Source organism: Cupressus sempervirens, chromosome 7, assembly GCF_028749045.1.
Source record: "Cupressus sempervirens isolate cs-2001-9-10 chromosome 7, ASM2874904v1, whole genome shotgun sequence".
Classification (NCBI taxonomy): Eukaryota; Viridiplantae; Streptophyta; class Pinopsida; order Cupressales; family Cupressaceae; genus Cupressus; species Cupressus sempervirens.
Genome location: NC_143124.1, coordinates 110,710,901 through 110,782,989, shown reverse-complemented (window position 1 = coordinate 110,782,989; position 72,089 = coordinate 110,710,901). Strand labels below are relative to the sequence as shown.

General features: G+C 32.9%; 1 protein-coding gene across 2 annotated transcripts in view; it reads left to right on the top strand.

The window, feature by feature from the left end:
* LOC149545737 (putative LRR receptor-like serine/threonine-protein kinase At1g67720) overlaps positions 1-592 on the top strand; it is a 4,823-nt gene extending 4,231 nt beyond the window's left edge. For both annotated transcript variants that reach the window (XM_089790807.1, XM_089790806.1), the window contains exon 15: positions 1-592. This exon is cut by the window's left edge. In XM_089790807.1, coding sequence (XP_089646933.1) covers positions 1-204 — 204 coding nt within the window. In that variant the 3' untranslated portion in view covers positions 205-592.
* Positions 593-72,089: the final 71,497 nt, after the last annotated feature.

The following is a 72,089-nucleotide window of genomic DNA, read 5'->3' as shown; positions in this document are numbered from 1 at the left end:
AAATTATCAAGTGCTTGGAAATTTGCAGAGGTGGCATACGCATGCGTTGCAGATAAACCAATAGACAGACCGACAATGAGCACAGTAGTAGAAGAGCTAAAGGAAGCAGTGGCCTTTGAATTCAATGATAACAGCCAGTCTGCACATATTCGTAATACCACACTCAATGAATGCGATTCGGATATGATGCCGATGGCGAGGTAGTAAAGGTGCTATCCAAGTATATACTTGTGCATTGATTATGCTTTATAGGCATACTGTGTGTCTTTTCTTTTGCTTTTCTATGTGTTCGGTGATCTAGATACCTTAGCGTTAATGTTCTAATGGTAGTCAATAATAATTGTTGTACATGTCGCAAGTCTAGTTGAGTTGTTGACAACACAAGTTTAGTTTAGGATTGAGTTAAAGAGTTTTAGTTTGAATCAAATTCTTATGGTAGATGTGTTACATTAGGTGTCTATAAATTTTAGCTAGCTATCAAGTTTGTGTGTGTTGTTGTAATTAGCAGTTATGTAGGAATGTTGTTGAGTCAAGCTATTGTATAAATTGACATCTATTATTCAATAAAAACAAGTCAGAAGTTGTTTTTTCCTCCTTGTCTCTACTATTTTACTTTTCCAATATGGTATCAGTGCCATCTCCATTTCAAAAGAAGTTGCTGTTGTGAGAATGTAAGTCTCATGCTATTGCAGATTTTGTTGTTGTGCAACATTAGTAGGTATCTTCATATTTTTTATTTTAGAAATTTTGAAAATGGATATGCTTGTAGAAAAATATAATGGTCAAAATTTTCATACATGCAAATTGAAAATTGAAATGCACCTAATGAATAAAAGTTTGTTGGGCATAGTTAATGGCACTAAAATAGTACCTACAGATGCTAAAAAACAAATTGATTGGGAAATCAAAGATGAGAAATCTAAGTCTATTATTGGTCTCACTCTTTTAGGTTCAAAACTACATCATGTTGATTTAGAGAAATCATCTAAACAAATTTGGGATGGACTAACTAAGTTGTTTGGAGAAAAAACAACAAATGCAAAATTTTCTTTAAAGGTGCAGCTATTTAGCTTTAAAATGTCTCATGAAATTACTATGTCTAACCACATTAGTAATTTCAGATTTCTAATCAAACAACATGCTGAAGTTGGTCTTGTAATTGATAAAGATGATGCTAAAGTTATCTTGCTAAATAGTTTGGCTTCAAAATATAGCAATGTTGTTTTTACTCACAGTCAAATGTCATCATAGACTTTAGAAGATGTGATTTCAACACTCTTGGTTGAAGAAAAGAGAACAATTATAGAAGATTCAAGAGAAAATACTCAATTCATTCATGAACTATACTCAAACAACAATATGGGAAAGAGAATGTATGGTAAGAAAGAAATTGAATTCTTTTATTGTAAAAATGTAGGACATATTGCAATGAATTGTAAAATTCATGCAAATGACCTTCTCAAAGGTAGAATTAAAGAATCATCAAATATAGTTGTCCATGTTGAATCAATTGATGTTAGTAGTGATGATGATAGCATTGAAAATGAAGATCTTGTTTTATTTTGAAGAATTCTATACTCTGAAAATAGAAAATATTTGCTAGAGGCTAGATGTATGCTTGAATAGTTTGATGTGCTATAGGATCGGAGAAGCTATACCTTTAAGAGGGTTATGAGGCATTCCATATGGAGATGGTGTGTCCAATAGCTCAGGGAGATCTGAAAGTTTGGAAGCTTGACATCATTTATGAGACATTTCATGTGGAGATGGTGTGTCTAATGGTAGATCTATTACATTAAGTGTCCATAAACTATAAATTATGAGACATTTCATGATAGAACCATAACTATGAGAAAGTCTTACTCATGTATGACATATTTTCGAAGTATAATTTCTAGATAATGTTTCCTTTATTTGTCACATTAAATGGGGGTGTTGGAGTTAATGTTCCAATGACAGTCAATAATAATTGTTGCACATGTGGCAAGCCTTGTTGAGTTGCTAGCAACACAAGCTTATTTTAGGATTAAGTCACAAAGTTTTAGTTTGAATCAAATTCTTATTGTAGATCTGTTACGTTAAGTGTCCATACATTTTAGTTAGCTGTCAAGTTTGTGTGTGTTGTTAATCCTGAAGTAGTTTGTTGCCAATCTAATAAGCAATCATTTAGGAATGTTGTTGAGTCAAACTATTGTATAAATTGACATCTATCATTCAATAAAAACAAGCTGGAAGTTTTCTCTTTCTCCTTATTTCTGCTATTTTACTTTTTCAATAAGATTGAGAAGTAATCAAGTTATTATTAATCCTTACATGGATGGAAGTCATACAAATCATGTGGTTGATTTTATTTTAAGTCAAGATAGTAGCAGAAAAAGTATTGCTAAATATTTTTAATTTTTTGAGTTAATTTGCAAGGTCTTTATTGTTTTTTTGTGTAGTTTTAGACATGCAAATTCATTTTTGTATGAGAAAGTCCATTTTTTAATCTTCTAAAATAGATTTCAAATACATAGTTATATTTCTATACCCAGAAATCTTTGAAGATGAATAAACAAATAAAATTTTAATTAAACATTCATGGTTTTACTAAAAAACTTGGGAATAAACTTTGTAATATTCTCAAAACTAAGGACTGTAATATTTATGTTTTTTCCAACATCAAAATTCTGTTATTTCAATTTAAGAACTAAACTATTGCACATCAAATAAGATGATAGGAGACAAGAAAATATACTAGCGATCGCACCAAAGGTACAATGGGCACGCTGAAGTGTACTAATGTTTTATACAGTAAAAATGGAAGTCGCAGAAATTGAAATTGACATTTGATAACCATGACTACAGAAATTTGCCAAAAATCCATGTCATATGTTCTTTTGGGTTCTACCCTGCAATATAAATATTCACAAAAAAAAAAGGATGGAAAAATGTTGATTGCATTGTAGCTCAAATTCTATGGTTGGCTTAGAAATTTAAAAGGTAGACCATAACGTAGAATAAATTTGTTGTGATTTCAGACTAAAGGAAACCATTCATTTATTGTTGTACATTAAAGGGGAAAATATACATCTATCAAACTTCAACACAAACATCCTAATTTTTCTTAACATTCACATTGCTCCGCCCTTATGAAAATGATAATAGGTACGTCCAATAACGAAAGAATTCAGAGGCTTTTTCTGCAATCTCAGACTTTGGACACTATTGGACATATACAAAATTAAATCTACAATCACCGTGCTCCTCCTCTTGAACTCTTCTTCCTTCGCCTGAAATTCCTTCTCCGTTTTATTTATATCCTACAATCTAGCAACATAAAGGTTAGAAACTTAGAATAAACTTTTAAAATGATAATTGCGATTGAATTCTTAGAACATATAAAAAGAAATAGATACACAATTAAATATTATTTCTTCAGACATACTCTGACTGATACAAGTGAAATGTGACCCACAGTTGCACCATGGTTATAGCTGAAATCTGTTGGCTCAAGGGTTAGACGCGAAAGCCTTGAATTGGCAGTAGATGGGACACTCTTATGTTGTGAAAGCAGAAGTAACTTTTTAGCATATTGAATGATAACAATGATGTCACATTACTACATGGCTATTAAAATAATAAATTTAGGAAACATAAATGAAGACTGTGTATAGTCACTATTCCTGACAATAGTAAATGTGTTGAATTCCAATGTTTATGTATAATGTGGCCACAACTGATGACGTAAGATTTCCCTATCCAGTAATGATGCTGACTTATAATGTGGCTGCAATTGATGATGTAAGATTTCCATATCCAATAATGATGTTGACCTCCTTGGAGACCCTTCTATGATCTTGTCTGTATCGAAGTGCTTGGCTTTGAAATTGCAAAGTGTTTTGTTACAAACTTGGAAATATCAGGGTATCCCCATCCTCGAGGCTCTCTGCTTGGCCAAAAATTTTGTAATAGATTCCACATAAAGCACATGATAGGAAATATACAAATAAGAACATAAGGACATTAATAGATCCTTGCATCTGGAATAGAAAGGGAAGTTAAGGGTTGTGGAATACCACGAGCTCAAAAAGGGCATTAAATTAGGAGAAGCAATGTAAAAGAATGGATTGCAAAATCAAACTGGCATCATATTTGCCTAACATTATCAAAAAGAAAAAAAATCTTAGAAAGGATGGAGAACTATTAATAAATTCCAAAATGAGAATATTCAAAAGGTTCCAACTAGTGGCTGAAGTAGGGATCTTCATTGTAAACTAAAAAGAGAGAGAAAGAGATGGATGGGTAAAAGCAAAAACTTGTGTCACCATTTTGTAAAGAAAAAGGCTAACAAAAGTATACTTGGTCACCTTCAATGACATAAAATTGGTATTATTATTTTGAATTTGAAAATGAAGTAAACTAATGAAATCTATAAAAATGAATAAAGTTTAGGATTATAATTTTTGATAATTATTTAGAATAAGAATTGATAATTTTTCCTAATTTTTATAGATAATTTTGTAACTGCTAAAAAATGCTAAAAATTAGAAGTCTAGTTCCCACCACAAAACTATATGAAATTTACCTTATTTCCTTTTGATCTCAGACTATTTTATAGAGAACATATATCTATATATATATATATATATATAGCTAGAACAATCAAAATAAAAAATAAGCTTTAGACCAATATTTTGTCTTTTATAATGATTTAAATTTCAACTCACTTGAAATCGATAGTTATCATTTCCCACCACATTTTTAAAAATATATCTATTCTAACCAGGAGAAAAATTATACATTCTAGAATAGGACTCACTCCTCTAGAACGTCATATAATTTTTAAATTTTTTTGATATGATTTAATATTTTTTTCTTTCTCAAAACTAATATCTTTTTGAGTGTTAAAATACATGCTTGTAGAATTTTTTAATTTAAATATACTATATCTAATTAAAACACTATAAACTCTATATATTGTTGACTCTGAGCTCTATAAATTAGTTTTCATATGTTATTAAAACAATATCATAAAAAATAGTAAGAGTTATTGAAACACCACCTTTTTGAAAAAAAAAAAATTTATTTCTTTAGTAATTGGACGGTATTCCTCCTCCTATCTCTTTTGATCTAGTTTGCCCAGATGAGAGATCTGTTCCTAATGATGCTTGTGGGGCATCCCAAGTTGTAGTATATCAGAACTATGAGGTCCCTGTAGCTCATGTGACAGAGGCTCTCATGACTCCTGCAGTGTTGGAGGATAATGATGTTGTTTTAGCTGACTTGGTTAAGGATGTGCTACCATCAGGAAAGGGCAAGGGTTCTCATCTCTCCTTGGGGTTGATGTCTCGACCCTTTAAGTGGGCTTCTTCTACTCCTCCTCTAAGGAATGGGCACAAAACAGACCAAGAGAAGATTAAACTCACAGGAGATATATTGATTGAGTCTGGTTCAATGAAACCTTTGGATTCTCATTTTCCCAATTCTACCCAATGATGATTATTCTCTCATGGAATGTAAGGGGGTTGAATAGCATCCCTAGACAAAAGGCTATTCATAACTTGGTGGTTGATCATAGCCCTGATGTTTTTTGTATCCAAATGACTAAGCTCTCTGTGGAGTCTATGGTCCAACATGCCTCTAGTATTTGGTCTCGTGGTCAATGCCAGTATGTTGGGGCAACAGGTAATGCGGGTGGTTTAGCTATATTTTGGGATCCTCAAAAAATTTCTCCTCTTGGCTAGATGTCTTCTCCCTCAGCTCTCTCTGTGGTAGCTTCTGCTCTAGACTCAGGAGAGGTGATCATGGTTACTAATGTGTATACACCTGTTGATCTTGTGGGAAAGGCGGAACTTTGGGAACATATTCAATATGTTAGAAATTGTCATCCTTATCATCCTTGGGTGTTAGCAGGGGACTTCAATTCAGTTTTAAGTCTGGAGGAGAAGCATGGTGGTTTGGCTAGATTGGGGCCTTCTTCTGCTCTTCTTTAGCAACATATATCTCTTTTGCATCTCTCTGATGTTAAGCCTTCTAATGGTCTCTATACCTAGAATAATCGCAGGACTGGTGTTGCTGCTATCTCAGAACATCTGGATAGATTTTTTGTTTCTTGCTTCTGGGTTAGTGGCACCCTTACTATCTCTTCAGAAATCTTTGATTGGAGGGGTTCAAATCATTGGCCAATCAAATTTTCTGCTATAGGGGCTAATGTTCCAAAGCATCCTCCTTTTAAGTTCCAGTTGATGTGGCTTCGGGACTCCTCTCTTCATGATTGTGTTTTCTGTTGGTGGAAAGATGGTGCTCCTGCATATGGTACTGCAATGTTCTCATTTTCTAAAAGACTTCAATATGTTAAAAGGCAGCTCAAGATATGGAATAGGGAATGCTTTGGGAACCTTCACTTTATGAAGAGGCTTGCTCAAGAAGATCTTGATGTCATCACAAGGGAGATTAGAGATCGAGGTTTCTCAGAGGATCTTGGCAAGGCTGAATCCCTTACTTCTAGAGCTCTAGAAGAATGGGAACTTCGAGAGGAAATTTTTTGGAAGCAAAAGGCTAGAGTTGATTGGCTCCAGGAAGGTGATCATAACACTGCCTTTTTCCATAAAACAGTGCAATCTCATCGAAATCAGAGCAGTATCTCTTCTTTGGTTAATTCTCAAGGTATCCAACTGAATTCCTTACCAGCTTTGTTCCAGGAGGCTATTTGGTACTTCTCTACCCTCTTCTCTGAGGACTCTCCTCCTACTGATAATGAAGAAAATCTTATTTTGTCCTATATTCCTTCCCTTATCACTCAAGAAATGAATGATTATCTCATGCGTCCTATTTCTTTGGAAGAGCTGGAGGAGGAGGTCTTTGGCATGCCTAAGGGGAAGGCTCCTGGTCCTGATGGCTTTCCAGTTGAATTCTTTCAGGAATTTTGGGACATCATTAATCATGATTTGTTGGAGGTGGTTAAAGAATCCTATGTTAGCAAGCAGATGCTTCGAGCTTTGAACTCTACATTCTTGACTCTTATTCCTAAGAGAGAGGGTGCTAATCAATTGGAGTTTTTTAGACCAATTGCCTTATGTAATGTGGTTTACAAAGTTATTACTAAGTTGATTGCTAAGAGATTGAAAAGTTGGCTTCCCATTATTATCTCAGAAGAATAAGGTGGTTTTGTTGCTGGTAGACAAATTTTGGATGGGGTGGTTATTGCTACTGAGGCTATTCACTCTATGGCTACTTCAAGGGAGAGAGCCATGTTTGTTAAGCTGAATATGGCTAAGGCCTACGATAGAGTTAAATGGAGCTTCCTAAGGAGTATTCTTCTTTCTTTTGGATTTACCTCTAACTGGGCGAGTTGGATTATGAGTTGTGTTACTTCTGCCTCTCTTTCTATTCTTATTAATGGTCAACCTTCTCAACTATTTGGTGCTTCTAGAGGCCTCTGCCAAGGTGACCCTCACTCCCCATATCTATTCATCATCATGGCTAAAGGCTTGGGCAGATTCATTAAGCATCAGGTGTCCCAGAATTCTATTCAAGGCTGGCAGTGGGGTAATGGCTTACCTTCTCTTTCCCATCTTCAATTTGTTGATGATTTTGCTCTTGTTGGTCTTGCTAGGATCAAGGAAGTTGAAGCCTTTCGACATGCTTCGGACGTTTATTTGGCAGCTTCAGGCCAAAAATTTAATGAGCAAAAATCTTCCCTTTAATTTTTTAACACTCCTGATTCTATTCAACATAGGATTGTTGGTATCCTACAGTTTCAATTAGGATCACTTCCTTTGACTTATCTTGGCATCCCTATTGTTGTTTCTAGGCAACCATGTCTCTTCTGGAAAAATTTGATTACCAAGTTTCAGGATAAGGTAAATCATTGGACTCATTGATGGCTTTCTACTACTGCCCGGGTTACTCTTCTTCAAGTTGTTATCCAAGCTCTTCCTACTTATCGAAGCATGGTTCATGCTGCACCTATTTACTTTCTCAAGGAGTTTGATGTTCTTTTTCGGCAATTCCTTTGGAGTGTTAATTTGCGTAGTACTAAATGGAGCTTGGTTAATTGGGCAACTGTTTGTAGGCCTAAAAAGGAGGGTGGTCTTGGTCTTCGATCTGCTGTATTGAGTAGTCAAGCTTTGGCTGCTAAAATTTATTGGCGATGATGCTCTGGACAACATCAACTTTGGGCTCGTATTATCACTCATAAATATTTTCATGGTGCTGATCCTTGCTCTGTTTCTGCACTTCCTCTTGAAGGTCATGGAGCTCAATGGTTTGGCATACTTTGAAGACAGGTGCGATGTTGGTAAAGAGGGGTCTGTTTTGGATATGTAAAGGAGGTTCTCAGGCTTTGTTTTGGTTTGATGCTTGGGATGGATTCCCTTCCATTTTATCCATATACCCTCATCTTCAGCCTCTTAGTGACTCTTTTCTTGCCGCTGGATGGGATAAAGTGGCTCATTACAAAACTCCTTATCAATTGGGACCTGTTGTTGGTTACAGATGGAAGAATTCTTCTGATTGGCCTCCTAGAGGTACAGACATGGATCTTTAGGAGCTTTCTCAAATTTTGGCCTCTAGAGAGTGTTCTTCTTTGCTTGGTCCAGATGTTTTGGCTTGGGGCAGTACCTTGTCTGGTAAATATCATGTCTCTACTGCGTATCAAGAGATAACTAGACAATTATTTGGGGATGCTGAGCTCTCGTGGTGGAAGCAAGTTTGGAATAAAGTTTCTTGGTCCAAGTGCAATTTTTTCATGTGGCTAGTGTCTCACAACCATTGTCTTACCTGGGATAATCTTTGTAAACATGGATTTCAGGGCCCCTCTTATTGTGTTTTGTGTGGTAATGGAGAAGATTCTATCTCCCATCTGTTCTTCCATTGCTCCTATTCTACTCAGATATGGCACCTTTGGTGGAGCGCTTGGGGTTTCTCTTGTTGGCATGCTTCCTCTTTGCCTGAGTTCTAGACCCGCTTGGGTACTGCTCCTCCAAGTCTTCTTTTCTCCATGCTGCTTGGATTGCTGGCCCATCTTTCATGCTTTGGCATATCTGGTTGGAGAGGAATCATCGCATATTCCAAGATGTTCGGCTTGGTGTTTTGCATCTTTGGTGGAAAATATCACATTCTCTTCAGGAAACTATTCTTGTGAAGTGTGAGCTTGATGGGGGTATGGATCCAGTTGATCTTGCTATCTGTAATCGTCTCAATTTTCATCTGCAGGATGGGGTTGCAGCTCATAGGTTTCCTTCTATGTCTAGGCAGCTTCACCATCAGAGAAAGGGTCGGGTTAATTGGGATGGGCACTGGACTCCTCCTCCCTATGGAGTTCTAAAAATTAACGTTGATGGTTCTTCCCGTGGGAATCCTGGTCCGACTGGTATTGGCAGAGTGGCTCGTTGTAGTTCTGGGGATGTTAAATTTTTCTTCTCAGTTCATAAGGGTTATTATTCTAACAATCTCATGGAAGCTCAAGCTATTTTATATGCTGTGGAACAGTGTTGCTTGCGGGGATGGAGTAAGATTATCTGTGAGTCTGATTCCCAGATGGTGGTGAACATACTTTCTTCGCAAGAGTTTGATGATGTTAGTTGGCAGCTGGCCACTGTTGTTAAGTAGATTCTTTTCTTCTCTTCCTCTTTTCAGTTCATTAGGTTCACGTATATTCCTCGTGAATGGAATAGAACTACTGATTGTTTAGCCAAATGGGAATCTAGTCATGATCTGGGTTGGAATATTAGGGATAGGAGGCAATTGTCCTTTGAGATGGTGCAAGAATTTGATGATCTTGTTGCTCAGGATCGAGCTCCTTGTTGAGCTCTCGTTGTTGTATTCCTTTCTGTCTTAATAAATTTTTACCCCTCTTTTTGCAAAAAATTGGATATAACTAGTATAAAACATGCATTTAATAGACATTTCCAATTGGAAAAGTGTGAGACCATATATAACTTAGCTAGAATTAATTTTTCTAGATCATATGTTTGAACAAAATATATTTATAGATAGAAATACTCAAATTCTGTCATTCTAATAAGTCAACCTAAAAGGTGACACAACTTTGTACTATTACCTGGATATTTGGATTATTAATAGTGTGCAAATTCACCTAGCTTGAATGGACACAAATATTATGAAAATACAAGTCTTTAAATTGCCAACTCTAAATAAATATGTTCTTAAATATCCTTAAATTGTCAAACTCATCTTACATATCCATATTTTTATATATTAAATTTGAAACTAATGAAGAAACCAAGGATTTCCAACTTGGGTAAACAAAGATCTTGAAAGTTCCATTCACGTGGTCTCAATGTTTTACAATACCATGATATGAAATTAGCCAAAAAGGGGTGACAATATAATTCTTTGAATCAATTCAAGATTATTCTACTCTCTACTCATAGTAGCTATGACTCAAAATTACCTTTTTTGATACTTCTTGTTTAATAAAGAGGTGTATAGACAGAAGTCAAACATAAATGTGAAGAATACTATAGCGCTCACACCAAAATTCGATAATTTATTCATAATCTTGCTTCTATTTTCATCAGAAAAGTTTTGAAAAGACCTCATTTAGGATGGGTAAATTGGATATAATGATACTCCCCTTCAATTGAGTTTTAGAAAAGAGAAAAGTGGCTTGTGCCAAGGTAGAGATCAGCATTGATAAAGAGATAGTACTCTTAAAACCATCTCACAATAAGTTCTCAATCCTTTATTTCCTACAAGATGCTTCATTGTAGGGTAGCCATTGTAGCAGGAAATTACCTCACAAACATACCATGTTAAGGTGGATGTCTTAATTGCTTCAAATACTAAGATTACAATTTCTAAGTGTTTATTATGAGGTTCAATATATTATTTTATTGTATTGTTGGGCTGAAAAATTGAGGTTGTATTGGCTAATAAAAGTTTAGGAATCTCTATAACAACCAACCAATATAAGAGGTTTAGCAATCTTTGTAACAACCAGCAAATATAAAAGGCTAATGCCATTGGTTGATAAGAAAAGTAAAACATTCTTTTTACGACCTAGATTAACATTTTCTTGATTTGTACATAACCTATTGCTTGATATGATAATGTTTAAGGTTGAAATAATTTAGTGATAATCTCCAATCATGGACAAGTTGATTAGAGCAATGTTTTCTCTTGCACCAAGTTACTAAACACTAGTTTTAACTTTGAAACTTCAATCAATCTGGGGACTAAACTTCAACAAATGAATGAGCTCTTCCAAGTTCTACAATCAAACTTGGTAATAAAAAGGAAATATGTTTACATAGAAAAAAAAAAGAGTAAATTTTGACATAACTATATTTCTCAATACAATAGTATATCGAGTAAGACTACTACATTATTGCTCAATACAATAGTGTATCAACAAAGAGTACATCTCAACCCATATGACTAGAAGCATACAATTGGTATGACAAATAAAAGTTTAGAAAATAAGTAGGTCTCTCATCATTTAAGGTGGGAAACAAAAAATGTATAGGAAACACTAAAGAGTTTACCATCAATAACAATTTCTAGAATATTTTTTCACAACCAACCTAAGCCTAGTTAGGCAACTTATAGTCACTAAAATGTATCTAGAATTTCTCAACAATGAATGTCATACTTCTATAGAAGAAAGGAAGATACTTATGAAATGTGAGGTATCTAAAAAGTATTCAAACTTAAGAGCATTTTTTTGAAGAATTAGGTATTGGTTTAGGTGGTCTGAAATGATAAATGGTTTCATTAAAAGGCCAAATATCTATAAATTACAAACTATTGTCTAAAAATATAGTTATTCTGCCTCTAGGAATAAGAGTTGGAACTAGAGGAGGCAAGCATGTATTTGAATACTTCTATACCCATGCCATTGTAGTTGAAAAAATTCAAAATAAAACTAGATCTGGCCAAAGAGAGTTGGAAATATAAAGTCATATTTAAAAAAAAATCAAACATAACCATAGTATGCTAATTTCCAATATTGATAATAATCTGTATATATTGGTCAATCCATTCTAATAATTCTTTTTCTTTCTACATTTTAACCATCTAACTTCTAGAATAGGGACTATAGAACATGGGCTATGAAATCAAGATTGATGTAATGACAAGTTTATGATCTAGACTCAATTCTCTAGCAGATATCTTGGAGAGGAAGAACACCTAGCTACTAAGAATGCTAAAAATATATGAACATTCCATTTGGTTATGTGGGCATGCAAAATAACATTGTTTTATTTCTAGAATATCAATTACCATAGTAATAAAAATGTATATATGATAGAATTACACTATTGTATATTGTCATTTTATGTAAAGATCCACAAGTAAGCTTTAACTTCTGAGAATGGGATTCAAACTCATCAACCAACTTTTAGCATTATCAATGCATGTGCTTCTACCTAATTTTCATTCCAAGGGGTATGAACATGGAAGATGCCATAATCATTTTACCATCATGATTCTTTGTCTCTAATGATACACCAAGTCCCAACTCTTCCTAGGTTGCATCTATAGGCTTTCTTAACAAACTTCAACCTAGATGGAATAAGAGGATACCTCGCTTTGATCTTGAGACCTAATGACCTTAAGAATTCATTATAGTTTCCCTTTAATGGAGGATACCTTTATTTTAGTCCATTTGGTTTTGTTTGTAAAATTTTGAGGATGGACCACTCTAACTTAATGGACAAGACATTGCTATAGATGTGAAGTCCACAAAGCAAATGGTGAGAAAGCATACACATCCAAAACAAATCAATCAAAGTGTAGGGCAGTAGATGTTTACATTTCTATCAGATAAAATTACTGCACACTAAGAAAACTACCATTACTGTAGAGATAAAGGAAACATACAATATCCCAGCTTAAATTGCATTATTGAAAATAGAAATAAGGTAAGAGTCCTTCAAATTTGGTTTATCCATATGTATTTTGAACTTTTTCTTGGTTCCTAATAGACTTGAAAAGAGCTCTAATAATAGCTTCAGTACATATCTAAAGCTACATGTTTTTATATGACATATGTTAGATCACTTACTTGAGGTATAAGAAATGTTGGTTTGACTAGACTATTAAATTGATGGCAGTAATAACTAGCTTTTTTCCTTGATGGAAGTACTAACTAGCTTTTTTAGGAAAATAAATCATATTTTGTACACTTTTACATGATTTATTTAGCTATAACTCACTAGAACATAGCGATCAATCGAACCTTTTAAGAAGTAAGAGCCTTGGTGCGTGTAACCTGAAATCACAAATAATCAATATTGTAAATTGAAGTAAAAGATTGGTATATGTACACAATCAAGACAGAACAATACTCTCTATTTTTTCTCTTTGGAAACTATGTCCCTTCATAAAGATGTATATAGAAGCCAACACAATCTAGGCATCCAAGCTACATACCAAAAATTAGAGAAATGGGAAGAAGATTTCTCCTACAGTTGGTGTAGGTTGGCATAGCTGAAAGTGTATAAATTGTTGTCAAATGAAATGGCTTCAAAAAATTAAAGTGATCATTACCGTACATAATGGTTATAGGATACTTACCAAATACACTTGTTGAGAAAGTTTTTCTTTAAAAAAATCTATGGATATCCAACATAGAATAAAGAGAGAGGGGTTGGAATTTGAAATTCCCAATTTGACATGCACCAAAGCATGTGAAGAGAAGGGGAAATTTTAGGTCTTGCATTTATGATTGCTGTTAAAATAATATTTATTTAATAATGTAGTAACTGGGTGTTTATTATAATATCTAGAAACATCTAGTTACAAGGAAGACTCATAAAAATTTCCCTACTATAGCCTCTATAGAATTCTCTAGAAGGCTGAACACATCTATAAATAGATCAGCCTACCCCATACATGGATGTAAGAAAAATTAATAGTGTTTATTGAATCAACTTCTAGGTTTCTTGGTATATCTTTACTTTGTTCCAATCTATTTTGTTTCTCTATTTTAACTTGGTTATGTTGTTATAAACCTGTTATGTCTTTTCTTAATAGTCCATCATGGTATTAGAGCATTCTTTTCTCTTTGGGCTATGAATATATGTTTTTTCTGGCTAAATCTGTCACTTGCATGCTATAATCTGGGAGTGAGCAACACCAACAATTCTTGTGGCAAAAAGATCAATAAAACAACAAAAGAAAAGACATTGTTCAACAAATTTGTGAGAGGTTAACAATTTCAATGTAGGTATTAATTGTTTTTAAAAATCTCTTTCAATCTCATCCCAAAAGAAGAGAATTTGATAATGGAACCACTCAGTGTTACTCTACCCATAGTTAAATTAAATGGAAAAAGTTATTATAATTGAGTATCTCATATTGATATCACATCAACTCTTCAAAATTATTATGAAATTGTGACTGGTAATGTAAAGGTTGATGATGGTTTGTTAAAAAATGTGAAGTTAGTCATTTCATTGAAAACAAATCTACTTTATGTATCTCAAATTTCAAGTCAAGGCTAAAAAATAGAATTCTATAATGATAAGTTCTTAATCAAGGATGTCAATGACAATTATAGATTTATTTCAATTGGTAGAATGAAGAATGGATTGTATAAGTTTCAAGAATTTATTTCTAAATGTGGAGATAAACATATGTGTGCTATTCCCCAATATGATGATATGAGTAGGTTATGGCATGAGTGTTTGGGGCATGTTAATTTTCAAAGTCTCAAGCTTATGGAGAGATTATAAATGGTTCATGGGCTTCCAAAGATATCATCAAATCGAAATGTATGTGAAAGATTTACAATGGGAAAAGAACATGTGAAAAGTTTCCCACAATGTAAATCATGGAGAGAAAACACTTTTCTACATTTAGTTCATAGTGATGTAACGGGTCCTTTTGAAACACCTTCAATTGGAGGATCAAGGTATGTTCTTACTTTTATATATGATTATGGAAAAAGAATTTGGGTGTATTTTCTACAAAAGAAAGATGAAGTGTTTCAAAAGTTTAAAGTGTTTAAAGCTTTGACTGAAAGAAAGAGTGGAAAGTGTTTTAAAATAATAAGAACTGATAGAGGGACTGAATATATGAATAAGGCCTTATTATATTTTTGCAAAGAACATGGCATAAAGAGGTTTGTTGAAAGTAAAAAAAAAACTATAATAGAAATGGCTAGGTATATGCTTCACTCTAGAAATCTAGAAGCTAAATTTTTGGCTAAAGCAGTTCATACTATCATAATATATCTCGAATAGAATAGTGACTAAGGAAGTTTTGAACATAAAACTAGAAGAGGAATGGAGTGGAAGAGATCCTATAGTATCTCATTTTAATTTTTTTTGTTGCAATGCATATGCTCACATTCCTGATGAAAGGAGCAAACTTGAAAAGAGGAGTGAGAAGTGCATAATGGTTGGATATAGTGAGAAATGAAAAAGATATAGGTTATACAATGCTAAAACTAATGAAATCTATATTAAAAGAAATATATGGTTTGATGAAGATGTTAAGAATGATAACTCTCCAACATTATCTTTCTTTCCAATTTTGATTGATGAATGTAATATCCCTATAATAATGAAATTTGACATTAAATCACTAAGTATTTGACTAAGAATGAAATGATCATTAAAGATATCTAAATTATACATCAATAGTGATATTCACCATCTATAATAAATTATCAATTATTGGGTAATAAATAATAATGTATTGATTAAATATCATATATAATATAAATAGTTAAATAATATTAAATTACTTAAATAAATAAACAATATTTAATAAATAATAAATAAATATGTACTTGTCAAATACATAAATATATGTAATAAAAGTTACTAAGGTTACCAAAGCATAAGGATAAATGACACATTAAGAAACTAGACCCCTTCATAAATTAAATATAATACTTAACAAATGTGCCACATGTATGGGTGGATAATGTGCTAGTGAGAAACAATGTGACTGATGGACTTGGTGGAATATAAATACTACCCACCAATTGGGAAAGAGGGGAAAAGATAAGGGGAGAAGAACACAAGCAACAAGGAAAATTGAACACATCTCCACATGACCACATGACCAAGCTAGGATAGTTACCGTGTCACATCAGAGTCATGGACCGCGTGAAGTGTAGAGGGATCACTTGCCCATGTCATTCCCACAATTGAAGGGTTTAACATCATGTCGAGGTAGGGGTTGGTAATATAATTACAAGTCATGAAAATATGTGTATAGTTAAAAATGATTAATTAAAGTGCAAACTGTCTTTATTTTTAAGATGTAATTATTATTGATAATATACATGTTAGCTATAACTTATGATTATAGAAAATAAGGATAGAAGAAAAGATTCATTAATTTTATAATGAATGCATTATTTATAATAATTGGAATATACATAAGTTGTGGTAAATTATTTATATGTATGTTATATAAATGATATAAATAAATTTTATTCTATAATAGGAAGGTTATGTATATGATACATATATATTATGTAATTATAAATTGTATAACAAATAATGATGTAGATCATAATTAAAATTTGTGACAAAAAATTAAATGAATATAATAACTTGATCCAAGTTCAACTTGGTGGGGAATGATCCAATTATAAATTGGTGGAGGGCATTCATTGCAAATATCATGGAATTATCCAAGGTTATCACTTCATGTATTTTGTATCAGAGATGGGTTCATTCCCATTTGGAAATTATGATGAAGTAAATGGAAAGCTCATGGTGGACCACTAGATCAAAGATAGCTATTACTACCTATTTGGATTACATGACAGAGATGATGGTAAAGTGTTGGTATTAGAGATGGGTGTAACACCCATTTGGCCAAAAAAACACTACTTAATGGATACAACCTCTATAATGTTGGTATACGAAAATTATCTTCATCTGACCAACATGCTTGAGGAAGTATGATGGAAGGAATATTCTAATGGTGTCAAAATATTCATATGTGAACCTTAAAGGGTGCACTATAGAAAAGACAGTTGAATAACTAAGGGTTAGGTAACCCAATCTAGAGATGTCCTTAAGGCTGGGTTAGGATAGAGGGCAGAATAGTAAGTTATGTTTTATTATTGTATAAATTATAGCATTGGTTTTGTAGGTATTAATGTCCTAGTTAGTAGGAGAATTACAGTGGTATTAGAGCATGATCTTGCCATCCTATCGAGTAAACATGATCATAAGCATTTCAATCAATAAAAGCTCAAACTATTGAATATAGGTAATAATTTAGCATGGAGACATGATCACATAAATGATGAATATGAGTTCATAAATAAATTATTTCATTGTCAAGAAGGCAGAGGTAGAGTAAATTCACATGAGTTAGGTAGATTCCAAGATGGGTAAGGGCATGGGTTCCATTGCCTTGAGGAAATATTCCAAGATGGCTGAGGACACAGTTTCAAATACCTTGAGGAAAGAGTCGAAGAGAAGTAAGAACATGATTCCAAAAGTCTCTGAGGAAAGAATCCAAAATGGGTATGAACACACAAACCCAATGCCTTGAGGGAGCCAGCTTGTGGATGAGTATCTAGTACCTTGCAACAATGAAATCACCATCCTCTAAAGCTGTCTCATAAGAAGAAAAATGATTAAGCCTAATATGCGGGTAGAAGCAAGAAGTTGGCTCTTAATTCCAGTGAAGTTCGTGGACTGAGATCATCCTCTTTTAGAATCAGGTACCTCTTTATAAAAAAATGGATACCTGTTTTAGCCTTGGGTACTCGATCCTAAATTTAAAAAATGGTTACCCATTTTTAAAAAATCGGGTGCCCATTTTTTATTTTCAAAAAATAGGTACCCATTTTTGAAAATATTAAAAATTTGAATTTTTAGAAACTGATACAATTTTTCTAAAAGTAAAAAACATGTCTCAATTTTTTAAAATTCGGGTACCCATTTTTAACTTTTAAAAAATGGGTAGTCGTTTCTAAAAAGTTCAATTTTTTTTATTTCTTTGGGGATTTTGAATGCATTTTAAATGTTTCTTTTAATTTTTCAAAACGGGTACCTTTTTTTTTGGATTTCAAATAACGTGTGTCTATTTCTTACAACATGGGGTGGGATTTTATTTTCCTCCCTTAGATTTTAATTCGAGATAGTTTTGGTGAGACAAATCCTATGCCTTGACCTCTCAAGAATTGGCTAAGGCATTGAACTTACAAATGCATGCCTTGCAATAATTTTTAGAGGGTCTTCCCGATCAATTTTGTTTAAAGAACAAAAACCAATTAGAGCTCTCACTATCCCCAATTTTAGTGTTATGATTTTATTTATCATAATGAATACCCATTAGAGCTCTTAGAAACATAATTTTTTTAGATATATGATTTTATTTATCTTTTTTTGCATTACTTTTTAATCAAAAGCAGTACCAAAATGTAAAATAGTGAGGTTCACTAAAATTTTAATAACTTTTTATTTTATGATTTTTCTTAAATTAATTTATATTTCATCAATCTACATACAATTATTTTGATGTTAAAACAAAGATTTTTTGAAATAAGTAAAATTTTGATCAAATTATGGTGTTTGTACATGAGAGGTTTTAAAATTTACCTTTATATCCAATTCAAAATTATAATGAATGTATTATTTATAATAATTAGAATATACATAAACTTTGGTAAATTATTTATATATAGGTTATATAAATGATATCAATAAATTTTATCCTATAATAGGAAGATTATGCATATGATACATATATATGATGGAATTATAAATTGTATAACAAATAATGATATAGATCATAATTAAAATTTGTGATAAAAAATTAAATGAATATAATAACTTGATCCAAGTTCAACTTAGTGAGGAATGATCCAAGTATAACTTGGTAGAGCGCATTCATTACGAATGTCATGGAACGATCCAAGGTTATTGCTTCACATATATTGTATCAGAGATGGGTTCATTCCTATTTGGAAATTATGATGAAGTAAATGTAAAGCTCTTGGTGTCAGTATCAAAAATAGGTATTACTACATGTTTCGCTGACTCAACAGAAATGATGGTAAAGTGATTCTATCAAAGATGGCTATAACACCCATTTGGTAAAAACAACACTACTTAATGGATACAACCTCTATAATGTTGGTATGTAAGAATTATCTCCATCTAACCAACATGCTTTAGGAAGTATAATCAAAGGAATATTCTAATGGTGTCAACATATGCATATGTGAACCTTAAAGGGTGCACTCTAGAAAAGATGTTTAAATAACTAAGGGTTAGTTAAACAGATCTAGAGACATTTTTAAGGTTGGGTTACGATAGAGAGTAGAATAGTAAAATATATTTTATTATTGTATAAATTATAACATTGATTTTGTAGGTATTAATGTCTTAGTTAGTGGGGATATTACAGTGGTATCAAAGTATGATCTTCCCATCCTATCAAGTAAACATGATCATAAGAATTTCAATCAATAAATTATCACACTATTGAATATGGGTAATAATTTAGCATAGAGACACGACTACATAAATAATGAATATGAGTTCATGAATAAAATATTTCATTGTCAAGAAGGGGGAGGCAAAGTATATCCACACGAGTTAGGTAGATTCTAAGATGGGTAACGACATGGGTTCCAATGCCTTGAGAAAATATTCCAAGATAGGTGAGGACATCATTTTGAATAGTCCAAGATGGGTAAGAACATAATTCCAAAAATCTCCAAGGAAAGAATCCAAGATGGGTGTAAAAATGTAGTCCCAATGCCCTGATGGGGCCTACTCGTAGATTAGTATCTAGCACCCTACAAAAATGAAATCACCATCCTCTAAAGATGTCACATAAGAAGAAAATTGATTAAGCCTAATATGCTAATTACTAAATCTAAATGTTCTGCAAAGAGACTATTAAACAAGTTTAATCATACAATATCTTTTAATTGTATCATCAATCCAATTATTCTTGGAATCAATTGGATATTTTACCCACATTGACACCATGAAATCATTTTTCAACCATTATGAATGAATAAATTATAAAAGGTCAAATCATTCACAAAATGTACTGTATCAATATGTCATGTAACTCTTCATTATATTGTCAAATTCATTCTCGGGAATTGAACTAAACATATAAAAACCCAAGGGCTCATTGTGATTTAATAAATAAAGTATAAATGGTAATTGTTTGAGGACAAGAAATTTTTAGAGGGAAGGATTGTAATATCCCTCTAATCATAAAATTTGACATTAAATCACTAAGTATTTGACTAAGAATGAAATGAGTATTAGATATCTGAATTATACCTCAATAGTGATATTCACCATCTATAATAAATTATCGATTATTAGATAATAAATGATAATGTATTGATTAAATATCATATATAATATAAATAATTAAATAATATTAAATTGCCTAAATAAATAAACAAGGTCCAAGGGTTTTAGCTTAGTTGGTTGAAGCAATGAGTTCTAATTGTGGAGACCCTAGTTCAAATCCCAAGAGGGACATCTTTGTGAAATTCTAAGTCGTGACTCTTGGTCTTCTATTGATTGTGTTTGTCTTATTGTAAAATGTGGATTCTAAGTTGTGAATCTTGGTCTTCCAATGGTTATTTCTAGTATGGTCACTCGTAAGGAGCTTCAATAAGATTGTAAGCATCATGTCATTTCTTGAATAACACAAGATTTGTAAAAGATTTCAATAAAAAAAAAAAGAAAGATTTTGTTGATCAAAGATTGATACAAGTATTAGAATGTGTTTCAATCATTATTTTTTTACTGATGTCAAACATGTTACCTGCTAGAGAGACAATTTCTTGGATGATTTGAGTACTATCATTTGTTTGATTGATGAAGAGGATTTGATCAAATGAGGTAACAAGAGCACCTAGAGGAAAGCTTGAGTTATGATATGTAAAAGAAGTACAAAGATTAGTTAAGATAGTGATGATATAGTGGATTGATTATCTACTTAAAGTTGCAAACAATGCATATATTGATTAAGTCCAAAAGAACAAGGAAGAAGAATTGTATTGGCTAAGCTTGACCAACTACACAATAGTTGCCAAGCAATGTTAGTGCAAGCTGAGTAGAGAATCAGTTAGAGTTGAGAAAAGTTAATTTCAGTGTATGTCGAGTGAGTTGTAGACAATGTCAAGCTAAGTGGAACTTAGAGGAAGCCGAGTGAAGTTTAATTGATGCTAAGCACCAATAAACTTCAGTATGTGCTGAGTGATCTACTAGTGGATGTCACGAAAGATAGTGTATGCCAAGCATTAGTATGCTAGTTAATGCCAAGTGACAACATTATGAGTTCATTTTCTTAGATTGTGTGAACCATGTTGAAGAAAAGCTTGATGATCTAATGGCATAGAATTCAAGGTAAACTGCTTTGAGATGAATTTAAAGAGGATTATAAAGGAAGCTTCTAGAGGGAGAAAAATAGAAAGATGGTTAGATTCAATGAATCCTACCTAACCCTAGAATGGATGATCAGGATAAAGTGGTAAAAGATATAAATTATATTTATATGGGAATACAAGGCCATAAGCAAGGATGGTTAGTTGGCATGTGCAAGAATTAGTGATTTTTTTAGTGGTGAATCTTTGCCAATTGGTTATTTTGTATCTTTAGGAAATCACAATTTGGTGAATAAAACTTGCATATGGGGTGAACCACGTCGCTGAGACATTAAATAATTTTGGTTCAAGTCCCAGGCTAATCGCTCATTAGTGTACACGTAATTGGTCCCAAATCCCCATTCAATCACCAATGTAATCTACATTTAGAATACAATTATTTTAAAAAATTTGCGAGTCTTTCCCTAATATTTTCTTATAGGACAATGTTATTTCACCCTTAAAATAAAATAATATTTTCCCTTGGGTTGAGCATCACCTACAATTTTATTGACATGTGTCTCCAACTGCTCCCATTCAGCCAATTATTTTGGTCTTTGGGACATGTGTCCTAATTTCAGGAACATTTAGACTCGATGGTATGGCATTTAAAATTAGGCCCGAAATAGATCTGAATCCATTGATCTATATTACATCGATAGTCTAAATTAATTCCTTTCACCATAAAAATGATAACATTAAAATTGATGATGACCAAGTTGGCAATAAAAAAGGATAGATTATTAATTGAATCTTAATGGATTGGCATACTACAAGTACACTATATAGTGTACACTTGGCATGTGGGTCATAGACCACTTGTGACTCTATAAATTCACCAAAAAATTAAATAAACTCTCTTTATAAATTGACATATTAGCCAACTATATTAATATTTTGTGTTATGTGAAATAATTAATTTGGGTCTTACATTACAAAAATGTTTGATCAACAAAAAAAAATCACCTACATTTATTTTCATACACAAAAAATTTAAATTATTCACCACATTTGTTATTAAATTTTGATATGTAAAGGAAAATTTTGCCAATAGAAAATAAATTTCTCCCTTGCTTCGAATGAAAAAGTCACCCTCAATTAAAATTTTTTCTTACATATTTTATATTGAATTCGCCAAAATTTTACATATTTTTCTTGGGAGGGGTTTCTTAAAGTTGTCCCTAGCAAGAATGCAAGGAGGACAAGAGGTTTAGGGTATTCCTTCATATGGTGGCCTAAGAAAAGAGTCTACAATTGGCATGCAAAGCAAGAAGGCTTAAGGGGATGAATAATTGAAGGGTCAACAAGCTATCAGAGATGACGTGAATGAAGACAAGAAGGAAGGGTTGAATAGAGATTTGTAATGTGCAATTGAGTTGTGATTTATTATCAGATCAAAGCCTTACTGTTACTCTCAAATAATTGTATTAGTTTAGGGTAAATCCTTTGGATTAAGGTTGACCTAACAGTCATTTATAAATCCTTTAATCAGGTGGAATTATAATGGAATAGCATAAAGTCCTCTAACAAGGCTCACTCCTAACAAGGTGATTAAAATCCTTTAAGCAAGTCACATTTAATAGTGTGTATTATAACCTATAACATGATTGGCCTTTCATAGGGAATCACTTCAAAAGAGTGAGAATTAGTAGAATGTTACTGGTGGTTTTTTCCAAATTGGGCTTCCACATAAAATCCTTGTGTCATGTGTGTGAATGATTCTATTATGTTTCATGTTTACATTTCTGCAAAGTGATTTTGACCTAGGATAGTAACCTACAAGTTTATGTTTTGAATGATCTAATGGATATATGAAATGTTTTTGACAAGAAGTTATATGCATGAGCTTTTTAAAGGATTGATAAGTTTAATTGGGAGTTTTGGACCTTGGATAACTCATTCACCCCTCCCCCCTCTCATTTATTCTAAACCAATCCAATAATTGGTATCAGAGCATTAGTTTCTTGTGAGAGATAGTTTCAAGGTATTATATATCAAAGATCAAGATGCCTAAGAGAGAGATCCCCAAGCTTAACAGGGAAAAATTTCCTACATGGAAAATTTTGATGAAGCTACACCTATGAGGACTTGGAGATCATGCACAAATTACCATTTTTGTTGAACATGTTAACCCTACTAGAACCCTCATTGATGAAGATCTAAAAAAGAAGAAAGAGCATGATCAGGGAATGTTGGAGATTGCATCGACCCTAAGATATTTTGAGTTTGATGACATCAAAGACTATGATACTACAAGGAAAATGTTGGATGCACTTTAGATAATCTATAGAGGAGACAAAAATGTTTTGAGAGCCAAATTTGAAAGTCTCAGAGGTAAGTTTTATGAAATGAGAATAGAAGAAGTTGAAAATATTGTCCAATACTATTTTAGAATAAAAGAATTTGTAAATGCTATAAGAGGTTCTCTTGGTAAGATGGATGATGATAATATGTTGAGAAAAGTGTTGAGGACATGTTTTCCAATATATGCTATTAGATTTTCTCCTATACAAGAGCTAAGATGTATACCTAGTACTAACTTAACACTTGAAGGATTGGTAGGTAGGCTTAATACCTTTGAACTCTTTAAATTTGGTAATTTTACATCTGAGAATGTTGAATCTACTTTTAAAGCTAAGTTGTCACTGAATAAACATGTTGTGAAGAAGAAGAAAAAGGTAAAATATGTTTCTAGTGATAGTGATACAGATGAAGAAGATGTTCAAGAGCTTGAAGCATTGCTAGCTAGGAGATCTCACAAATGCAAAAAAAATACAAAGGTAGGATACCTATTATATGTTTCAATTGTAATGAAGTTGGTCATATTGCTGCTAGATGTCCAGAGAAGAAGAATCACAAAAGTGGAGACAAATTCAAAAGCTAAGGAATCTAATGACCATGAGGATAAAATTATCTATGTTGCAATGAAAGATGAATCTGATGAAAATGAGGCAACTGTACATGTATCTTATTTGAACACGAGTGACATATGGATCATTAATAGTGGTTGTTCCAATCACATGACTGGAGATAAAATTAAGTTCAATTCCCTAGTACATTAAATTATGGAAATGGTGTTAGATTTGAGAATGATGCACCATGTCATATCAAAGGAAAAGGACCAATTAAGTTGATAGATAAGATCACTTTTGATAATGCTTATTATGTTGAAGTATTGAATTATAATTTACTGAGTATTTCACAACTAAATAATGCTAGTTGTAAGCTTGAATTTGAATATAGAAAAGAAAATATTTATGATACTAATGGAGATTTGATTGGTGATCAGACTAGAGGTAATCTATTCTATTGTGATATAAATGATGCTACTTGTCTAGTTGTACAATTTGATGATGTGTGGCTATGAAAAAAAGGCCATGTCATGTTAATGTTTATAATTTGGTTAGCATTAGCAAGATGAAGAAAGTTAGAGGTTTGCCAAAACTGAAGAAACTAGATAATGTAATATGCAAACAATGTCAATTAGGCAAGATGACTAAATCAAGTTTTAAAAGTATGACATACACTTCAAAAGGTATACTTGATCTAGTTCATACTGATTTATGTGGACCAATTAATGTGCAAAGCTATAAAGGTGACAAGTACATTACCCTATTTGTTGATGACTATTCTAGGATGATGATAGTTATGTTTTTAAAGAAAAACTCGGATGCATTTCAAATTTTGAAGTGGTGCTTAGCTAGAATGGAAAAAGAAATAGGTAAAAGATTGAAATCTCTAAGATCTAACAAAGGTGGATAATTTACATTAAATGAGTTTGAGATGTTCTCTAATGATAGAGAAATCAAAAGACAAACATTTGCACCTAGAAACCCTCCACAAAATGGGATTGCTGAAAGAAGAAATAGGTTTGTAATGGACTGTGCTAGAACCCTTATGATGGAAAATAATATTTCTTTGAAATACTAGAGAGAAGTGGTAAGTACGACTATCTATACCCTAAATCATGTACAAGTCAAGAAAGTTACTCATGCTATACCTTTTGAATTATGGTATGGATAGTCACCAAATGTAAAATATTTTAAGGTATTTAGAAGCAAGTGTTATATACTCAAGGATCGTAGGAATGGAAAACTTGATGCTAAAATTCAAGAAGGTATATTCCTAGATTATTCCACAAGGAGAAAAGCTTATCAGTGTTTAAGTACTAACACTAAAATGTTGTGGAAAGTGAAAATATGAAGTTTGATGAATATATAGAAGTACATGAAGTTGAACCTGCAAAAAAATTTGAAGATTACAAATATTTTATGTATTTATATGATGACATGGTTGAGGATGTTGTTGTGAATCGAGTTGAAAATGAACAACAATAAGTCTCAATGATTGCCAAGTCACAGACTATGAATGTCAAGTTGCATTTAGGAACCCAATTGCAATCAAGAGACAAGTTGCAAAATGAACCTAAGATACATTCTAGTAATGAGATCAGTATAGACAAAAGAAATGATAAGTTACTTGATGGAGAACCACACAGTGATTTTGAAGTTGAAAGAACTATTGAGGAAAACAAAGTTCAACCAAGATTGTCAAAGTATGTCAAGAGACATCACCATGTTGCATAAATTATTGGAGATAAAGAGGATAGACCTATTAAATAAGTTGAGAAATGACTCATTTCTATTGAGAATGGATGAACCTAAATTAGTCAAGGATGCATTAGGGTATGATGTAATGAGTCAAGCCATGAGAGAAGAAATTGAGCAAATAGAGAAGAATAAAACTTTCTCACTTGTACCTAGACTAGAGGACAAGAATTTTATTGGTACCAAGTGGGTATTTAGGAACAAATTAGATGAAAATGGTGAAGTCACAAGAAATAAGACTAGACTAGTTTGCAAAGGGAATTCTCAAGAAGAAGGAATAGACTATGGAGAAACATTTGCCCCTATTGCAAGAATAGAAGGGGTAAGAACTTTGCTTGCTTACTCTACATACAAAGGTTTCAAAGTTTATCAAATGGATGTGAAATCTACATTTTTGAATGGTATTTTAGATGAATAAGTCTACATTGAATGGCCTGAAGGATTTTTTGATGGTAAGAACAAGAACATGGTATGTAGATTGCAGAAAGCGTTATATGGATTAAAGCAAGCACCTAGAGCATGGTACGAAAGACTTCATACTTATCTTGTGAAGATTGGATTTTACATAATTGATGATAACAACAATTTATACTTGAAGTCTGAAGGTGGTAAAGGTATTTTACTAGCTGAAATTTTTGTTGATGATATCATAATTGGAGGACAAAATTTTATTTGCAATGTATTTGTTGATGAAATGAAGCAAGAATTTGAGATGTCCATGTTTGGAGAAATTAAATTCTTTGTTGGCTTGCAAGTGTATCAAATGCAATATGGTATTTGCATGACTCAGTCTAAGTATGTGAAGGAAATATTGGAAACTTTTGGATTAGAAGATTCAAAGCCTATTAGCACACCTATAGTGACAAGACATAAACTATCAAAGAATGATGATTCAGCTAAGGTGAACCAAACATTATACAAGTATATGATTGAAAAATTGTAATATGTAGTTCATAGTAGACCTGACATTATATTGGCAGTTGGGATTGTTGCAAGATTTTATACAAATCCTAAGGAGAATCATTTGATGGATGTTATAAGAATTATGAGATATTTGAAAGGAATAGAGGACTTTGGTCTATGCTACAAGAAAAATGAAAATTTTTAATTCAAAGCCTATATAGATGTTGATTAGGTTGGAAATGTTGTCGACAGGAAAAACACAAGTGTTGGAGCATTTTTCTTGGGGAAGAGACTAGTTACTTGGAATAGTAAGAAACAAAATTGTATATCTCAATCTACTATTGAAGCTAAATATGTTGCTACTAGAAGAAATTGTACAAATATTGTATGGATCAAACAACAACTCAAAGGAATGAAGGAAGAGATTATTGCACCTATTATATTTTACTATGATATCACTAAAGTAAATTTTCAACAATGTTTTTTGTTTCTTTCCCGATGCATGGCTAGCTATTTCACTCTGTTTGTCTTTGTAGACACTACTTCAACTAATCTCTTAGAATTTCTTTTCTATTCACTAGGTTGAACAATAGACACTATTGCATATGGAATGCTTTATTCCAAAGATGTCTCAACAATCGATACTAAGAAGGGTTGTATGTTTAGTATACCTTGTTTCATCATCTATCTGATAGCCTTAAATTCACTCTCCATCATTCTCACCTCTAATAGTGCCTTCTTCATTATTGACTCAACCTTCTCGTGTGATGCTTTTTCCAAGGTTGCTTGATGAGTATGCTGAGTGATCTCATCATATGTTTAAAATATATACTCTGCTTTGTCTTTGTCTAAATTTAAGAACAAATCAATGTAACCAACTACAACATCATCATTTAAGTCATAGCTGAAGAGATCAAGAAATGTCTCTCAAGGTTCCACTACTTGAATATAATTTTGATATTTATCAACTAATAGACAAATGTCTTCCTTGAATCTGTCCAAAATTGCAGGAGCAATTCTAAATCCCTACTTCATTTCATTATGAAATGTCCTCATTATTAGGTTACCATTGTCTAATATTTTATCTAGAGGGTTCCTTCTACATAGCCCTATAATTTTCTCCATAATGCATATGTCACTACTCATTATGTTTATTACTGATAAGTAGGGAAATATCTTCAGTAAATGAAAGAATATATGATTTATCAATGATTGAAATATAAACACACCATTATTTATTCTCTTAACCTTTTAAGGTTTTCTAGGAGTTCCATTCTCAAAATTTTGCTCAGATTCACTTGTTCTTTCTCAATACATATCTTATATTCTACATAAATGAATCTTGCTAAAAATTCTACATAAATGAATCTTGCTAAAAATTCATCTATCTTAGAATTTGTATAAACTGAATAAGCAATAATTATACTAAGAAATATCACATCATCTTGCTTGATGTTGTTGATCACCATAGCTTTACCATTGTACATTGCCTTAGTATAACTTTCCACTTTCTTCTTAACCATCTTCTCACCTATAGGTACACTACCTTGTTTGCTAAGACCAAGTACCTCATGAGTCAGGTCAATAGAAATGTAAACTATATTATCTTGCATCCACAGTTTTCCATCATGAGTCCTGCTCAATATAATTTAAGTCCACTCATCTATATCTAACTCATTGTAGAAGTGATACTTAAACAATTCTATTTCCCTTAGATGTTAAAATTTGGGCTTCACTATCATGTTGTGGTTAAAAAAAAATTCCATATCTTTGTTCATGAATTCACTACCAATAGATTCAAACTTGCAATTCAAGTAATTTTCTACATCTTCAAGGTAAACTACACTATTCGGAGTAATAGACAATGTTGAGTTAGGGTTTCCTTCATTAGTTTTTATGGAAAATATCTTAAACTTAGGTCTATTTTCATTCTCAGTACTATGTACTACTGACATATCCATAATCTTTATCATAAAATATTTTTTACAAAACAAATTTGCTGAAAAATGATAAAATACCACTTTCCAAAAGTAGGGTTTGCTTCAAAATCACTTTGACAAGTCACTTTAGAATGCTCTTTGCTTCAAATGTGATTAGACTGAAGTGAAAAATCAATTTTTTACTCCATTTATCCATTAACGTGAACTTGCATTAATTGTGTACTTCACAAATATGAAAAAGTTGTTAATTACATTTTATAACTAGATAACTACTCAAGATCATTTATCCAATCTTCAAATGTCACCCAAGGTTTTATATAGCCTCCTTCCATCATGAAAAACATCCTCAAGACTTCACATCATGAAATTCTCTAAAAAGATAGACTTTTCATCTTCTATTGTAGAATTAACCTTTACTATAATACTAGTAACTCAAAATTTCATCATAACTTGTTTAGTTAAGCTCCAAATTATAAGTGAGATTAGGTACCATCTAAACATAACTGGATACACCTTTTCCCAACTTTGCTACTATTCATTCAATCTCTAAATGAATTTCTCAAATTCTGATGTTGTGAACAAGCATAATTCAACTTAATTGAATTATACTCAACAACTAAATTAGATATTTCTATCTCATCATCATCTAAATTCTCTTTTTAGATATCATTTCCTTTCACAAATGCCTCATTAAGTTCTTCTCAAAGTTCTCTCACAGTGTTTCTTTGTTCTTCATTATTTTTGGAGTTCCTTTCTTGGTTCCTTCTATCATTTCTGACATTTCTTCCACCATTCCTTTTGTTTTTGAAGTTTCTATCCATTCTGTAGTACTTCACAATGCCTCTAAAGTTATTGCATAATTGACATATAGGTGCTCTTCTTTTAGGATTCTACTGATTATTAAGTGCATGACAATTTTGAGCAATGTGTCCTAAGTTGTTACACTTATAACACATGATTTGTCTTATGTCTTCATAAGATGTTCTGTCTCTCAATGTCCTCTCTTTAGATGTTCTTCTATTTGTAGGGTTAGTATTTCTAGATATTCTGCTATTTCTTCTACCATAATCATACATAGGTTTCCTACAATCAATTGCATAATGACCCATACCATGATGATTATGACAATAAAAGTCCTTAACGTGATTAAATGGCTTATTAGTACAATCTCTTTTCATATGACCTATTTCATTACATAAAAAGAACTTAACTCTAAACTCATAACTAGTTTCCTTAGGAGTTTCCACTTGCTTTAATTCACCCAAGATTTCAACTTCCTTGTTTTGCTCAACTTCTTTAGGTTTCTCAAAAGATTGACTAGATTCAATCTCATCATTAGATTTTTCTTTTCCTTACAGATTAGAACTAATCTCAAGTTTCTTTGTAGACATGTTAATTAGATAATGAAGACTAGTATTATCATAAGTAGGCCTCTATATAGATATTGAATCATCAAGCTTTCCTTTGCTATAATAAAGTTTCTCAAGTTTTTTTTTGCGCTATGTCAATTCACCTTTCACAATAGTATTGTACTTATGAAATTCTTCATGATCTTATTTCATTGTTTCAAACTCAGATGTTCTTCTTGCCAAACTTGCTCTCAGATCTGAATTTTCAATCCTCAAATCAGGTTCAACTTTGCTAGGATTATTTCTCAAAGTTAACTTCAGATTTGTAATCTTCAACTCATGCTTCAAGATATTATACTTCATCTTAAACTTTGCATAATCATCATCATTAGTTTCAAATTTAGTAGATTCGGGCCTTAATTTCATATGTTCAATATTTTTCTTTAATTGACCAATGTATACTTTGGAGTGTTCATATTTTTCCTTCAGCTTATCTCTTTTTTCAGTAAGGAGATCAATTTTTTTAAGAGCTTCTTCAAGGTTCTTCATTAGCTATTCCGTATCCACATGGATCTTACTTGAGTTGTTAAGCCTCTTCAAAGTAACTATACTTTGATACCAATTGTTATAAATAGGGATTACTAGGGAGGGGTGAATTAGTTATCTACAAACTTTAATTGGCAACTTATAACTTACTTTAAACTATGCATAACAAAGCAATGAAGTAATGCTAAATAGTAATACTAACAATGCACAAAGATAACTCATAACACCATAGTTTTTTAACTAGGGAAACCCTAGCCAAGGGAAAACCCTGGTGTGGATGATACCCACAAGATAATATATCGATATATAAGTTCCTCATTAGAGGATGGACCCTGTTAGGAGTCAATGAGAAAATTCAGTATAAACAATCCTTTTTAGGAGACTTTGAATCCCTATTAGGAGATTCCAACCCTATTAAGAGTTGTGGTACAGTAGATGCAAGATGAACCCACTACCCAAATCTTATCACAAGAAGTCATTTGCATAAATACCATGTCTTTATAAATTATTGTTGGGTCCACTAAGACCACAATTCACTTTTCCAAATTAAAGTAAACATCTAGGATGTTGGGCTTAATTGGAGAAGTATTTTTTTGTAAACAAAACAATTCTTTTCTTCAATTTCATTGCCATGCTTTATTAAAACACAATTATCTTTGTTCTGTACAGTTTGTACAAAATTTTGAGGTTATACACGTCATCACTAACATGCATACAATCTCCATGTAACTTATCTAGTCATAATATGATGTCTACAACATGTTATACAAAAAACAATACATTGTTGTAAACCAAATTCTATACTTATACAATTTTCTAATTACCAAACACTAAGTATCTTTATTTTTGAGGTTTCCAATGAACATGTACATCATGTGTTGCCATAAATGATAAAAATTTCATATCATTGTTAACCAATTATCAACACAAAGATCATTTAAGATAGTGATGATATAGTGGATTGATTATCTACTAAAGATTGCAAAGGATGGATACACTAATTAAGTCTAACAGAACAAGGAAGAAGAATTGTATTGGCTAAACTTGACAAACAACACAGTAAGTGCTGAGTAATGTTAGTTCAAGCCAAGAATAAAATATGTTGGAGTTGAGAAAAGTTTCATTTTAGTGTATGCCAAGTTAATTATAGAGAGTGTCAAGTGAAGTTTAGTTGGTGTCGAGCATTAATAAACTTTAGTATGGGGTGAGTGATCTTCTAGTGGATGTTGGGCAAGACAGTATGTGCCAAGCATCAAGATGTTAGTTAATGTTGAGTGACAACATTATGTGTTTGTTATTGAATTTGATGAATCTAAGCCAACAAAGTTGATTTTCTTAGATTGTATGAATCATGTGGTAGATGAGCTTGATTGGATGGTGGCACAAAATTCAAGGTAAACCATTTTGAGGAAAATTCAAAGAGGGTTGTAAAGGAAGCTTCTAGAGGGAGAAAAACATAAAGATGGTTATATTCAATGAATCCTACCTAACCCTAGAATGGATGATCAGGATAAAGCATAAAAAGATATAAATTCTCTTTATAAGGGAATGAAAGGCCAGAAGCAAGGTTGGTAAGTTGGCATGTGTGAGAACCCAAGCAAGACAAGAGGTGTAGGTTGTTGCTTCATATGGTGGCCTAAGGAAAGAGTATTCAATTGGCATGCAAAGAAAGAATGATTAAGGGGATGAATGCTTGAAGGGTAAACAAGCTATCAGAGCTGAAGTGAATGAAGCCAACCAGAATGGAAGACTGAAAAAAGATTTGTAATCTGCAAGTGAGATGTGATTTATTATTAGATCAAAACCTTAGTGCTATTCTCTAATAATTGTATCATTTAAGGGTAAATCCTTTGGATTAAGGTTGACTTAATAGTCATTTGTAAATCCTTTAATTGGGTGAGATTCTAATGGAATGGCCTAAAGTCCTCTAACAAGGCTCACTCCTAATAGGGTGATTGAAATCCTTTAATTAGGTCACATTTAATAGTGTGTATTGTAACTTTTAACAAGGTTGGGCTTTTAGAGGGCATCACTTTAGAAGAGTGAGAATTAGTAGCATGGTACTGGTGGTTTATCTGAAGTTGGGTTTCCACGTCAAATCCTTGTGTCATATGTGTGAATGATTCTATTATGCTTCATGTTTATATTTTTGCAAAGTGATTTTGACCTAGGATAGTAACCTATAAGTTTATGTTTTGAATGATCTAATGGATGTATGCAAGGTTAATGAGAAGAAGATATATGCATGAGTTTTGGACATTGGATAACTGATTCACTACCCCTAGTCCCTCTCAATTGTAGTAAAGCATTCCAACAAATTTAATAAATAAATAAAGATTAGTCAAATACATAGATATACATAATAAAATTTTCTAAGTTTATCAAAGAACAGGGATAAATGACACATTAAGAAACCTACACCCTTTATAAATTAAATATAATACTTAACAAATGTGCCACATGTATGAGTGGATAAGGCACTAGTGGGAAATAATGGAACCAATGGAGTTGGTGGAATATGAATACCACCCACTAATTAGGAAAGAGGGGAAAAGGTAAGGGGAGAAGAACATAGGAAATGAGGAAAATTGAATACATCTCCACGTGAGCACATAACCAAGCTAGGATAGTTGTTGTGTCACATCATTACCATGGATCATGTGACCTGTAGAGGGATCACTTGCCCATGTCATTCCCACAATTGAACGATTGACCATCACACCAAAGTAAGGGTTGGTAATATAATTGCAAGCCATGAAATTATTTGTATATTTAAATATGTTTAATTATAGTGTAAACTATCTTTATTTTTAAGACGCAATTATTATTGATAATATACATGTAAGCTATAACTTATGATTATAGAAAATAAGGATAGAAGGAAAAATTCATTAATTTTATAATGAATGTATTATCTATATTATAATTGGAAAATACATTAGTTCTGGTAAATTATTTATATATAGATTATATAAATGATATAAATAAATTTTATTCTATAATAGAAGGGTTATGTATATGATAAATATATATTACACAATTATAAATTGTATAAAAAATAATGATATAGCTCATAATCAAATTTTTTGATAAAAAAGAATGAATATAATAACTTGATCCAAGTTCAACTTGGTCGAGAATGATCTATAGTGTCCCAACTCCTTAGGAAAAATTTCTTTATAATAATTATTAGCAACATTGTCTATTAATATATAGGAATGTCATTATTTCTACACATCTTTCACGATCCCTTAATTTGGCTTCCTAACCCTTTGGGAGGATCCCCTATTGTTCATGAGGAATAGCCTTCAATTATTTGGCCTTCTTTCCTAAAACGACCTTTCAAGTCAGGCTTCATAATATTTTGGGAAGAAAATTTGTGCTCCTTAGAACAATCCTCAATTAGTTAGCCATCATCCTTCAAAGACCTACAAGACTATCTTAACACATCTACTACTTTTCTCTTTGATACATTCATATTAAATGTTTAATGTAAATCAATACTCTTCGTACATTAGGAATGATTTACATTTATTATTATTTCTATTTACCTTGATTGTTAATCCTAGTCATGATTCTAATGATCTTACAAATTCTCACATCTAAATTTATATAAAATAGAGCAATACTACATTCATCATCATATCTATTTATTGCCTTAATTGAAATCATTAATAATTCTAACATCATAATTCATATATAAATTATGAATCATATAAGCTGAATCTAAACTTACTATTATTATTTAATAGTCATTATTGATGAAGGGTGCTCCCCTTAATACCATAAACTCATAACAGAAACTAAGAAACAATAGCAAATGCAACAACAAAATATGGACTTCTTATTCGCAATGCAAATGAAGAATTAAAAAATTCACAAGTACAAAATGCTAACTGGCATGGTCACCTTCATTGCAATAATTTGCAAGATGAGTTGCAAACTATCATCCAGAGTTGTTCTAGACAATGTTTTGGCCTTTCTTAAATAGACAATTATATGCCACTTGGGAAGGTTCTAGACATTGAAACTTAATACCTAGGGCTGATAGGCCCTAATAATACATAAAGAGTTGACCAAATACATCTTTGAGAATTATTTTAGATATTTTGGGTAGCGCAACTTTGAAAGACCATAACTCTTGAACCATTGCTTCAATTGGCTATTATAACCACTTTTTAGAAATGTTAGCTCTTGACCTATAGACTTGGAATAGCACAAGCATATTCCATCAAGTTTTTGGACCTCATCCAAGCACTCTAAGGCCTCCAAGAGTGAGCCTAAAGATTTTTTTGCAATTTTTTCCACCAAAAATCTGCAATAACTTCTCTAATACTTAAGCTAGAGCAATGAGATTTTACTGTTAGACTTATATCTGTAAAATAAATCTTGAGGTAGAAAATGAGAACATTCCAAGATCATATGAAAAACTTGCTAAAAATGGCAAGTTCCCATAAATAGTAACTACCCTATCTACTAGTCCTTATCAAAATAGAAAATATTGAAAAATAAAATAATCTAGGTAATGCAAGATTACTCTTACACCCAGGATGGATGCTCCTACATCAATTATACTATTACATGATAACTAAATACAATTAAATATTCCTTACCTTGAAATATTCATAGTATAACTAATAATAATAATAATAATAATAATAATAATATAACATTACTTTACATAACTATATATTTCCTATTGTACATAATTACCTTTTAGTAATAAATTATGACCTACATGTACTATTACTTCCCTTGTCAGATGGTATTTTGGGCCTTGTATTTATGTCATTTCTATTTTATATGGACACTTTGACATATGCGGGAGTGACTTCATTTATTCCACACATGTCTTGGTTGGTATTTGCTACAATTACAAAGTGGGACCTTTGATGGTTGATTTTCCTATTGACGTGGCCTCTACAATTATCTATTATGCTTTTCATATGGGATGATCACCTACCTTCCTTTTGATGTTTGGTCTACTTCCTCTTTGGTGCTAGTGATGACATTAACATTGGCCTACCCACCTAATCACCTTCAATCCACCTTAAATACTATGCAACCTTGATTATGATTACTTTTCCTTATTATTTCCCTTATCTCCTTTGATCCTTGCATAATGTGAAGATTTTGACTGGTGTGTTGTGGTTCATCTAATTAGACCGATCTTATCATCTCAGTGTTAACTGATGATAAGGATGTTGGATATAATTGTTCAAATTGTGTAATGTCTTTGATGTCACACAAATGTCATATCAATCATACGACAGTATCTACCGAGCTCAGAAGGTTAGCAAGGCAAAGGATAGTGTCTACCAAGCTCAGAAGGTCAGCAAGTCAAAGGATAGTTCTTACCGAGCTCACTCGGTCATCAAAGGAAATATGGAAGAAATAGTTCTTACTGAGCTCACTCGGTCATCAAAGTAAATATGAAAGAAATAGTTCTTATCGAGCTCACTCGATCATCGAAGGAAATATGGCAGAAATAGTTCTTACCGAGTAAACTCGATAGCCAAAGGATTTTAAGGATATTGCAATGTTAACCGAGTCAAGAAGGTTAACTTAAGAAATTTTTGGAAGCAGTATTTACTTAACAGGGTTAGACAGTAAATGATTTCACTGTTTTGTGAAATAATGTTTATTTGTTTAAAGTAATATCTGTAGCTGACTGATGTATAGTTTATTGGTAAATGTAACATGTAAATGGGCCAACTTGACAATCTGAATGGTATAAGTAAGAGGTCAAGTTGAGAATTCTAAGTGTGTGGAAATGTATGGAATCAATGGGATATGAAGACTGATTATTTTGGAAGTGAATGATCAAAGATCATTATGGAGTAGCAGAGCCATATTCAATGAAGGAGGATCTAATAATGTTGAACAGAGACCTGTAGCCAGCAAATTCAGTTGCATCTTATTCAGGTCAATTCAATGTTGCTTTCTAACCATTGTAGTAATGATTTCAAATCTCCTAACAAAGTTAGTTTAATAGCCATTTTGTAAATCCTCTCACAAGGTGACAGTTCAGTTGAATTGTTTCAAAAGACCTCTAGCAAGGCCACTCCTAATAGTGTGATTAAATCCTCTAACAGGGTCACACCTAAAAGCGTGTATTGTAACTTTTGATAGGGTTGGCTCCTAATAGGGCTCACTTTAGAAGAGTGAAAATTGGTGACTAGTTACTTGGTGGTTTTTCCCATATTGGGTTTCCATGTTAAATCTCGTGTCTCTTGTGTTCACTTTACTTTCAGTTACATGCATGAATGCTTGAAAATAAAGTAGTAGTTTAATTTATCGAGTTACAGCATTTTTTTATCGAGTATCAGTAGCAACTAGATCTTTAAGACATCTAAGGGATCTGTGGATTAATTTTTGGTAGTAACTGATTCACCCCCCCTATCAGTTACTCTATCTATAATTCCAACAATTGGTATCAGAGCTTTTGGTGCTTGCAGGAAAAGATTTTAAGGATCTAAGCCAAAGGTTAGGATGTCTTATAAGAGGGAAATTCAAAAACTTAATAGGACAACTTCTTAGCATGGCAAGGGTTGATGAGACTTCATCTAGCTTTTATTGGAGATAGAGGACTGAAATACCTTGATGAAAAATATGCAGAACTTGCTAGTACATTATCTATCAATGATATTGCTGAAAAGAAAACCGACAACATTATGATGATAGATATAGCATCTGATTTTAGTTATGAAGAATTTGATGACATCAAAGACTGCAAATTCGCCTTTGAAATGTGGGATAAGCTGAAAGAAATCTACGAAGGAGATGATAATGTAAGAAGAGCCAAAGCAGAAAGTTTGAGAGGACAATTTGATCAAATGAGGATGAGAGAGGATGAAAAAATTGCAAAATATGTTGAAAGAGTTAAAGCATGTGTTAGTGCAATCAAAGCATCTGGAGGAGATATCAATGCAGAGATAGTTATAAGTAAAGTTCTTAGAACTCTACTTCCCATTTATGCAATCAGAGTCTCTGCAATTCAAGAAAGAAGATGTGAAGCAAATCATAAGATAAATCTAGAAGTCATAGTTGGAAGATTGACTGCATTTGAACTAGACAACTATGACAATTATGTTCCTGCTACCAAGAACATTGAATCAACATTTTAAGCCAAGCTTTCACTCAACGAAAAAGGTAAAAAGATGAAGGATTCACAATCAAATAGTGATGAAGAATCGGAAAAAATTTCAGACAGTGATCTTGAGGTGGTTGAAGCTCTACTAGCAAGAAAATATTCAAGAGGCAAAGCGAAATATAAAGGTAAAGTTCCTCTAATCTATTTTTCTTGTGAATAAATTAGACATATTGCTACTAGGTGTCCAAATAAGCAGAACAAGGATGAGAAGAAAGATTAAAAGTGCAATGGCAAGAAAGACTTCAGATCATTCAAGAATAAAGGTAAGAAAACATGTTTTATGGCTAAAAATTCTAATGATTCTGATAATGAAGAAGAAGAAGAAATTTTCTACATTGCTATGAAAGATGAGTCTAATAATGATGAAGAAATGGCACTCATTTCTCATATGAGCAGAAATGATACATGGATCATAGATAGTGGTTGCTCTCATCACATGACTAGTGATAAAACTAAGTTTGAATACTTTGAAAACTATGATGGTGGCAGTGTAAGATTTGGTAACAATGAACCTTGTTGTATAAAAGTAAAAGGAAGAATCTCACTAACCAAGGAACTTGTATGTGATAATTCATATTGGGTAGAAGGACTAAAGCATAACTTGTTGAGTGTGGCACAGCTACTCAATAATGGATTGAAAGTAGAATTTATGCATGGAAAAGCAAGATTACTAGATAATAAAGGAAAGCTAATTGGATCAGGCACTCAAACAAAAGTTAACTTATTTTATCTTGAACTTGGCAAATGTTCATGTTTTATTGCTCAAAATGAAGAAAGTTGGTTATTTCATAGGAGCTTATGTCATGTAAACTTTGACAACTTGATAAAGATCAGTAAATTTAGGAAAGTAAGAAGTATCCCTAACATCAAGAAACCTGAGGTTGGTCTATGCAAGAATTGTCAAATTGGTAAAATGGGAAAAACAAGTTTTAAGAGCAAGAGCTATTAGTCTGAATAAGTTCTAGAAATTGTGCACACTAATTTGTGTGGACCCATTGGCATTGAAATTTAGACTGGTGAAAAATTATTCATTCTATTTGTTGACGATTACTCAAGAATGATGACTATCATGTACCTAAGAGAGAAATCAGAAGCATTTGAAAAATTCAAATGGTATTTGGCTAGAGTAGAAAAGGAAATAGGAAAAAGACTAAAATTCTTAAGATCTGACAGAGGTGGTGAATTCATTTCACATGAGTTCAATAACTTTTGCATTGAACGAGGAATCAAAAGATAGGTTTCAGCACCTATAACTCTTGAACAAAATGGAATAGCAGAAAGAAGGAATAGATCTATCATGGATTGTGAAAGAACCTTAATGACTGAGAAAGGTGATGGGGACACAACCCAACAACCAGAATAGACACAATAGAAAGGGGAAATTATATTAACTGAGAAAATAAGCTGGTACAAATAGTGCAGAGAAAATAAACTCAAAATATGCCCTGCGGGCTTACAATAGCATAAATCTGGAGAATATTTCTCCTTTTAGCACCTCCTCTTAAGCTCCAATCCGAACTGCCTTTTACAATGCCAGAAATCTCCTTAAATAGACCCCGGAGGGTTAAGGACTAGGAGTACATTCTAGAAAGTGCTAGTAGGCGTCCACCGACAAAATAGAAGGTTCCGGAAGCTGCATTAGAAGTCGGTGCAATTCTAGAAGAATCCAGAAACGGTAGCCGAACTTCCGGGAGGCATAACTTTTGAACCGTAACTCCGATTGACGAACCGTTTACATTTTCGGAAAGCTCTCGAAGCGCTCTATAGCCCTATGGACAAGCTACGCTCGTCCCCCATTTTTCGACCCTTTTCGAGGTCATTTAATGCCCCAAATCTGACTCTGAAGCATTCTTAGGGGGTCTCCAAAACCCGAAAAACTGCAATAACTTTCAAACCGTGGGGCCTTTTGACCTGATTCTTTTTCTGGAATGCTCTAAATCTTGATCACATTCATCTGGCCAAGTCACACCTTCTAGGTCACCAAAATGATGGTCAAATTGCATGCTCCTATTTTTTCGGGATTTTTAAATGCACTGATAGTTGAACTATGAGAGTTGGAACCTTTATTTGAGCCAAATGGGTATCCAAAAATGCAAAGACATAAAATAGAAACTAAGTCTAAGTACATTTTTTTGGGTGACACAGGATTGCCCTTATACCTCTGGATGCTCCTGCATCAGACACCCAGGGTAGATTGAAAAGTGACCCTGTCACTTTATGGATGGTAGAGGAAATCCCAAATGGGAAACCTCAGCTGCTGAAATCCAAGTCGAGTCCTCAATTGGCCGTCCTTTCCATTTGACCAAATACTCTTCATACTGCCTGTTTCTGGTACTCCTACCCACACGATGATCTAGAATGTCTTCTATCTCCTCCTTCTTAGAAGCAGGAATTGGACACGGCTCTAAAACCAGCTCCTCATCTGCACCATCATCATGATACTCTGCCAAATCTGCAATGTTGAAAATGGGAGAAATGTGAATACCATCTGGCAGCTCCACCTCATATGCATTTCCTGAGTTATGTTTCTTCAAAATTTTGCAGGGGCCAAATTTCTTCATTTTCAGCTTGTTGTAGGTACCAATTGGAAATCTTTCTTTTCGTAAGTGCACCATGACAAGATCCCCTACTTGGAATTCCTTGTATCTTCTCCTTGCATCAGCCCTAGCTTTATACTCTTGATTCATCTTGATAATGTGTGCCTGAACCTCCTCATGTAGACGCTTGATGTGTTCAGCAAATTCCTCAGCTTCAGCACTTGTTCTCTCCCCTTGTTCTATCTTCCTCAATTCTGGTGCAGTCCTTGGGCTATTCCCATATACAATTTGAAATGGTGATTTTCCAGTACTCCTATTTACAGAGTTATTATAAGCAAACTCTGCCTGTGGTAGAATCAAATCCCATCCCTTAGGCTTATCTCCAACTAAACATCTCAGCAAATTGCCCAGACTTCTATTTACCACTTCTGTTTGGCCATCAGTCTGTGGGTGATGCGTGGAACTGAATTTCAAGTTTGTTCTCAACTTCTTCCACAATGTCCTCCAGAAATACCCCACAAATTTAGTATCTCGATCAGAAACTATACTCCTTGGAAGACCATGTAGTCTTACCACCTCTTTGAAAAACAAGTCTGCAATATGGACAGCATCATGAGTTTTATGGCATGGAATGAAATGTGCCATTTTGGAGAACCTATCAACCACCACGAATACTGAGTCATTACCCCTTTGGGTCCTTGGCAATCCAAGAACAAAATCCATACTTATGTCCTCCCATGGCCTTGATGGAACAGGCAATGGCTGATATAGGCCAGTATTTTGACTAAACCCCTTGGCCACTTGACAAACCTGGCAACTCTGTACAAACTTCTTCACATCCTGTGTAATTTGAGGCCAAAAATAATGTTCTCTAAGAATGGCTATGGTCTTATCCCGACCAAAATGTCCTGCCATCCCTCCACTGTGTTTCTCCTTAATCAGATTTTCCCTCATGGAACTCCTTGGAATGCACAATTGACTACCTTTGAACAACATGCCATCCTGAATCAAATAGTCTAACCACTTGGTTCTATCTACAGCCACAGGTTCTTTACAAGCTTTCCATGCTTCAGCAAAATCAGGATCCTCGGGGTACAAATTCTTGAGTTCATCAAACCCAACTACTTCAACCTGCATTGTTGTAAGCAACAACTGCCTCCTACTTAATGCATCTGCAACCCTGTTAGATTTTCCACTTCTATGCTTCAACACAAATGTATAACTCTGCAAGAATTCTACCCACTTCATATGTCTCTGATTCAACTTACCTTGGCTATTTAGGTACTGTAATGCCTGATGATCAGTATACAAAACAAATTCCTTTGGCAATAAATAATGCCTCCATTTCTTTAAGGCCTGAACTATTGCATAGAACTCTTGATCATAAACAGAATACTTCTTCTTTGCATCATTCAATTTTTCACTAAAATATGCAATAGGCTTACCTTCTTGGCTTAATACAGCCCCAATAGCGCTACCACTAGCATCACAGTCCACCTGGAATACTTTTCTGAAATCTGGAAGTGCCAACACAGGCTGTTCAGTCACCTTCTTCTTCAGCAATTCAAAACTTCTCGCAGCTGCTGCAGTCCATTTGAACTCTTTTCTATCCCCTCTTATTGTATCAGTTAGGGGTGCACATATGCCACTGAAATTCTTAATAAACTTTCTGTAAAAACTAACCAGACCATGAAATGATCTTACCTCAGTAGCAGACCTTGGAGTAGGCCATTCCAAGATAGCTTTAACCTTCTCTGGATCCATTTTGAGTCCTTCAGGTGATATAACAAATCCCAAATAGACTAACTCCTTTTTTGCAAAGACACACTTCTTTAGATTAATTAACAGTTTCTCTTCCCTCAGCCTTTCAAAGACACTACGAATATGCAACAAATGTTCTTCCAAAGTCTTGCTGAAAATTAAAATATCATCCAAATAGACAATAACAAATTTTCCCAAGAACTTCTTAAGTACCTCATTCATGAGCCGCATGAAGATGCTTGGGGCATTCGTCAATCCAAAAGGCATGACTAACCACTCATAAAGACCCTCCTTGGTCTTGAAGGCTGTTTTCCACTCATCTCCTTCACGAATCCGTATTTGATGATAGCCACTCTTCAGATCTATCTTTGTGAAGTACTGAGCTCCACTCAAGCAGTCCATAAGATCATCCATCCTTGGTAAAGGAAACCGGTACTTGATGGTTATCCTATTTATAGCTCGAGAATCTGTACACATCCGCCACTCTCCATCCTTCTTTGGTGCAAGTACTGCAGGTACTGCACATGGACTCAGGCTCTCTCGAATCAAGCCCTTCCTCAACAGCTCCTGAACCTGTCTATTTAGCTCCTCTGTTTCAGTAGGAGTCATCCTGTGAGCAGCCTTGTTAGGCAAACTAGCTCCTGGAATCAGATCTATCTGATGACTGATTTGCCTTACTGGTGGCAATCCATCTGGAACATTATCAGAGATAATATCTCCAAATTCCCCTAGTAAATCTGAAACTTCAAATGGTATTTCACTACTACCTTCTTTATCTTCCCTAGGAATCAAAGCATAGCACATGCGCTGATGTTTCATGCCATCTAAAAACTTCCTTCCATCAACAAGACAAATCCTAGCACTGCTACATACCTTTTCACCTTCCTTTTTCATGGGCTTCAATTTGTGGCGAACTCCATCCTTTGTCAGAGAGTATGTGTTTGCATGTCCATCATGTATTGCATGTCTATCAAACTGCCATGGTCTACCCAACAATAGATGGCAAACATCCATCGAAATAACATCACAAAGAACTTCATCATGGTAACTTCCAATTTTGAATTTTACTAAACATTGTTCACTTACCAGGACCTTATGATCATCTTTTACCCAAGAAATCCGATAGGGCTGGGGATGTTTCTCCCTCTTGAGCTTCAGCTTAGAGACCATCTCTTCGGATACCAAATTATCAGTGCTACCACCATCAATGATTACATCACAACATTTATCCTCACACTTGCATCTAGTACGGAACAAGCTCCTCCGTTGTCCTGGTTCATTTTCACCACTTAGTAGGACTCTTTCATTTACCAAGGTCTCTCCTCTTTCTGCATCCTCTGAATGTGATGATTGTGCATCCTCATCTACATGAGCAACCCTAGCTTGGCCCTCAGCTCTCCTATCTATCCTTCCTTGTCGTTGAGGGCATTCAAAGGCACAATGACCTTCTTCATTACAATGGAAACAGGTACCACGGAAGCCTCCTCTTCCCTGTCCACGTCCTCTACCTCTTCCTCTTTGATTTCCAAAATCTTGATCACGGGAGCGATTGAAACCCTCATTCCTCTGGTTCCTGCTAGTACCCTCATCTTCATTTTTCTTTTGAGTTTCATTGCGGCCTCCAGATGATCTACCGCTTCCCCTTCCTCCTTGACCGCGCCCTCTTTGTCTTCCTTCAAACCTTTTACCCAGCTTCTCTTCAACTCGTAGGGCAAACTGGTATGCTTCTTCAACGCTGGTCATTCTTACCAGACTTAATTCCTCCTGGATGCTAGGTCGCAACCCACTAATATAACGAGCAACCTTCTCCTTATTTGCTTCTGCATGCCCCGCTCTAATCAGGAGTCGGTAAAACTCCTCTGTATATTCTTGGACTGATCTTCCTGCTTGCTTTAACCCATGCATCTTCTTAAACAGATCAAGCTCATAGTCCACAGGAATGAACTGCTTCTTCAATTTGTCCACCATGCGATCCCATCTTGTGATCTTCTCCTTTCCTCTTCTAAGTCTTTCCAGTTGAACCTCTTGCCACCAAATTTTGGCATGGCCTTTTAGTTTGGCCTTTGCAAACTTAACCCTATCTGGGTCCCTTATATCCTCATACTCAAAGTATTCATCCAGTTCATTGATCCAGTCGATCAACTCATCTGGTTTCAAATTTCCCGAAAATATACCCACTTCAATTGTAGGTCTTTTCCCAAACCTAGAAATGGCCCTAAAAAGCCTTTCCTCTACAGGATTCAGAACTTCCCCATCAACTTCCATTACTTCCTCTTCGTTGTCATCCTCACTATTGTCATCTGCGGCAATATTTGCTCCTCTACGAAGCTCCTCTTGCAATGCTTGTACTTGTCTCTGGAGGGCTCTAACCTCCTCAGGATCAACAGCTCTGGCCCTTCCACCACACTCTCTTCGTGGAGGCATCTTCTAACTCGAACCCACAACCACACAGTCCTGGTGCAAACTGCCTCACAGTCGGCGCTCTGTCTACACACTCAGGAAAACCCGCTCTGATACCACTTGATGGGGACACAACCCAACAACCAGAATAGACACAATAGAAAGGGGAAATTATATTAACTGAGAAAATAAGCTGGTACAAATAGTGCAGAGAAAATAAACTCAAAATATGCCCTGCGGGCTTACAATAGCATAAATCTGGAGAATATTTCTCCTTTTAGCACCTCCTCTTAAGCTCCAATCCGAACTGCCTTTTACAATGCCAGAAATCTCCTTAAATAGACCCCGGAGGGTTAAGGACTAGGAGTACATTCTAGAAAGTGCTAGTAGGCATCCACCGACAAAATAGAAGGTTCCGGAAGCTGCGTTAGAAGTCGGTGCAATTCTAGAAGAATCCAGAAACGGTAGCCGAACTTCCGGGAGGCATAACTTTTGAACCGTAACTCCGATTGACGAACCGTTTACATTTTCGGAAAGCTCTCGAAGCGCTCTATAGCCCTATGGACAAGCTACGCTCGTCCCCCATTTTTCGACCCTTTTTGAGGTCATTTAATGCCCCAAATCTGACTCTGAAGCATTCTTAGGGGGTCTCCAAAACCCGAAAAATTGCAATAACTTTCAAACCGTGGGGCCTTTTGACCTGATTCTTTTTCTGGAATGCTCTAAATCTTGATCACATTCATCTGGCCAAGTCACACCTTCTAGGTCACCAAAATGATGGTCAAATTGCATGCTCCTATTTTTTCGGGATTTTTAAATGCACTGATAGTTGAACTATGAGAGTTGGAACCTTTATTTGAGCCAAATGGGTATCCAAAAATGCAAAGACATAAAATAGAAACTAAGTCTAAGTACATTTTTTTGGGTGACACAGGATTGCCCTTATACCTCTGGATGCTCCTGCATCAAAAGGCATTACTATCAGCACTACAGTTCATACCTTAAACCAAGTACAGCTGAAAAAGGACTCATTCAAAACACTCTATAAATTATGGTATGGCTACAAACCTAATGTTAGTTACCTAAAAGTATTAGGAACCAAATGTTACATTTTGAAAGAATCAAGAAAAGGTAAATTTGATGTAAAGGGTGATGTAAGAATATTTTTGGGATATTCTTGCAAAAGCAAAGTATATAGATGTTTGAACTTATCTGCTCACAAAGTCATAGAAATTGCACATGTGAAAGTTGATGAGTTTGCAGAAAGAATAGAAGAAGAAAGCAAGAAGGAACCTGAAGACTACAGAAGATTTGTTTACATTGAACCAAATATAGTGCCAAGTATAGTAGTTAATTAGGAATCCTCAACTCCAAAGTCTTTAGTTACTGAGACACAGGAAGTTCAAACCGAGCTAATGCCTACCAAGTTGCAAGAACCCGAGTTGCAAACAAAAGCTACCAAATCAACATCTACTGAGCCCAAGCAACCAGATCTAGAACAAGAAGTTGAGATGCATATTGATAACAATGAATGTCATTCAAAATGCAAGCCGTGTTAGAAAAGTATGTCAGAAAGGATCATGCACCAGATCAGATCATTGGAGATAAATTAGAAGGAAAAATGACAAGAAATAATTTGAAAGGCACTTGTTTACTTGCTGATTTTGAACCTAGAAATATCAAAGATGCATTAGTTTATGATGAAAGTTGGATTGAAGCTATGAATGAAGAGATAGAACAAATAGAGAAAAAAAAAACATGGACTCCTGTACCTAGACCTAAATAAAAAAATGTGATTAGAACTAGTGGGTATTCAAAAACAACTTAAATGAAGATGGTAAGGTATCAAGGAAAAAAGCTAGACTAGTATGCAAAGGATACTCTCAAGAAGAAGGTGTAGACTATGGAGAAACTTTTGCTCCTATTGCAAGATTGGAAGGTGTCAGAACCTTACTTGCATATGCTACATTCAAAGGATACACAATTTATCAGATGGATGTGAAGTCAACATTTCTCAATCGAATATTGGATGAAGAGGTTTATATTGAACAACCTAAAGGTTTTGTTGATCCAAACAAGAAGGACATGGTCTACAAACTGCATAAAGCATTATATGGTCTAAAACAAGCCCCTAGAAGATGGTATGAAAGATTGCATAACTATCTTATTCAAATTGGTTTTCAAAGGACTAATGATAATAGTAGTTTGTACATAAAGGAAGGACTAGAAAATAAGATTGTTTTAGCAGAGATATTTATAGATGATACTGTATTCATAGGAAATGATGATCCTTGCAAAAAAAATTTAGAACAAATGAATAAGGAATTTGAAATGTCAATGTTTGGTGAAATCAAATTCTTTTTTGGTCTTCAAATTCAAGAAAGTAAGAATGGCATCTACATGCTTCAAGCTAAATACATCAAGCATATACTGAAAAAGTTTGGTATGGAAGATTACAAACCAGTTGGGACTTGTATGTGTACTAGATTAAAACTCACCAAGTATGATGAATCAAAGGGAGTGGATTAGACATTGTATAGATCTATGATTAGAAAGTTGCAGTATGTAGTACATACAAGACCAGACATTGCACTTGCAGTAGGGATTGTAGCAAGATTCTCAGCAAAACGAAAAGAAAATCACATTATGGAAATCAAAAGGATCATGAGATACTTAAAAGGAACTGAAGAATATGGATTATGGTATAAACTTGGAGGAAAACTAGATTTAAAGGTATTCACTAATGCAGATTGGGCAGGAAATATTGATTACAAAAAGAGCACAAGTGGAGGAGGTTTCTTTCTGGGAAAAAGATTGGTTTCTTGGACAACCAAAAAGAAGAATAATACATCTCAATCCACAGTAGAAGCTGAATATGTTGCAGTAGTAGTAAATTGCTCAAACATTGTGTGGTTTAAAAAATTATTGGAAGGTATGAAGCAAGAAATCAAAGAACCTATTGTTATGTTTTGTGATAACACAAGTGCAATTAACATCTCCAAAAATCCAGTGATGCATTCAAAAACCAAAAATATTGCCATAAAGTATCACTTTGTTAGAGAATTGGTGCAAGAAAAATAAATAAGGTTGGAATATGTCCACACAAAGGAACAAATTGCTGACATATTCACAAAGCCTTTACCTAAGGATGCATTCTTGTATCTAAGAGGTAAGTTAGGGGTCATTCCCCTATCTGAAGCTCACTAAAATATAGTTTTAGTGATGCATCAACAAGAACATAATTGAAGATCTATCAGTTGATGCAACAAAGTAATGAAGACATTGCATATGAATCAGTACATAAGGTACAATGCTATTCAGTTGTTTTGAGATATCTTTGGCATGTGTTGTCAAAGAGGGAGAGTATACTGTCATATCTTTTTAAAATTTGTCATATCTTTCTGAAATTTGCAAAATAATAAGAGCTTGTATAAAAGAGAGAGATTATTATGAAAGAGGGAGTTTTTTGTATGTTAAGAATAATGTGAAGTATTCTGTCAGTAAAAGACTTGCTTTGAAATTTCATTCTTCTATGACATGTTGTGTTGCCATCAATGCCGAAGACGGAGATTGTTGGATACAATTTTTCAAATTGTTGTTGTCTTTGATGTCACACAAATGTAATATCAGTCATAGGATAGTATCTACCGAGCTCAGAAGGTCAGCAAGGCAAAGGACAATGTCTACTGAGCTCAGAAGGTCAACAAGGCAAAGGACAGTTCTTATTGAGCTCACTCGATCATCAAAGGAAATATGGAAGAAACAGTTCTTATCAAACTCACTCGGTCATCAAAGGAAATATGGAAGAAACAATTCTTACCGAGATCACTCGGTCATCGAAGGAAATATGGTAGAAATAGTTCTTACCAAGTAAACTCGGCAGCCAAAGGATTTTAAGGATATTGCAATGTTAACCGAGTCAAGAAAGTTAACTTGAGAAATTTTTGGAAGTAGTATTTACTAAGCAGGGTCGGCCAGTAAAGGATTTCACTATTTTGTGAAATAACATTTATTTGTTTAGAGTAATATCTCTAACCGACTAATGTACAGTTTATTGGTAAATGTAACATGTAAATGGGCTGACTTGACAATTTGAATGGTATAAGTAAGAGATCAAGTTGCAAATTCTAAGTGTGTGGAAATTCATGGAATCAATGGGATATGAAGACTGATTATTGTGGAAGCGAATGATCAGAGATCATTGTGGATCAGTAGAGCCATATTTGATCAAGGAGGATCTAATAATGCTGAACAGAGACCTGTAGCCAGCAAATTCAATTGCATCTTGTTCAGGTCAATTCATTGTTTCTTTCTAACCATTGTAGCAGTGATTTCAAATCTCCTAATAGAGTTGGTTTAACAACCATTTTGTAAATCCTCTCACAAGGTGATAGTTCAGTTGAATTTTTTCAAAAGACCTCTAGCAGGGCCACTCCTAACAGGGTGATTAAATCCTCTAATAGGGTCACACCTAATAGTGTGTATTGTAACCTTTAACAGGGTTGGCTCCTAACAGGGCTCACTTCAGAAGAGTGAAAATTAGTGACTAGTTACTTGGTGGTTTTTCCCATATTGGATTTCCATGTTAAATCTGGTGTCTCTTGTGTTCACTTTATTTTTAGTTACATTCATGAATGCTTGAAAAGAAAGTAATAGTTTAATTTACCGAGTTACAACATTTTTTTATCGAGTATTAGTAGTAAATAGATCTTTAAGATGTCTATGGGATGTGTGGATTAATTTTTGTTAGTAACTAATTCACCCCCCCGCCTCTTAGTTACTCCATCTATAATTCCAACAAAGGATGCCTTTGTAATTTTGTATGAGCTGTTCTATTTATTTTTATGTCCCCTTATCTAGTCATATCTTTGAAATTAAATATCTATGCCACATGAAATGGAATTGTATGGGTCATGACCATTTTTGTGGATTTATATTAATGTTTTAAGTCTATTGTTTATTAGATTGATTAGCCTTAATGAATATTAAAATTATTATAATAGTAATATCTATGATGAATATTAATATTCAACAATATCAATATTTACTAAAATCTTAAAATTGTTTATTAATAAATGATATGTTCTATATTTCTCATTTCACATAATGTAGTTAAATTCATAGATTACATAAAGATTCATGTATTTAGAGAAGATATATATATACATATATATGTATACATATATATATATACATATATATATACATATATATATATATACATACATATATATATATATACATATATATATATATACATATATATGTATATATATATGTATGTATATATATATGTATGTATATATATATGTATCTATATATATATGTATATATATATATGTATACATATATATGTATATATATATATATGTATATATATATATACATATATATGTACACATATATACACACACACACACATATATATATATACACACATATATATATACATACATATATATATACATACATACATACATACATATATATATATATACATATATATTTAATACATCCATTTGGGCTCATGAAAAACCGCCCTTCTTGAATTTGCTTGTCCTCAAGCAAATATTTTAAGAGTTGCATTTAGTCCTTTATAATAGCTTCCTCCTATTTTACAGAGAAATGAGCTTATCTCTATTATCTCACAATGTTTCCATAAATTGATCACATAATATGTTCTTGTTCATCAATCTTTGTTCTTTTCCTTAGACTTTCATCATCACACATTTCTTCTATTAGGTTTATTTTTCCTCTCTTACATTGATGATCATGACTCAAAGGCCCCTTCCATTTGAAACATTTTTTTTTCTTTAATAGTTCCTCTCTTGGCTCACATCGATGTCCCCTACTCCATGATTCATGACATATGTAACATTGTCTTCCTTGATTACATTGTTATGATGTTACACCCTGTTGGGATATTGTTGTTAGGAGACCATTGGATTTTTCCTTTATCATATTTGACTCAACCTTTTTTTCTTTTCTAATGGCTTCTTCTAGATTTTGGGGCTCAAAGGGTTTCACTTGTGCTTTAATGGATTCTTTAAGCCCTTCTATGAATAAATGAGTGAGTTGACCTAGAGATAGATTTGGAACCATTATAAAAAGATCTTGAAATTTATTTACATATTCTTAATAACCTTTATTTTTTTAGGTGAGTTAGTTGTTGGAAGTACCATTTAGGATCCCTTAGATCAAACCTACTCATCAATCTTTGAGTGAATTCACTATAGAATGTAATTTTTTTGAGCACCAGGGAAATTTGGCCATAGTGCCATTTATCCTCTTAAATGAAGTATGGAAAAATTGACAACACCTTTTTTTGTTATAGGACTATAGGATAGATATGTATCTATCTTTGGGACCCATGATTGAGTAGTTTCTTTGCCCAATCCATCAAAACATGGTAATTTTACCTTATTTACCTTCTTTTGAATGTCTTCATCTAGATGATGTTTGTTTTTATTTTCCATGAGTTTAGATTCATAGTATTCTTTAAAGGGAATAAGTTGTCGAAGATTAGGATCCAAGCTAGCTTACATTTATACAATTTCTTCCATGCTATTAGTGGTCTTTCCATTACATTATACAATACATTCTTCTCTCATAATGAATGAGGGGAACATTTCTCATGGGATTGAACTTTGTGACAAAAGTTCATTTTCCTCAATGGAATGATGGTCCCTTTGTGAGTTAAGTCTTTCATTTTTGTTATTATTACTACTTAATTTTTGTATAGGTTCCAGTAGTACCTTATTGGAGTTTTTAGTCCTCTCAAATCTCTCATTAGTTTGTTCTATAAAGTTCCTTACTTCTTGGGTTATCTCCCTTGCCATCATTCTTTAAGGTGTGATGATATGTAGACTAACCAATTCAATAGGATGAAAAGATTGTGCTATAATATCACTATAATGTCCCCACTCCTTAGGCCAAATTTACCTATAATAATTATTAGCAACATAGTCTATTAATATATAGGAATGTCATTATTTCTACACATCTTTTAGGATCCCTTAATTTAGCTTCCTAACCCTCTAGGAGGATCCCATGTGTTCGTGAGGAATGACTGTCGGTTATTTGGCCTTCTTTCTTGAAAAAACCTTTCAAGTTAGGCTTCATAATCCTTTGGGAAGACCCTTTGTGTTCCTTAGAATGATCCTCAATTAGTTATCCATCATCCTTTAAAGACCTACAAGACTATCTTAAAACATCTACTACTTTTCTCTTCAATAGATTAATATTAAATGTTCAATGTAAATCAATAATCTTTTTACATTTAAGGGTATGTGCAGGATCATGGTGTGCCAAAAAGTGGCGATCTGAAAAATATGTAGTTCTGAAATGAATCAAAGAATTTCAAAATCTATTCCCACTTTTTTCCCACCCATCCTGATACTAAATGAAAACAATTAATACCTTTATAATTCCTACTATATCTTTCAATACCAACCTTATATGGTCATCTTTAAAACATCCCGAAAATCTATTTTTGGCATGTTCTTATGTGTTTTTTACTTCAAGCATGTAGCTGACGACTTTTTTTAAACCTAAATTTGATGTAATGAAAAGGGTTTCTTAAGAATGTTCTTATCTTTTCATAAATGTAATTTTTGTCAAATTATGAGTTCAGTAAGTAATTATTACTTATTTTCTAATGGAGTTAGCTACAAAGTGCTGATTGACATACTGGTTGAAAAATAGCTATAACTTTCAAACCGTATAAGATTTGTGAAATCCAAAAGATGCGTCGCATTCTATGCTTTGACTAGTATAAGAAAAAAAAAAAAAATTAATTTTGATTTTTTTTGAACTAGTTAAGGTGGTCAGACACGGGAGTTTTTTAATTCTGAAAACAGTATAGTAGAAAATTCATAATTAATTATTTATTTGGAATAAAAATGGCCAAAAATATGTCACATCTAGGCATGAGTCTACTTTTTATATCTAAAATTATATTTAAAAATATTATCATTTGATTATGATTAAGGAGGTCAGACATACACCTACTTTTTATTTTTGCCCTGAAATTTTTGTAGTACTACATTAAAATCCAAACTTTTGACCAATCAAATAATTTTTTCTCCAGATAAGGACTTGTATTTTAGAAACTAGATTCAATTTCCTACAGATTATTTTCTTACAACTTTTTGATATAAAGTCCAGAACCACTTTAAAATTATGTGTCAAGTTGAGATAACCCTGATTTGCTAGTTTTTCACTGCCACTTAAGGCCACAGTTTGGTACACCATGATCCTGCACATAGCCTTAAAATGATTTAAATTTATTATTATTTCTATTCACCTCGATTGTGAACCCTATTCATAACTCTAATGATCTTAAGAATTCTCACATTTAAATTTATATAAAATAGATCAATACTACATTCACTAAAATTATTTCCTTAATCGAAATCATTAATAATTCTAATATTATAATTCATATATAAATTATGAATCATATAGTCTAAATCTAAACTTACTATTATTACGTAATAGTAATAATACTATTACACAATAACTAAATACAATTAAATATTCATGTTGGAAATATTATGATAGGCTAAGTTACTGAGAGGGGAGGGGTGAATTAGTAACCTATAAAACTTAATCCTTAATTAGCGATCAATCCTTCCTATGTATTATGATCTAATTGCATGCATAAGAAATTGAAAAGATTAAAGCATTCATAACACTTTAGACACACACAATTTGGTGACATAGAAACACTTCAAATAGAAAGTAAAACTAGGGTGGGGATGATACCCAAAAACTTTAGTACTATAGTATAAAGTTGGCTTGTTAAGGCTTACAATGATCACTTCTGATGATCTACCCTATTAGTATAAATAAGGACTACTAGGTCCACCTTTCAAAAAGATTTACAAACATACAATGAAGTATGCATTCAGTAAAGAGATATACACAAGACTGTTAGGTCTACCTTGTTAAAGGATTTGACTGATCCACCTATTAGGATGTAATAGTAGCTGATCTCTAATCTACAACTTGGTTTGTTGAATGAGATTCCTTTGAATGTAGTAATCACCTTGCTATGATAAATAAATCTTTGCCACTCCTTATACTATTGTAGCCTTTTTACTTCACTCTTCTGCTCTTCTCTACTTATTACATTACTTCCATACCACTCTTTGGATGTGATACAATGCATTGCATATAAATGAGTCTAATTACAAAATTATAAAGTCAGCCATAATACAAGTTAGCCAAATTAGCCAAATTGTATAAACTTGGGTTCTGAAGACTAGCTTAGTGAGGTTCTGATACCTAACATCCACTGTCAATGCTTGAAATCATCATGCACTTGGTAGACATAGAAGCTTAGTCCATACTGATCACTTCCAAGTAGTCTTGAACTTGGTATGCACTAGTGACTCGATGAATACTATGAAACTTAGCGTGTAAATTGAATCACTTGACTCACACTGTATAGATCAGTCAACACTAGATTCTCTGATAGCTCAGTAGAAACTAAGTCACTTGGTTAACACTGAGTAGCTCAGTTAACACTAGACTCACATCACATCAACTATGAACTTGGTAAGCACTGCATAACTCTATTTGCACCAATAAACTTGGCATACACTAAGATGCCCGTTTTACACTACTAATCATCACTATAGTAGTAATTTCTCAGGGCAAACTCAAAATTGTCCAAGGGATTTGGTAGCAACTGTAGAACTCAATAGATGTTGAAATGCTTGGTTAACATTGTTAACTATACAATGTACTTGGTAGGTACTTACAATTTGAATAAATGTATGTCACTAATAACAAACATGACTGAAATGTCAACAATCTCCCCCTTTGGCATTAGAAACAAAAATACTTATCAGTCAAAATTGAATTTTGAGAGTTAAGAACATTTTTTATCCATCACCTTATGTCTCTGATTCGGTAGAGTATACTGCTTTTGCGATTTTTCAAAATTGATTTTGTAAGAGATATACCTCTGAGTATTTGTACATGAATAATATTATAATGTTCCCCCATACATAATGTATAGTATATTATACATCTTTTTACATCTGATATATACCTTTTCTCCCTTTTACTATACATCTCCTCTTTACATAATATAAATCTTCACTACAATATACATCTTCTTCCCCCTTTTTACATTAATGCTAAAATGTAATAAGACATCTAGATGTACCATCAAAATTAACGCTTGTACCAATTCTCTTGCAACACCTTCCAAGTGTGTAATGTAATTTGCACTTCTATTGATAGTTCTATCATGTGGTCTGCAATTGAAAAGTTGTGGTCATAAATGAGTGTTTTATCATGTGCAATGTTTTTTTGCAATATATCTATGTTTAGGAGAATCATGCCTTATATATCTATCAATGTAGCTCTTATTCTTGCCTCTTGTCTTAGAAATTCTACTTGTATATTAGTTAGAAATCTAATCTTGTTGTAATGAGCAGAGCTATAGCTCGAGTCAAGTTGCAACTCTTGTGCAGTTGCCTTCATATCTTCATCAATATTTAATAGTTTATCTATTATTTCCTTAGTGAAAATTAAAATATCACAGTGTTTTTCAAATAGTAAAGGTACATTATTGTAGGTCTCTAGTGAGCCTAGAATAGTAGATAATTCTACTTGATGGATAGCTATTTGTTGAGCAATAAGTTCCAAAAATTTCTTCTCAAATTTCTTCTCAACTCTCTAGAAAAATTTCTCTTGTCCATTCAAGTCATCATTGAATTTTTGGACCACCTCTACTAACTAGTTCAAAATTGGTTGAGAAGTATCAACCTTTGTATTTAATGCCTCTGCAAGGATATTCTTTGCATCTTCTATTATTTGGAATTCATTATTCCTTTCTTCTCTAAGCCTATGCTGCTTAGCTTTCTTTTAGAGAATTTCACCAAAAACATGCAACTAATCAAGATTGAAATTTGAGATGTCCCAATTAGGAATAACAATGTCCCCATCAAGATCTATGTCTTCTTACTTCTCTTTGCCTTTATCTAAAAAAATTATACCCAGTTAAGACTTGGTCTCAACTATCTTTGCACTTATTAATTGCATGCTAGGAATTGGAAACAATTGTAGAAATAGTAGGACTATTTGTAGATACTACACTTATTGACAAAATACCTATAGTAAGAATACCTGGATTTGCCAAATCTGATGTAGAGGGAAGTTCTGGCTGCTCAGTAGATTAAGTTCTTGTCACTTTAGTCAATGTGGTGTTGAGCTGGATAGGTACAAAGATTGATTGAGTGTTTGTACTTTTACTATTTTTAGGGGAAGTATTTGAAGGAAACCTCATACTAGATGTATTTCTTATTGTTGGTTGTGCCATTTCTTGATTGTTAGGGTTTTCTGAGTACATTCTTAATGGGTCCACAAGTAAAGGTTGTGATGTTTCAGTTTGATCCCTATCAAATTTTTGTTGAATTTTGTTTCTCTTTTTTGGTCTTAGATAAGGTTTTGGTTTCCTTTGTACCTCAGAAAACAAGGGTTTATATAGTTCTTTGGATCTTTGAGTTGATTATGTCCTTGTAAGTGCTAGCATGATACCTAAGAATCTAGATGCAATGGAGGGAAATCTAAATGGACTCTCTACCTCCCAAGTGTACATCTAAACTACCAACTATGCTCCAACAGTACCAAGTACGCCCTTGGTGCACTTGGGGCCCAAAAGCTATGTAGTTGGTAAAATAGGCCAAAATTTGATAATCTGGAAGTGGGTATGCTAGGTATGAGTTATTTTTTTTGATTTTTAGGGGTTTTGAAATGTTATGCAACCTAAGGAAGTGCAAAATGATCTAGGGTTTTGATATTCAAGATGAAATGGATCTAAGGGAATGATGATAATGCAAATGTGAATCATGTTTTGGATTTTAACTAATGGGTACGAAAATGGCTCTATGGTATGTAAAAGGTAGATTAGGGTTGGATTTGGATTTGGGAATAATGTTAGAGGTTGATGTATGCAAGTTGTATTATGCCAAGGGAGGCATGCTAAGGTTGATAATGATGTTTAGGACATGCAATATGGAGGATATGAGATCAAGAAAACAAGTTGATTGATAGGCAAGTTGATTGATAGGCAAGTTGATGGTGTTTAATATTTGAAGAGATGCTAGGGTTTTAGACAATGAAAAATGAAGGGGATAGGCAACTAGGGTTGATCAAAATGATGTTTCCAGAGACTAGGACTATGATAATTCTATGACAAGGGTGTATATGCAATGTTTTGAACTTAGGATCAAATATTTGGAAAGTATTTTGTCTAAGAGTTTAACCTTGTGAAGATGGACTTTGAATCTTGACTAAAAAGAGATAAAAGACAAAAAGATAAAGTTGATAAAAATGACAAGGTCAAATCCATCAAGATGTAGATAGAGTTTGACCAAAGACAATGATAAAAAGGAAAAAAGGACTAGTCAAGATCTATCTATAGACACTCAACAATAGTTTGTGTCTACAATTTCATCACTCCTTCATACTAACCAATCCCATTTTTTCATTTCACTAATTCTAATCTTTTGGCCAACTTGATTATATCTCAACAGTGTCCTTCATCATTTGTATCCCCTTTTGCATCATTTGTAGATCATCTCAGAATCTCATCTGCTCAGCTGAAAACTATTTCAACATCATTGAAATCATGTCATGTCAACCTAGAATCACCCCAAATCTACCCAGAATCACCTCAAATAAGTCCCAATCAACTGAAAGCATGCCAAACATCCCAAATCTATCATCATTTGTCCAACCCAAGAAATTTTCATGTCTCACAGTGCCTTGGAAATCTAAAAATCTATCAATCCTATCAATCAGAGCTTAGTACTATCGTGGCTCTTAGTGATAGGTTAAATTGCCACTCACACCATCCGATCTTTGACATTGTCAAGTCTCCTAATATCAGATTATGGCATTATCGTGTCTCCTAATATCAGATTATGGCATTATCGTATCAATTTAATTACACTAATAGTATCCACTAATGTTATTATGATCAACCCTATTGATCAATCTCAATCCTATAGAATTTACCATGTTAGTTAGAAGTTACATGTCCTTAATCCATGTCATGTGTCCTTGGCATGTTGTCAATTATAATAAATCAATCAATTGTATCATGGCTTTGATCTATCTACCATCATCCTAGTTGATCTACATTATCATCACATTTCATCAAAGGATATTGTCATACTTATCAAATCAAAATGGCCAATCATCTACTAATTTTCTCTATAGGATTAAATAACCCATAATCTAATATTATATCATTCCAATCATTTTTCATCTTGCATTACTAATCATTCTTCCTAACTAACATTATCAATCAATTGATATTCATTAATTTATTTATTTGTCTTCATGAACTATAGAAATTATCAATTTCCTAAGTTATATTTTCCACCTCTAATTCCAAATTACTAATTTCCATTTGTGTGGAATAATGAATTTTTAATTCAAATATTCCACATAATCTTGACATCATTGTTACACATGGACATCTGACATCATGGATTTTATCCTTACACTTGGCTAAGATGTGTCATAATCGATATATTCTTATTCCTTACACATCTTTATTTAGCCTGCATCATCATAGATTCTTGGTTATAAGTGGGTTTGAAGTGTCACATGATGTGTTATAGATCCTGTTCCATTTATAGGCATGTTAGCTTCCATGTCTCATAAAATCTTACATTTGGCATCTTCTGTCATACATGTCATGGAATTCCTAAGGAATTGCTTGTCAAGCTGGACATTCAAGGTGACAAGTTCAATGCTCCTATCTTGCATTTTGGCTATAAGATGAACCACATTGCTCCCATTTCTAGTACTTGGTCCTAACCCTTGAGTCCTTCAAGTCCTCCAACATCCTTGATCCCTTAGGCTTAAAATCACTCTTCAAGTCCTCTCATAGAATTATCATATCATAGGCTTTTTATTTTCAATTGTGTGCATTGTAGGCAATTGGAGCTACATCATATGGAGAAGATAAAAGGAGATGGGAGCTACAACTAAAGAGGGAGTTTTTTTTACTTTATGTTTCTTTCGTTGTTTTAGTTGGCTTTCATGGTATACTGGAGGGTATTAACATATGTTTATTGAGTTTTGTGATTTTCTCATAGTATGTTAGATATTAGCCTATTTTTTGGTCCTACACCATCATCCATCAACATTAGGAGATACTCTAGGACTCATACTTTGTGTGGATTCATGGTTCTAACTTGCAATTGCAAAGGGTTTATAGATGGATCAATGGATGCAATGATGAAAGATCGATCTTGTTGGGGCATGATCATTGAGAGCTTTTGTATTACAAATCTATGTCCCTAGACTTGTGATTTGGTTCCTAATTATTCATGCAAGGTGGCATGTTGTGATATGACTTGCAAATTATTCAAGGTTGTCACAAGAAGCATGGGACACATTTTTTGCGAAGGGTTTATGAAGATCTTGGGAGATGGCTCCAAGAGGATTGGACGACGAGATGATTGTGAATCTCCATGATGTGGTCGAGAGGAGGTTTTCTAAGATGTCTACTCAATTTGAAGCTAGTTTGGTTGATCGAGCTAAGGAGGTGTTTGCTCAATTTGGAACTAGTTGATTTGATCAAGATAAGGATAGGATGAGGAAGGCATTCTATAAATTTTGTTTGGAGCAAGAGTCCATCAATCTGGAAGAGAGTTGTTTGGTTAGTTAAGAGAGTTGTTCAAGAGAGAAGATGACATAGCAAGGTCAAGGTTGAAGAGGTTGGTTTTGCTAATCAATTTGTGGAGTTTGATGTAGAACCTATAGAGAAACTTGAGGTTGTTGCCAAGGATATTCCTAACCTTGTTGATATTGGGATAGAGGTTGGTTTTTTTGATTAGTTAGCTAAGTTTGAAATGGAAATTGTAGAGCACTTTGTCATGGATGATCTAGTTTCTATTGGTGGTGACTTATATCTTGCAGAGCATCTTATTGTGAGTAATGAGATTTCTAGTTTTGTGAGCTTTTCATGTGTTGATGAAGATCTACATATTTTTTTTGATGTGGAATTTGTTGTTTCTTATGTGGATTCACTAGTTGCTGATGTGGATGAGGATTTGTTGATGAAGCATTATGTTCAGTTTGTTCTTGGGTGTGAGCATGCTGATTGGGTTACTAATATGTATTTTATTTTGATGTTTCAGTGGATGAAGCATAGATGGTTTATTTTTAGATTTTTTTTATTGAATTTGATGATGTGGAAGCCTTTGGAAAATATCAAGCTGATTGCAGATCTTTCTTTAGGCATCAAAGTATGGGACATACTTTTCTATTTACTCGGGGAGTCTGATGCAAGAGCATCAAGCTTGGATTTTGGTGCAGTTATTATTTTCATGATTAGATATGTGTTGGATACACATTGGATAACCTTTCCTCATGATTTCATAAAGATTGGATGGATTGAGTTGAAGTTTGAGCCATTTTACCTTGTTGCTGGAACTATGTTTTCTGGTTTCTAGGTGCCTATTGCAAGCCAAGTAACTAATTTTTCACAATGATTTAGAGGCTGAAAATTTTAGTGATTAAAGAGGGCTTAGATTAATATCTTGAGTTAAGGTCGCTAGTCCTAATGCATTATAAGTTGGGAGATATGGAAATTCTCTTGGAGTATCAATTTTTGGTAGTTTGCGTGATGGGTTTCTATACGCGACTTCTAATCTGAAGATATCCTTAATGAATCAGCCTTAGTGAGATTAATGGGTTGTAATGGACCTAAATTAATACCTCTATATTGAAGCATGAGTCTTAATTCAATTGGAGCTAAGAGATATCATAATTTTTCTTAGGTATTAGTTTTTGAACATTTAATTTCTGTTGGAGGCTGGCTTGTGGCTCTTCAAGTATTTAATGTTAATTTCTTCCATTCTGAGCTGACTTGTGGCTTGGATTAGCATAATTAAGGGTCTTTTGGAGTATTTTAGTCAGTTGGTTAGGATGGAATGAATTATAGATGCAAATTTGAAGAGCTAGAACTGCAGCTTAGGAAATAGAGGATCTATTGGTGGACCTGAGGGTACAAGTGTGGATTCTTCTTGGTGTTCTTATCTAGTTGTGTATCTAGACTAGTTGAGATTTGTTTTGTAAGTTGGGTCTTTTTGGATCTTGTAGAACTAATTTTTTAATTGTTGTTTGTATTTGGCCCTAATTGGGAAGGCCTTACAACCTGAAACATTACATGTAATGAGTTATATCTATGAATAAATTATTGGAATTTGGTATCAAATCTTGCAATGTTATTGTGTTTCCACTATGTGGTTATTTTCTGGAGGCTAGGACATCTCCTTTGGGAATTCTCCTACCTTGTGCTACATCAGTAGGAACCATTTATTTTAGAAAAAGCACTAGTGGAGGAGAATTTTTGTTGGAAAGAGATTAGTATTTTAGACAAGAAAGAAGTGGAATTGTATTTCTCAATCAACACTAGAGGTAAAGTATATTGCTATAGCAGTTGATTATTATAACATAATATGGATCAATTAATTACTACCAGGAATGAAGGAAGAAATCAAGGAACTAGTGGTTATTTATTGTGATAATAAGTACAATTAATATATCTAAAAATCCTAGGATGCACACAAAGAAAAAACACATTACAATCAAGTATCATTTCTTAAGGGAATTGGTTCAAGACAAAGAGGTGAGAGTGGAATATGTCAACACCAAGGAGCATATAAAATCTATATATTTACTAAGGCTTTACCTAAGGATGCATTTATGTGTATAAGAGGAAAACTAGGAGTTATTCCCCTATTTGATGCTCACTAAAGGAAAAGATAGTGAGGCATCAACCAAGTTATATTGAAAATATTTCAAGTTGATGAAAATTATGACACTTCAAGTGTGAAATGTAAACTATATTGGATATTAATAAGTACAAAGGTATATAGTAACTTCAAATTGTTTAACCTTTACAATTTCATGTCAAAGAGGGAGAGTTCACTATCAACAAGGAAGAGTAAAGGAGAGTTCAGTGTCAAAAAATAAAAGACAGAGAAGAAGATATTTAGCAAAGAGGGAGAAAATGACAAAGAATTCATAGTAGAGTGTTGAAAAATGTAAGAGGAAGAATTTATAGGGAAGTAGCTGAGACAAATCCAAGCAGAATCTTAGAGGGAGTTGGTATGGATGAGAATCAGAATGAAACTAAAAATATTATCTAATTGCTCATACTTTTATTATTTTACATTGACATGTTGTGTTGTCATCAATTCCAAAGAGGGAGTTGGTTTGAAATAATTCTTTAATTTTATGTTGTCATCAATGTTACACAAATGTCCATAATAACAGAGCAGTGAAGAGTTTTTAGTATTAACCTTGCATATTTCAGTATTATTCGAGTAGTTGGGAAAAGAAGAACTTTTAGTGTTAATTGAATAGTTAGTTAATAAAGGATATCCTACTTGTAGTATTTACTAAGTGGTTATGAATCAAAGGACTCGTAGTTTTAACCAAGTGTTCAATCCTAGTATTGACTGAGTGAGAGAAGAATGCAATTTTCTAGTAATTTAATTGATTGAGACCGACTATCTAGATGTTTATTAATCATCTAAAAGGGTATTCAAGTCGACTTGTCCAATATTATGATATATAAGAAAGGTAAAATTGTGAGGATAAAATGTACAAGTGTAATATGAAATAAGATGAATATGTGAACAAAGGAAAAGGAAAAGTAGGAAAGTGTGGAAGATAAGCTACAAAGATCATCTGATTAGTAGGGATCCAAAGATCAAGTTAGAACACAAATTTGAATCTAGAAAGATAGTTGCTTCATAAATAATGTCAAATTGTTGTTACCTTCTAACCATTATAGAAATAAAGAAATCTCTTAATAGAGTTGACCTAACAATCATATTGTAAATCCTCTAACAAGGTGACATTTAAAGATTGAAGCATTTGAGGACCACTAATTAGGCCACTCATAACAGGGTGATCTAAATTCTCTAATGAGGTCATACATAACAATATGTTTTGTAACCTTTTAAAGGATTGGCTGCTAATAGAGCTCAATTGAAAAGAGTGAAAAATATTGTAGCTTGTTGCAAGGTGGTTTTCCCAAATTGGGTTTCCCCGTTAAATCTTCATGGCACCTATGTACATGTCATTTTCTTTATGCTTTATGTTTTTGCAACTAAGTTACTTAAGGTTAAAATAAATTAATAATCATAAGATTGATTTGTTAACATGAGAAAATAATATTCTAGTGTTAATCAAGTTGGACAGTATTGCATGATTAGTCGAAAGTTTGAATTGACATGTAGGGATAGAGAATTATTTTTGTGGTAATTGATTCACCCCAACCCTCTTAGTTACTCTCTTCATTTCCAATAGTTAGGGTTTATTTTTCATTTCAAGTAAGCAACTATAGATTTTTTTTGGTGTCCACGATGAACAGGCTCTAAGGCCTCATGTATAATAACCAACGTAGATTTATTTTGGGTTGTTATAGAAATGATAGTTTAATAGATATGATTTAGGGGATGTCATTTTTTTAAGCTTGTAAAAAATTGTTTGATGTCTATTCCTTTTTGTAATTATATCTTTGTTATGTATGTATGTATATATATATAATAACTAACCCAAAAAATTACTATAAATATGATATATAATTAAATTAATTAAAAATTAGGATTTATGATTTATGATTTTTATGTTATATGTACATATCACAATATAAATATTATGTAAAAGTTATAAAATAATGTAAACCTTTTTTACCTATAATTAACAATTTGTAGATCATATATCTTATATATATATATATATATATATAGATAAAATTATATTAATTATTTGTATGTTTTTTTTGGATCGTTAAATGGTCGAAGCCCAGATTAATTTTTTTCATTTATTTTAATTAATTATTTTTGTGTTAATCAAATTCAAACCTGAGACCTCCCACATGAGAGGCTCACTAGTTACTATTGTTTTATAGGCTTTTGCCTTCAATTAATTATATGTTATATTTATAATATATAGAATATAAAAATATAATTAAATACTAAATATACTTTTTGATATAAAATATTTTATTTTAAAATATTTTTTTATCTGAAATTAAACTTGCAATCTTTCATCCCACAATGAAATTTTTGTCTCTAAGCTTGATTTTATTATTATTTTATAATATTGAAAAACTAATTGCAAAACCATATATATATATATGTATATATATATATATATATATATATATATATATATATATATATATATATATATTTGAAATAAAAAAATATTTTTCATATAATTAATATGTTATAAAACAAAAAATATTTTCTAATATTGATATACAATCTAAAATCAATATTTGATTAAATTAAAAAATGTTTGAATATTTCTTTTGAGAGCTATCATAATACTTTCTCAATTAAGGTGAAATTCACAAACCACATAATAAGATTTATAAGCAGTATAGTAATTCCAAATTTAAAATGAAATTATCAATTGTAAAGGTTTAATAGTATTCAAATATTCTAAAGCTAGTTTCCAAATATTCCAAAGAGAGGTCTCAGATATTTCAAAACTCTGAGTTTCACACAAGGAGGATGAATGATAGGAAATGTTGCATTTGATTTGACGTTGAGCTTGATAATTGAATTTTATTTAAAGTTTATAGAGCCTCTTCATGAAATCTATTTTGTGGGGATCAGAAAATCATTGTAGTCTATGAAGCTCTTTGTTGTGTTGTATCAAACAGTTAATGTGCTTTTTATATGTTTCCATGTTTTCAACATACATGTCTACTATGGTAATTCCAACAAAAACTTCTAACAAATTTCCACTATCATTTATTCTAATCATTATAATAAATTATCAAGAAAAGATAACCAATAATTTATTTGAGTAAATCTTTAAATGTACATGGTGGGTGATGCATCCCTATAAGTGTACTAGTATCTTTTTTTTTTTTGAAAAGATAGCATATAATGAGGTTTTGGGAATCCCTAATACTCTATTATATCCTTTGAGAATAGCTAAGCCAAAAAATTTAATAAGATGAAATCTCTTCAGGAAAAATCAATGCCCTACTAGTGCCTCTCCCAGAGTGCCCTAGCTACCCTTTATCTATAAGACAAGGGTAAAGTTGTGACTAGAATCCAATATGCAAGGGGCAAGATTTAAGTGTGAGGATAAATGCCAAGGAAGATAAGATAATTCTTTGAAACAACACCTTTCTCTGAATTCTCCATTTCCCCTTTCTAAAAATAAAACAATACATGTTTAATATGCATGTAGAAAAGGAAATTGTAAAGATATCACAATATAAATATTATGTAAAAGTTATTAAATAATATAATTTTTTCTACATATAATTAGCTTTTATAGATATATTTCATATATATATAATGAAATTATATCAATTATATATATGTTATTATAGTAAATATTAATAATATGTAGAAAACACAAATATAATTAAATCATAAAATTATTTTTAGTTATAAAACATCTTATTTAAACATATATTTTTATCTAAAATAACACTTGCAATCTTTCATCCCACAATGAAATTTTCCTCTCTAAGCTTGCCTTTTTCTATATGTTGTAATATTAAAAAACAAATTGTACATACATACATACATATATATATAGACACACAAACACACACACACACACATGTGTGTGCGCACGTACACGCACATGAACACACGTATAGAGATTAAATTAAAAATATATTAAATATTGATTTTGAGGGATATGGAAATACTTTCTTAATTAGGGCAAAATTCACAAACCATGTAATAAGATTTATAAGGAATATATTAATTCTGAATTTGAAATAAACTTGTATCAATTGTAAATATTTAATAGTATTTAAATATTCCAAAGCTAGTTTCCAAATATTCCAAAGAGAGATCTCAAATATTTCAAAACTCCTAGTTTCACACAAGGAGGATGAATGATAGGAAATGTTGCATAGGATTTGATGTTAAACTTGTTAATTGAATTTTCTTGAAATTTTATCGAGCCTCTTCATGAAATCTATTTTGTGTGCATCACAAAATCATTGTAGTCTATTAGGCTCTTTGTTGTATTATATCAAACAGTTAACGTTCTTTTTCTAAGTTTCCACATTTTTAGAATACATGTCTACAATGGTAGTTCCAACAACTTCTAACAAAATTTCACTATCATTATAATAAATTATCAAGAAAAGAAAACCAATAATTTATTTGAGGAAATCTTCAAATGCACATGGTGGGTGATGCATCCCAATAAGCATATTTGTATCTCATTTTTGATAGAGAATGTTCAACATACTACAATTTAAAGAAAACAAAAATATATCCAGATAGCATATAATAAAGTTTTGGTAATCCCTATTACTCTATTATATCCTTTGAGAATAGCTAAGCTAAAAATAATAATAAGAGAAAATCTCTCTAGGAAAAATCAATGCCCTACCAATGCCCCTCCTAGAGAGCCCTAGCTACCCTTTATCTATAAGACAGGAGTAAATTTGTGACTAGAAGTCCAATATTCAAGGGGGAAAATTTAAGTGCGAGGATCAATGCTAAGGAAGACAAGATAATTCTTTGAAATAACACCTTGATCAAAATTATTTGTTTCCCCTTTCAAAAAAAATAACAGTATATGTTTATTATGCATGTATCAAAGGAAATTTTAAAGATACGCACACACATATACACATGTATATATGTATATACATACATATATGTGTGTGTGTGTGTGTGGGAAATATAAGAGAAGTAACTGAGAGGGGAGAGGTGAATCAATTACCACAAAAATAAATCTCAAATCCCTTAGATGTCAACACAAATCAAAACATAAAATCTAATAAATTATATTCTATTGTAACTCAACAAACACACATACACTCAGTTAACACTAGAAAAAATGTTGTAACTCTACAAGCACTAAAAATCAACTTTTATTTGGCAATAACTGGTCTATAAAATGTTAATTATGATTAACGTTAGTTAAAATTAGTTGCATAGACATGAAATTAAATAGCATGAACACAATTGACACCAAGATTTAATGTGGAAACATAATTTTGGAAAAACCACCAATTGAAATTAGTTACTAATTTTCACTTTTCTAAAGTGAGCCCTATTAGGAGACAACTCTGTTAAAGGTTACAAAATACATTGTTAGGTGTGACCCGATTAAAGGATTTAATAACCTTGTTAGGAGTGGCCTTGTTAAAGGTCTTCAAGACACTTCAAGCAGAAATGGCACCATGTTAGAGGATTTACAAATAGCTGTTAGGCCAACTCTGTTCAGAGATTTAGATCATTGCTACAATGGTTAGAGAGTAACAAGAAGATGACCTAATTTCTCATGGAACTAAATTTTTGATTATAGATATCAATTCTAGCTTCAATACTTGATCCTTCTTTATCAAAAGTATCTCTATAGCTTCACAAGGATATTCTTCTTATCCTTCAAATTCGCTTCCTCTAAGCATCATTTTTCTTCACTCACTTATTCACATTCAATCCCACAACTTGACCTTACATATATATATCTTATAAATTGTCAAATTGACTTGAATATAACTTAGAATAATTAATATTCATCTCCTTAGTTGGCCAAAACCATCAAACAAATCTATTGAACTCAATAATCCAAAACAAGAAAATCCTTTGTTAGCCAACGTTGCTTGGTAGACACTAACTAGATTAGATTTTCCTTTGTTAACCAAGTTATTTGGATTAACATTGGTTTTCATGCCAACTTTCTTTTTCTCTTGAAGGAACTCTATAGAGACTGTGATTTACAAATTCTTTTTAGTAACTGAGTGAGCTCGGTTAACACTCGCTATCTTCCAACTTTCCTTTGTCTCCCAAGTGAACTCAGTAGACATTGAATTCTGAACTTGGCATACATAGGAATGGTCAACAGCCATGGAAAATTGTCTTCATCACTCAAGTGAGCTTGGTAGACACTAGCTAGTGAATGTATGACATTTTGTGTAACATCAACGACAATATATAGTTGATCAATTATTTTCAACAATCTCCCTCTTTGGCATTGATGGAAACAAAAAATTTCATAATAAAATAAATTTACGAAAAAAAATAAATTAAGGGAAATATCCTTAGTTTCATTCTAATTCTCATTCATGAGAACTCCCTCTATCAATGTGTAGCTTGAAAACCAAAAGATTGAAGTACAACTTGCCCTATACCAACTCAATGAAGTAAGAAATAAACTACGATGTTCATTGTAGAGAAGAAAGGAACTAGCTATGTAGCTAAATGACACTCATTACCAAGAAGAAGAAACTAGTAGATTTTTTGAGAATGGAAATTCAAGTGAGTTTGATGCAACAATTCAAAATCTGATGGAAAAGAATAATTCCCTAACCAAAGAGGTCAAAAATGTTAAGATAGAACAAGAAGTCCAATCAGTATTACTATGTGAGGTGACTAAATAGAAAAATAAAGTTGAGGAAGACAAAGTCATGATTGATGATGACAAAAGAATACTTACCAATAAACTAGAAGAGAAGCCATCAGATGTACAAAATATTTCTAACATGCAATTAGATACAATGAATCAATTGATGATTGCAAACCATGAATTGAATGGAAAGGACATTGAGATCACAACCCTGAAGTTATAAAATGATCAATTGAGGAATTAACTTAGAGTAGAGAAGGAATTTGTTGAAAGATTCAACAAACCTAGTGAAGCCATCAAATACTTTGAGAAGCTAATGAAATCCCCAAGACCTAACAATGATATTGTTGGATTGGGATACACTAGTACTAAGGAAGGAGAATCATCTAAAAGTGGAAATAAAATAAATGACAAAGGTAAGAACTACAAATTGACTTGTCACAATTTTAGAAAGCTAGGTCATACAAGAAATTTTTGTAGGAGTAACAATCAAAATTAGAACCCTAAACAAAAATTCAAGGGTTACTGTCATAAGTGAAACAAGCAAGGACATTAGGCACATGAATGTAGGACCAAGACTATGAGAACTCAAAGATTTAAAGGATACTACTATAATTTTTAGAAGTATGGACATAAAGAATATAAATACCGATCTAATACCAAGTGGACATCAAACAAGAAGACAAAGGTACAACCAAAATGGAAAATCCTATGATTGGGATTACAACATAAGGTAAAATTGTCACTATTGTCAAGAATATGGACATGTTCCTAAGAATTTCATTAGAACACATTTTAGGGGCAACTACAATAGATGGTTGAGTGGCACTACATGCTTTAGTTGTCTTAATTCTAGTCATGTTAGCAAATACTATACAACTAGGTCACCAGAGCCGAGTAATGGAAATAGTAAAGGAAAAGAAAAGGTCGATGTAGAGAAGGTAAATGTGTAGATGAACAAGACATAGAAGAGAACGAATATTGCAACACATCAAGCTCAAATGAGGTCACTTCATCCAATGGATTAGGTAGTCACATCACCCCCAACTAGGAAATCAAGAGGCATGTATGGGACTGATATTTCAAAAGTTATATTATGCATCAGTTCCAAGAATCTAAATTCTAAAAAGATCATATATGCATGAATTAAAATGCAATGTATTGGTTAGAACCTGGAAGAAATATTTAGTTTTGTTGTTTTTTATGTTAGTGTTGAGCATGGAAGACATTGTTGTTGTTTCTAGGAAAGGAAAGGAATAGTAGTTATAGACAAGCAATGGAAACATGGTATTAAGTGGACAACTTGCAATGTTGACTGATCATGTTGAAATTCCTATGATAGCTAAGCTTATAGTCATGTACACATTGAGCATTTATTGGTAAATATGAAGGGTTATATAGTCAATTTTTTACTCACTTTCACTTACTAGAGTTTATAGAGTGCATGAAGAGCATGAAGGTGAATAGAGAAAGAAGATTCAAGTGTTTGTGAACTCAATTCAACTGCTACTCATCATCAATCATCATATTCAAAAGGTATTTAGCTATTGCCAAGTTATGCTATTTGAATTTTTGCTAACCCTAGATATTTGAAATGGCATCTATCTCTTTTGAAAATGTTAGGAAAGAGGTGAAAGAGATTTTCAAATTTCAATTGATAAGTAATGATGTTAGGAAGCCCCTTGTCTGAGCTATTCTTAAGATATCATATTAAGGAGACCTGTCTAGTGCATTATCGATGATACCACCAAAAGTATTGATGATACAAGATGTTAGATGTTGTTATATGGGAAATATAGGAGAAGTAGGTGACATGGACATAAGAGATGCCTACAAAAAATGATGTGATAATGGGTCTTTAGGGAAGAATATAAAACTATTGAACAAAAAGGGTTAAATCTTGCCCTTGATTTTTCCTCAAGTGTTTAGGACCAAATGGATACTAATTAATTTGAGTTGTATACATGATAACTAGATTTGGTTTGAAGGTGGACCAGTTAAGCTCACTAAGAGGATCATAAACTAATTATTAGGGTACTCTACCCTTAATCAACCTAAGAGCATGTGAAATGATGTGGAGGAAACTACTAAAAAGAATAAAGGTGCAATACAGAACACAAGAGGGATGTCAATTGATACAATCTCAGATCCCATGTTTTCATAGTCTTTTATGTGAAAAATACCTTCCACACCTTTGGCACAGTTGCTTGGAAGACCAACAAGCTAATTGTACAACAAATTTCTGAATTCATATGACACCTTGGAGCTAACTTTGAGTTAGTAATGACTAGCTACTTTGAGGATTTTATGAAATCCATGAAATAGAGGTTGAGGTTCCCTATATCCTTAGTGGAAATTATTATGATGATGTGTGTTTCCTAGTGGATGCAAACCACACATATGTGCAAGAATCTATACCAAGAATTAGATGGATGAAGCCCTTACCATATGAGATCAATGTAGATGAGGCCTTTACTACTATTACAACTCTATTAGTAGAAGATATTGACAAGAGTTCCACCTCATTTGGTAAATATGGGGAAGTCAAATCCAGAATAACAATAAACTTGAAAGCAACTATTGTTCTTAGGATGAAGAACAAAGTGATGAAAAAGTTGAAGGAAATATTTGGTACTAAAGTAGATGAAGAAGAAGAAGAAGAGGAAGAACAAAGTCAAGCCCCATTAGTATTAACTCAAGGACTAGGAAATGATCAAGAAGAAGATGGAGAAGGTGTCGGGGGAGAAGAAGTTGAGGAATTACCAAAGGACATAAAGGCCAAGAAGAGAAAGGAAAAAGAACAAATAGTGGAGAAACCTGAGATGCTTGTAAAGGAGCCACAAAAGAAGCTAGTTGTACCTAGTACTAGGTCTAGTACAAGGAAAACCACCACACATGAAAATGAAGTTATGAAGCCTAAAGGAAAGAGTACACCTAACACAACAAAGCTGAGTGAGCCTATTAAGAAGATATATAAAAGATTAAAGAAGAAATTAGTGTCTTAACTAGATTTAGATGAGGAGAAAATAGAGTTAGATGACCTAAGCCAATTTGAAGTGGTAAGTCACAATCCCTCCTCTAGCTTATTCAATTTGTGTGATAATATCAAGTCAAATTCATATTTAGCTAGTTTCACACATATTGAATTTCATAAGTTAGGGAAAGTTGATCAAAATAAAGTTGATGAAGCCATATATGAGATGATGGCTACATTTAAATCAACTCCTCTAGAAATAGCCAACTCGCTACCTAAGAGTCTATATGAATGAGTTGAGTAGAAATGACAATTTAGCTTACAAACCAAAAGACATATCAAGGAATCAAATTTAGCCTAAGTTATGCCAAAATTAGACAAAAGAAAGATTGCTAAAGTTATGGAAAAGCATAAGACTAAATTTTCCCCCAAATATAAAGCTTTCGATATCTTGACAAAGAATATTGAAGATGTGGTTAACAAAAGCACAACAATTTGGAAATCAATATATATCATTTATTCACTCTAGAAATCATAGAAAAAGCTAAGTAAGCGACAACAGATACTACAAAAGGGGTCCAAGTTAGGGATGGTAATGTGGAACACACTGAGGAGACAATAGCAGACGAGGTCATAGCTGATGAAGAGTACCAAAATTTTCAAGATAAACAAGTGTCACATGTCATTCCTCCACATATAGACCAAGTGAGTCATTGGGACTCAGTAAAAATAAAGGATGTTCCTAATAATTCATCTTAGAACATCAATCCCTTAAATAAAGAAGATTTGAAAAAGATATTAAAGGACTCCACCACATCAGCACAACTATGCTCGAAACCCATATTGGTGAGAGTTGATAAAATTTAGAATGCTGAAATTACATCAGTAGGGGAACAACCAAAAGACACATCTAATGTGCTCCATCAATCAACAAAAGAAAAGGAGAAGGAAAAAATAGATCTATAATAAGATCATAGTGCAAACCTAGAATAGACAGTTCTTACAACTGAGACACAATATGTAATGCCTATAGTTAAATTTCAAATAAAAGAAGCCAAGCACAATAGATAGATATATCATTTCCTAGCCTAAAAAGTTTAGGTATGGAAGCTATATTTACTATTGAGAAAGATGGAATTAAAGTTTACATAGGTCAGGAAGAAAATCATGTACCTACTCCCCAAATAC